Source organism: Triticum dicoccoides, chromosome 6A (assembly GCF_002162155.2).
Source record: "Triticum dicoccoides isolate Atlit2015 ecotype Zavitan chromosome 6A, WEW_v2.0, whole genome shotgun sequence".
Lineage (NCBI taxonomy): Eukaryota > Viridiplantae > Streptophyta > Magnoliopsida > Poales > Poaceae > Triticum > Triticum dicoccoides.
The window spans coordinates 213,396,796-213,468,884 of NC_041390.1; positions in this window are offsets into that span (position 1 = coordinate 213,396,796).

Consider the following 72,089-nt stretch of genomic DNA (forward strand, 5'->3'; position numbering starts at 1 on the left):
ATTTCCGACCGTTGCTGTGTTGCGTGCCAGCTGTCCCAAAATATCCACCCACCTAACGGTCATATCATTGAAGGGCATTTATGTCTTATCATGTTGGGCTGCTCCCTAGGCTATAAATAGCTGCCCCATACAACCACTAGCTGGTTGGCTGCTCCGTGAGAAACTGACACTTGTCATTAAGAGCATCTCATCCTCCGAGGACTTTGAGTGAAAATCATCAAGTGAGAAAAACCCAAAACCCCAAACCAAACACCTACAAACCCAAAGTGATTGAGCATCACTTAAGAGATTGTTCCTATGTAGAACCGACGCTTGTTACCTTTGAGGACTGTGCATCCTCCAGACGGTTAGGCGTCATGGTCTAGAGCATCCAAGAGGAAATTGTGGATCGCCGGGTGACCAAGTTTGTGAAGGTTTGGAAGTCACCTGAATACTTACCACGAGTGATTGGGAGAGGTCCGTGTGACCTTAGCTCAAGGAGAATACGGTGAGGACTGTGTGTCCTCGGGTTTAAATACCTAGCTGCTCCAACCAGATGTACAACTGTCACAATAGTTGGAACTAGCCTACCAAATCATTGTCTTCACCGAGCTAACTGGTTCTATTTCCTCAACCCTTTCATTTCCTCATTACTGTGTTGTGTACTTGATCACTACTGTTTGAAGACTTTGACTAAAGACTTTCTCAATTTTCTCAGTTCAATTTCTTCAGTCAGTTTGTCTTCACCCTACTTATCCTGTGTTTACGCTTTCTGTACTCTGTGCTTGTTTTCATTTCATCATGATGATTGTGCCTTTGTTCTCTTATGTTTGCACCTGAGTACTTATTCCGCTGCTAGTCGTTCGTGACTTAGGAATTTCTTCACCCTGAAATTCCTCAGTGAAGAATTTGTAAAAATCGCCTATTCACCCCCCTCTAGTCGACTTAACGCACTTTCAGTTGGTATCAGAGCAAGGTACTCCCTTGTTCTATGTGATTTTGGTTTAACCGCCTGGAGTTTTAGTTATGTCGACCGCAGGTCTGATCAAGGTCTCTGCTGGGTGTCCTACCTTCGATGGGACGGACTACCCCTACTGGAAGAATAAGATGCGAATGCATCTTGAGGCAATTGATAACGATCTCTGGTACATTGTGGAAAATGGCGTTCCCCGTGTCACTCCTACCATCAACGTTGCTAATGTGAAGAGATTTAAGCAACTCGACTCTCAAGCAAAGAACATCATCTGTGGCCATCTGAGCAAAGGGCAGTATGGAAAAGTGAGTGCTTTGGAGATAGCAAAGCTTATCTAGGATAGGCCGTCCAAGGTCAATCCAGGAGTCTCAACACAGCGTGACTCTCGAGTTGACATTCTTCGCAATCTCTTCAACCGCTTCAGAAGACTCGACAATGAAAATGTTCAGCAAACCTTCGATCACCTCACTGGCATTTCAAATGAGCTTCAAGCACTTGGTGCCACTGACATCACCGACCACGAGGTGGTGAAGAAATTGCTTCGATCACTTGATTCCTCATTTGACACCCTTGCATTGATGATACAAGAATGTGGAGAATACAAGTCACTTAATCCCGCTGATATCCTCGAGAGGCTAAACACTCATGAGTTCCAGCTTGCTGAGAAGAGAGATCTCTATGGACCTAGCTATATAAGATCACGAGCTCTGAAGGCCAAGGCAGTGTTTGAATCTGAAGGTGAGGATTCTGGTAGCAGCCTTGGTGATCCTGAAGAACCGAGCCAGGAGCTAGCAATGCTCGTGAGGAAATTTTAGAGGTTCTCAAGATGTGGTCGCTTTGGAAAATCCTCAAGAAGTGATGACATAAGACAGATTCCTCATCCCGTGATTACAAGGAGAGACCTTGCCACAAATGCAAGAAACCCGGTCACTAAGATTGTCCTCAGTGGGAAAAGGAATCAAAGAAGAAGAAGTACAAGGACTACAGTTCTGATGATTCAAAGAAGAAGAAGAAATCTTCAAAGTCCTCTTCATCAAAACCTTCAAGGTCTTCATCTCACAAGAAGAGTAGCTCCAAGAAGGCTCGGGCATTCATTGGCAAGGAAATGGACTCTGAGGCTGAATCTGAGGAAAATGAGGAAGAGGAGGCATCTGAGGAGTCAGACTCTTGTGTGGCGAGCCTAGCCCTCGCTACTGCGTTCATCAGCAAGTCCATCTTCAACTCTGAGGAAAATGACCTCCCCAACACTTCTGACAACGGCGATGATGACTATGCTCCCACCTATTGCTTCATGGCAAAAGGTGCAAAGGTACTCAAATATCCCTCCTCCGAATCAAGTGAGGATGAATCTGATGAAAACCTCAAGCCTAGCTATTCTAAACTTGCTAAGATTGCCGTGAAACAACAAGAGGCTCTTGAAAGGGTTCAAAATATGCTAGACAAAAGCGATGATATGTTGGGTGAAGAAATGGATCGTTCTAAAGCTTTGACTGAAAGTCTTCAAAGACTTCAGACTAAGTTTGATAATCTTCAGAGGTATCATAACACTCTCTTATCTAATCATGAGAAGCTTTCTTATGAATTTCTTCAAAGAAAGCAAGATCTTGAGCAGCTAAGGGTGAGTTATGAAGATCTTCAGAAGGAACGCGATTCATTGCTTGCTCAACAGACCAGTTCCGCTCAAGTTGAATTCATGCCACCGTGTTTGAAATGAATTGAACGTAAATCTTCTAATTCTTCATCTGAAAGTTCAAACGCTTCTATTGCTGCAAATTTTTCAACTGTCTCTGCTATCACTAATTCCTCATCTGAGGATGCTGCTAGTATCACTGTGAAAGTGCGTTATATCGACTAGAGGTGGGGGGGTGAATAGGTGATTTTTACAAATTCGTCACTAAGGAATTTTAGGGTGAAGAAATTCCTAAGCAACGAACTACTTAGCAGCGGAATAAGTACTCAGATGCAAGCATAGCAGAGTAGTAGCACAGTCATCATGAAGAAATGAAAACAAGCACAAAGTACAGAAAGCGTAAACACAAGATAAGCAGGCTGAGGACAAACTGACTGAAGAAATTGAGAAAATCTTCAGTCCAAGTCTTCAAATAGTAACGATCAAGAACAACAACACAGTAATGAGGAAATGAAAGGGTTGAAGAAATAGAGCCAGTTAGCTCGGTGAAGACAATGATTTGGTAGACCAGTTCCAACTACTGTGACAGTCGTACGTCTGGTTGGAGCGGCTAGGTTTAAACCCGAGGACACACAGTCCCGGACACACAGTCCTCACCGTATTCTCCTTGAGCTAAGGTCACACAGACCTTGCCCAATTACTCGTGGTAAGTATTCAGGTGACTTCCAAACCTTCACAAACTTGGTCACCCGGCGATCCACAATTTCCTCTTGGATGCTCTAGACCATGACGCCTAACCGTCTGGAGGATGCACAGTCCTCAAAGGTAACAAGCGTTGGTTCTACACAAGAACAATCTCTTCAGTGATGCTCAATCACTTTGGGTTTATAGGTGTTCGGTTTGGGGTTTTGGGTTTTTCCTCACTTGATGATCTTCGCTCAAAGTCCTCGGAGGATGAGATGCTCTTAATGGCAAGTGTCAGTTTCTCGCGGAGCAGCCAACCAGCTAGTGGTTGTATGGGGCGGCTATTTATAGCCTAGGGAGCAGCCCGACATGATAAGACATAAATGCCCTTCAATGATATGACCGTTAGGTGGGTGGATATTTTGGGACAGCTGGCACGCAACACAGCAACGGACAGAAATTTGGCTATCGAATTCCTTAGGGCGATCATGTTCCTCACTTGTAGGCAATCCGCACTAGCGAATTCCTAACTCCTCAGTCAGAACAAATTCCTCAGGGAACAGAAGATCTTCGTCTCTGTCACTGAAGAAATTGACTGGATTGTATGAGATTTCCAATGGCTTCACTCGAAAGGATTGGTAGGTGTAGGATTTTGAGATGAGCATCACTTGGAAACTTTTCCTTAGTTTTACCTTGACCCCTTTAACAATATGGTGTTTCCTATGACTCAAGAAAGAGAAAATGAAACTATGAAAATAAAAGTCTTCACGCTTTATGTTTCTCGCATCAATACCAAGTCTTTAGGATCACACCAATTTCTTCACTTTCAAAGTCTTTAGAAAACCAAAGTCTTCAGTTGAAGACATTCATTTTTAGGGGTCAACTTTCTCTGTAAATATCAAACTCCTCATAGACTTATAGACCTGTGTACACTCACAAACACATTAGTCCCTTAACCTATAATTCTTCAATACACCAAAATCACCAAGGGGCACTAGATGCACTTACAATCTCCCCCTTTTTGGTGATTGATGACAACATAGGTTAAGTTTTGAACGTGGATAAACATATGAAGTGTAAATACTGATATTGAGTTATTTGATTGCAAGATATAGAAGAACACCCCCTGAAGATGTGCATGTGTGAGGAATTTGCTTTTGAGGCATTGTACATTGAAGAGTAGAATCATGGAGATCTCCCCCTATATCTTGTAATTCACACACATTTAACATATGATATGATGAATTTGTAATGCATGATGAAATATGGCGACTAATGTAATTCAGCATGCATGCATTATCATACATGAGGAAACAACATGCAGAAGAACATAGCGAAAGTATTAGACCACCATCGGAGTTAAGATTACAACTCGATCCAATAAAGTTTTCAGAAGAACGAGAGTTGTAACTTAGCAAAAAAACTGACCATATAGATAGACCCGCTTGAAGACTAACTGAAATTTCTCCCCCTTTGTCATCAAATGACCAAAAGGGACGAAAGTGAGGACTAACGCCCCTGAAAAATATCATCATGAAGTCGATGGAGGAGCGCCAACGTTGTTGGGGTCGGTTGTTGAAGTAGGGCCTGCCGCAGTGTCGTCCAAGTCTTCATTTTCATCAGTCTCGCGCGATGAAGAATAAGAGTTGGCCACCAAGTGAGGAACTTTGACCTTCTTGAATTTCTTCGAAGGTGGCTGAGATGAGTCAAAGTCCCGCTTGAAGCCCATCTTCTTGAGGTCATCTTCACGGTAGAGATGAGATAGTATAGCCCAGGTGCGATCAAGTACTTCATGGAGGTAGTAATGGTTCTTCTTCACTAAATTCTGAGTTATGGTCATGTTCTGAAGAATTGAACCAAACTGACACTTGACCCATTTATGGTTGCGATCGACCTTCTGGTGAAGACTGAGGAGAAGCTCATGATCAGTCTGCACCCTTGGAGAAGTGGCTTGAGGATTTTGCTTTGAAGCATTTGTGGCAGTGTCATGCATGGCAGAGTCATCATTGGTGGAATATGATGCAGCTTTGCAAAACCGTCCATCCAAAGGACGAATGCCTTCATCGATAATAGCAAACTTGCCCTTCTCATCAGATGAGGAAATAGGTCGTTTGAAGACTTCAATGGGAGGCAAGTAGCTGAGAGGATTCTGAAAGTCAGCCTTGTAATTGATTGAAGACCTTGATCTGAGGAATCTCATAATCCAAGGAGCATAAGGCTTCAACTCAAAAGGTGGCAGTGCAACATTGGCTAGAGTCCTCATGAAGAAATCATGGTAGTTGATTGGAACACCATGAATGATGTTGAATAGCAAATTCTTCATGATGCCAGCGACTTCTTCTTCATTAGAATCGTGGCCTTTGATAGGAGTCAGGGTCTTGGTCAGAATGCAATAGACAGTCCTCGACACATATAGCAATTCCTTCATGAGGAATTTGGTTCTGGGGGCTTGACCAGGCTTCAGCGGCTTCATCAATACTTGCATGTAATGATCAGATAGCTCAGGTTCATGGTAGATGAGCTGCGCACCTTCAAGGGGAGGACTGATAGGTGCATGAAGAAATTCAGAGGCTGGTGCTTTGAAGTGACTGTTTTCTGTCATCCAGTCCAACACCCAGGAATTCACATCTTCAGCATTGCCGGTGATGTGCAGCGTCGCATAGAACTGAAGAATTAATTCTTCATTCCAGTCACAGATGTCGGTGCAGAAATTGAGCAGCCCAGCGTCATGAAGAACACTAAGGAGGGGGGTGAAGCAACGCAGTGACTCCATGTCAACATGTAACATCCCAAATTTTCAATTTGGAATGTTATACATTAGATCATCATGCATATCTTATTTTCTTGCACTTTGGTCGATCCTAGAAATTTCACGCAACTCAAGGACCTTCGGAGAGAGTTGGAGATTTCGTTATTTTCATATTTGAGAGTTTTCTCGAATTTGAAAAGAGGATCATTTGATTTATTTATTTCATCTTCAATTATTTTTCCGATATCAAAATATGAGAGAGGGAATAATATGACTTTCCCAAAATATAGGAAAAATGAAGATTTAATAAATAGATCAAATTTCGTTTTCCGGTGTTTGTTTGTTTTTCTTTGGATAGGGAAAAATGCGCATTTTCGAAAATTGCATTTTAGGTCCATAGAAAAGTTCATTTTGTTCGACTCATTTTTAGGAGTCGGGGAAAATTTACTTTAGGGTTTTTGGAGCCCGTTTAGTTTTTCTTTTTCTTGTTTTTCTGTGCGCGGAACCAGTTAAAAAAAATTCCGCAGGCCAGCCGGGCCAAAGGCCCAGCCAGCCGCCGCTCCACCCCAGCCGCGCGCAGCGCCAGGCGCCAGGCGCCAGGCCAGCCGCCGCCTCTTCCCTGGCCGAATCCTATTAGGATTCTAGGCTAGCCCTTTTCCTTGTTTCGTTTTTCCTTTTCCTACTCTATTTCTTGTCCCCTACCCCAAGTAATCTCTCCCCTGTCCTATATAAATACCCCCATAGACCCCCCTCTCCTCACACCAAAAACCCAAACCCCCTCTCCTCCCCAAGCCGCGCCCCACCCCGCGCCCCTCACCCGCCGCCGCCGCCCCTATAGCGCCGCCGCCGCCGCCCAAGCACGCCGCCGTCGCCACCGTTTGCCCCGCCTCGCCGGAGGTAGCCCCGCGCCTCTCTTTTTCTTCCCCGCGGTTCGGTTCTTTTAAAAGAAACCGTTCCGGTTTTATTTTCCATTTTTTCTCTCCGATTCTTCGTTTCGGTTTCTTTTCCGAAACCCTAGATCGGTTTTCCGTTTTCTTTTTCGGTTTCTTTTCCGAAAACCCTAGATCGGTTTTTGTTTTTCTTTCGGACCGTTCGTCTCAACGAACGTGATCGCCGATTATTCCCGGTTAACGACGCCCGTTCGTTTAACCGTTCGTCTCTTTCTTTTCGTCGGATTTATTCCGCGATCGCGATCTCAGATCCGATCTTCGTTCTAGTTTATCTTCTCGCCCGTTTATCGGAATCAGGTGATTCAAGCGCCTGGAGTTTCGTCTCGAAACCGCCGTTCCGTCTAATCAACTTGAACAAGCTTTTGCTACAGTAAAATTTGACCTAGTTTCAACTTGCTAGAACCGAGTTGTTTTCTTTCGCCGTTTGTTTTCCGTTGTTTGTTCGGTTCGTTCTTTCTTTGCAACCGGAGTTCTTAAGTTGAACTTTCTGGTTCGTTCTCTCGTTCGAGTTTTACTTGTGCATTAGATGAGTACTTATTGTGTGGTTACTATTGCTTGCTTACGATAGATTGACCGGAGTGTGACGAGTAGAGCTATCAAGAGTTTTGAGTGTGAATCGTCTTCATCAACATTGCAGGCAAGTTCACACTTTGATCATACCTTTTCTACAACCCAGTTTTATCGCATTAGATCAATCCCCAGACATTGCATGATTAGGATCTAATTAAACTGTGGGATGGGAAGTAGATGCGGTAGTACCTATTACCTGCTTATTATCAAACCTTTGGGAGATTACTTCTACGTTTGCTCATTATGCCATGCTATGCTAGTAGACGTGGATTGGGTGAGTGATATCCATGACAGATGTGATATTGATAATTAATGGTTTATCTAAGGTGGCAACTTAAACACACATCTGGGTGGATTGAGGCACCTGGTTTCTATCAGGACTTGCCTGTTTTTCTTTGGACGCCACCCAGGCCCAAAGGGATCATGATATTATTCATACTAGAAACTTCCGTGTGCAGCCACAAGCCATTATGGGCTCTGGCATAGTTGACTAAGTTGTGCGAACTCTTACAGTGGTAGACTAGCAGATGTAGGGGATGTAGGTGTATCGGTCTACCCAATCGTAAGGTGCTAGCGCTTTTGAAAGACTATGTCTCGATCATCCGTCTTCTCAAACACCCTGCAGTGCGAGAAACCAAACAGAGGCGATCGAGTCTTGTGGGGAAAAGTGCGCAAACCACTGCAGAGTGTATAAACTAATCATGATTAGCCGTGTCCCCGGTTATGGACAACTTGAGTATCTAGTACTTGAATATCCTGTTGAATCTCATCGCGTTACTTTAAAGGAATATTGTTGGGTTTAATGATGTTACTTAATTGGGATTGAGAATGCTGTCAACCATTCTCAATGTTCAACAACCACCATGTTAGTTAAATAAAACTTATTCCTTTGCAGTAGGGAAAAATTGGCTTTTCGCAAAAACCTTATAACCATAGAGCTTTTACACCAGCCATATATGCATATAGTGATAGCCATTGTTCATCATTTTCTCTATGGTGTGAATTTGCCAGTACATTCAATGTACTGACCCATTTCGGGCTGCAACGTCTCATGTTGCAGGATTATCTTATGGCGAGTAAGTGATAAGTTAGGGTTACGATTTCTACACTCAACTTTGCCGTTGGTGTTGATGGGAATCCACAACCTTGTTGCTTCCGCTATATGGATTGAGGTAATAGTATTTACGTTACTTTATACATGTGATTTACCTCTGTTATAAATCCTTCGAGTACTGTGTGTGTCAGCATACCGATCCTGGGATGACACTTAAGCACAGAGACTTGACCCATTCGGGTCGGGTCGCTACAAGATGGTATCAGAGCACATGTTGACTGTAGGACGTGACCCTAGAAACTGGCAAGCCCATAGCAAAGATTTTTATCTACAACTTTCCCTTTCAAAAAGATCTTTTACCTCTCTTCTCTTCTGAGCTTATTCAAAAATTCCCTTTAGTGAGACCATACCCTTTTTCCCTTTTGACCACACAAAGATTCGACTGATGAGACCACTCCAAGATGTACAAGACATCGGACAACTAAGACCACTTCGGAATGAAGAGTATTTTTCGTACATCTGAATAATGGAAACTACAATGGTTGAAGACCCAAGACAAGTAGAATTTGAAGGCTCTGAAGAATTCCCAGATTTGTATGACCTAGGAAGGCTACCCTTATGAAACTTGGCAGACTATGAAAGTTGTCAATACCCGAGATCAAGGTGTACCGGAGAAAGACTGAAACAAGGAACATGAGAACTCGAAGTTTTGTCAAAGAAAACCCTAAGGCAGGAGATATCAAAATGTGGAGAGATAGCTCATGGAAATGACAAGAGCAGAAACACGGTTATCTGTGATGTCATCACCCGCTCATGCTATTGACACCGTGCTGAGTTAAGGATGCATTTCATCAGAAAGGATTTGATGGAAGAAGGCTGATGGAGCACCTATCAGCAAGATGAAGTTTTAACCTTAGCCGGTGTATCACCAGGATCTGGAGTGTTATATCAAGAAGTTAAGATGGACCTAAAAGAAGCATTAATTGATAAGGAAGCATTTCGTGAAGAAGTTAAGACCAGAAGTTGAAAGCAGCCAAGCTAGAGAAGTAAAACCTTGAGATACAGGAGATTCGTCAGGAACTGAAGGATAGTAGGACCATGGTTCATGCCAAGGATAATGAAACCCAGAAGTTTGAAATGCAACTCCGGAATATTAAAGGATGTCACGAGAGATTTCACATTAACAGAGATTGATCTGGCAAAAGAACTTGAGAAAGACAAGCATGATCGGAAGAAGCCATTGGAGGCATGAACAAGGTTTGAAGAATTTGGAGACGTTGAAGATTTATTGACCTTTAGAAGACCAAACCCCTGTTATATACCTACGTTAGATGCGACGTTTGTGAGCTGTCATTTGTTTGATGTTTTCCCGACAGCCACAATAAAATCTGTCTTTTCCATTGTTTGTATTGTGTGCATCCCTCTCTATCTCTCCTACCCCAAACCCATGGACTCAATAGCGGATGAATGGAGATGAGCTTGTATTTTCTGGACCGATCAGTCAGTTGGAGACGGACCGATGGATTCAGAACATGGAGGATCACATGAAGAATAACCCTATAGTTGGACATGATATGACCCAGCATGCTCTTCTGTGCTTTGAAAGAGGTGCTGCTACTTGGTGGAGGATGTACCAAACCATAAATGGATGGCAAGGAGTAACCACTTGGAAAGAATTTAAGTTGACTTTGCTAAAGTCTCAGTTTGTGTCCCAGAAATTAAAGCCTATGAAAGGACATGAAGAAACCTTGTGCATGCAAGATTTGTGGAGAAATCGGACACACCCATAAAGAACACAAGGATGAATGCCCAAATTGTGAAGGAAGTCACCCAGTTGAAGAATGCCCAACTAGGCAAATTACTTGTTTCTTGTGTGAAGGGACTACCCACTATCCTGCTCAGTGTCACATTTACCCCATGGTACAACAAACCATCCAGCAGAAGAAAGAAGAAATGAAAGGAGCCCTTATGGAAAGTTTAGAAGAACCTGTGATGAAGAAAGAGGTGGAGGACACACCCAAAGAAGAGCCAATTAAACCCTGCACCAAGACATGCTATTCATGTGGAGAAGAAGGACACATCTCCCAAAATTGTATAAAGGGGGATCTAGTAGAATTCCCGACGGAGGAAGTAGCGTATGACCCACAGGAAATAGAAGCTCTGATTGGAATGGAAAAGTCCAGAAAGAGAAGTAGATTGGATTCCAGGAAGGATCTGAGTCATGTCACCTATTATAGGTGCAAGGAGTCAGGGCACTACCTCAGAAATTGCCCAAAAAGGAAGCTAAGGACCCAAGTAGGCTATATAATCACAAGGAAACCTCGAATCTTCCCAGAAGTGATATGTTTCCATTGTAATGAAGCAGGGCACTTTGCCAGAGATTGTCCGAAGGAGAAGGAGACTTGTGAAAAATAGTTGAGTTTGTAACAGAAGTAATATAGTAGTAGTAGTGTGAACATTTTCCTTTAAATTGAGTTGTTGAGTTGAGGCATGTAATGGAAAAACAGGAGATTGTAATGATTTGAGAAATTAATAAAGTTGCATCGTTGGTACTGATATGGATTTTATGAGTTGTTACTCTATGAAGAAGGATTTTGGCCATTCTGAGGATATGAGAAATATGCTCTATGGAAGATTTGTGCATTTTAAGGGTGGTAGTACCCTGTAAGAACCGTTGACCCTGGAAACGATAAGGATACTCCCTGAGTGGATTTCGGACAAAAGGAATACGAGTTTTGTCTCGATATGTGTGATACCCTAAGAGTAAGTAGGATGAAGTTGGAGACCATTCGTTGGACCAAATGTGATCAAGGAGTCAGAAGAGAATGTTAAGTTGATTCGAGATAGACTGAAGGTAGCTCAGTCCAGGCAGAAGAGTTATGTAGACTCAAAAACTCAAGGAGGTAGCCTATGAAATTGGAGACAGAGCATGTCTTCATGTGTCCCCTCTGCGAGGAGTTAAACAAATTGGAGTTAAGGGAAAATTAGCCCCGAGATTTGTAGGACCATACCGAGTTTTGGAGCGTATGAGAGAAGTGGCCTACAAGTTGGAGTTACCCGAAGGACTGTCAGGAGTTCAAGATGTGTTTCCTGTTTCCCAGTTGAAGAAGTGCCATGCAGAGATGGCCAATATTCCCCTGTAAGGACGCTTGACCCTGGAAAGGATAATGATGTTCCATGAAGTGGAATATGAACTTCATAAGTATAGGATTTTATCTCGGTATGAGGGATATCCCACGGGGATGAAGAGATAAATTACTATTGGATATAAAGGAGATATGATGTCAGAAATATGGATCAATGGAAAACTCCATGATGAGTCTGAGTAATCATGTCCTAGTTTGGTGCCAATAGAAGGAAGGAAGACAATACAATTGGATGGATTTAAGAATACTAGGAAGTTGGAAGTTGGACTAATGATCAGTTGCCCGAAGATGAGTTCAAGGACTACAAGTGATGAGATGGGCCATAACCCACAGGCCCCAGGACCTGCCAAGAAGCAAGCACATTCTTGCTGAAGGAAAAACCCTGAAAGAAGTTACGATTTTGTCGACAGATGATTTTATAGGAGTTTACGCAAAACCTGAGAGTTGTGAAGGAACGATAGATGGTTGTTTTGCTTGCAGAATCTATGGATTTATCCGAACTCGGTTCATCGACAAGAGAAATTCTGCAATGCTTGTGAGGATGACCGAGTGTTAGAATGCGAGATTCACTAAAGAATATACAGGGTAATGATTTGGGTGCGGGATGGATTGATCACCATACCGACTTACTCTTATTATTCGCCTTGCTATATGGTATGGTAAATCTGAGTGACTTGCCTATAGTAGAGAGACGACGATATTAAACCTTGTTAAACCTTAGAATGGTATAAGAATTTTTCCCTTGTACACGGCAGTTTTTTTTGCCAACCGTAGGTTATACGGTGAGGATCAACCCAGACCCATTTCCTGCAGGACAAACCACAAATTGTTGACCACCATGAGATATAGATAGTTGTTTAGTAATGGCGCCCGACCCGTCAGCTAAGAAGACCCAGTCTCGGAATAACCTTACCTAGATGAAAGACAGAAGAATTGAGGAAAAGGTTATGCCACTACCAGAAGAGCTCAGAGAAGGAATTTTCTCGAGGATCTGAGAAGACCGACACTGTTAACAATATGGATGAAGTATAGGAGTTTTCGATGGAGCTGTAACCATGCTTCTAAGGGTGGTAGCACCCCAGACCCCTGTGATGATTGATGGATTTTGAGGAGACCCCCAAACCCTAACTTTTTCTTGCTAGCCTCTCCAAATCTCGAGGACGAGATTCCTTTTAAGGGTGGTAGGTTTGTAACATCCCAAATTTTGAATTTGGAATGTTATACATTAGATCATCATGCATATCTTATTTTCTTGCACTTTGGTCGATCCTAGAAATTTCACGCAACTCAAGGACCTTCGGAGAGAGTTGGAGATTTCGTTATTTTCATATTTGAGAGTTTTCTCGAATTTGAAAAGAGGATCATTTGATTTATTTATTTCATCTTCAATTATTTTTCGGATATCAAAATATGAGAGAGGGAATAATATGACTTTCCCAAAATATAGGAAAAATGAAGATTTAATAAATAGATCAAATTTCATTTTCCGGTGTTTGTTTGTTTTTCTTTGGATAGGGAAAAATGCGCGTTTTCGAAAATTGCATTTTAGGTCCGTAGAAAAGTTCATTTTGTTCCACTCATTTTTAGGAGTCGGGGAAAATTTACATTAGGGTTTTTGGAGCCCGTTTAGTTTTTCTTTTTCTTGTTTTTCTGCGCGCGGAACTAGTAAAAAAAAATTCCGCAGGCCAGCCGGGCCAAAGGCCCAGCCAGCCGCCGCTCCACCCCAGCCGCGCGCAGCGCCAGGCGCCAGGCGCCAGGCCAGCCGCCGCCTCTTCCCTGGCCGAATCCTATTAGGATTCTAGGCTAGCCCTTTTCCTTGTTTCGTTTTTCCTTTTCCTACTCTATTTCTTGTCCCCTACCCCAAGTAATCTCTCCCCTCTCCTATATAAATACCCCCATAGACCCCCCTCTCCTCACACCAAAAACCCAAACCCCCTCTCCTCCCCAAGCCGCGCCCCACCCCGCGCCCCTCACCGGCGCCGCCGCCCCTATAGCGCCGCCGCCGCCGCCCAAGCACGCCGCCATCGCCACCATTCGCCCCACCTCGCCGGAGGTAGCCCCGCGCCTCTCTTTTTCTTCTCGCGGTTCGGTTCTTTTAAAAGAAACCGCTCCGGTTTTCTTTTCCAGTTTTTCTCTCCGATTCTTCGTTTCGGTTTCTTTTCCGAAACCCTAGATCGGTTTTCCGTTTTCTTTTTCGGTTTCTTTTCCGAAAACCCTAGATCGGTTTTCGTTTTTCTTTCGGACCGTTCGTCTCAACGAACGTGATCGCCGATTATTCCCGGTTAACGACGCCCGTTCGTTTAACCGTTCATCTCTTTCTTTTCGTCGGATTTATTCCGCGATCGCGATCTCAGATCCGATCTTCGTTCTAGTTTATCTTCTCGCCCGTTTATCGGAATCAGGTGATTCAAGCGCCTGGAGTTTCGTCTCGAAACTGCCGTTCCGTCTAATCAACTTGAACAAGCTTTTGCTACAGTAAAATTTGACCTAGTTTCAACTTGCTAGAACCGAGTTGTTTTCTTTCGCCGTTTGTTTTCCGTCGTTTGTTCGGTTCGTTCTTTCTTTGCAACCGGAGTTCTTAAGTTGAACTTTCTGGTTCGTTCTCTCGTTCGAGTTTTACTTGTGCATTAGATGAGTACTTATTGTGTGGTTACTATTGCTTGCTTACGATAGATTGACCGGAGTGTGACGAGTAGAGCTATCAAGAGTTTTGAGTGTGAATCGTCTTCATCAACATTGCAGGCAAGTTCACACTTTGATCATACCTTTTCTACAACCCAGTTTTATTGCATTAGATCAATCCCCAGACATTGCATGATTAGGATCTAATTAAACTGTGGGATGGGAAGTAGATGCGGTAGTACCTATTACCTGCTTATTATCAAACCTTTGGGAGATTACTTCTACGTTTGCTCATTATGCCATGCTATGCTAGTAGACGTGGATTGGGTGAGTGATATCCATGACAGATGTGATATTGATAATTAATGGTTTATCTAAGGTGGCAACTTAAACACACATCTGGGTGGATTGAGGCACCTGGTTTCTATCAGGACTTGCCTGTTTTTCTTTGGACCGCCACCCAGGCCCAAAGGGATCATGATATTATTCATACTAGAAACTGATGGGGAACATAGCAGAAATTCAAAATTTTCCTACGTGTCACCAAGATCTATCTATGGAGAGACTAGCAATGAGGGGAAGGAGAGTGCATCTACATACCCTTGTAGATCGCTAAGCGGAAGCGTTCAAGTGAACGGGGTTGATGGAGTCGTACTCGTCGTGATTCAGATCACCGATGATCCTAGTGCCGAACGGACGGCACCTCCGCGTTCAACACACGTACAGCTCGACGATGTCTCCCACGCCTTGATCTAGCAAGGAGAGAGGGATAGGTTGAGGAAGACTCCATCCAGCAGCAGCACAACGGCGTGGTGGTGATGGAGGAGCGTGGCAATCCTGCAGGGCTTCGCCAAGCACCTACGGGAGAGGAGGAGGTGTCACGGGAGGGAGGGAGGCGCCAAGGGCTCAGGTATGGTTGCCCTCCCTCCCCTCCACTATATATAGGGGCAAGGGAGAGGGGGGAGGCGCAGCCTTGCCCCTTCCTCCAAGAAAGGGGTGCGGCCAAGAGGGGGGGAGGAGTCCATCCTCCCCAAGGCACCTCGGAGGTGCCTTCCCCCTTGAGGACTCTTCCCTTTTTCCTATATCTTGGCGCATGGGCCTCTAGGGGCTGGTGCCCTTGGCCCATGTAGGCCAAGGCGCACCCCCTACAGCCCATGTGGCCCCCCAGGGCAGGTGGCCCCACCCGGTGGGCCCCCGGGACCCTTCCGGTGGTCCCGGTACAATACCGATGACCCCGAAACTTGTCCCGATGGCCGAAACAGGACTTCCCATATATAAATCTTTACCTCCGGACCATTCCGGAACTCCTCGTGACGTCCGGGATCTCATCCGGGACTCCGAACAACATTCGGTAACCACATACAAGCTTCCTTTATAACCCTAGCGCCATCGAACCTTAAGTGTGTAGACCCTACGGGTTCGGGAGACATGCAGACATGACCGAGACGTTCTCCGGTCAATAACCAACAGCGGGATCTGGATACCCATGTTGGCTCCCACATGTTCCACGATGATCTCATCAGATGAACCACGATGTCAAGGACTCAATCAATCCCGTATACAATTCCCTTTGTCTAGCGGTATGGTACTTGCCCGAGATTCGATCGTCGGTATACCGATACCTTGTTCAATCTCATTACCGGCAAGTCTCTTTACTCGTTCCGTAACACATCATCCCGTGATCAACCCCTTGGTCACATTGTGCACATTATGATGATGTCCTACCGAGTGGGCCCAGAGATACCTCTCCGTTTACATGGAGTGACAAAATCCCAATCTCGATTCGTGCCAACCCAACAGACACTTTCAGAGATACCCGTAGTGTACCTTTATAGCCACCCAGTTACGTTGTGACGTTTGGCACACCCAAAGCACTCCTACGGTATCCGGGAGTTGCACAATCTCATGGTCTAAGGAAATGATACTTGACATTAGAAAAGCTTTAGCATACGAACTACATGATCTTGTGCTAGGCTTAGGATTGGGTCTTGTCCATCACATCATTCTCCTAATGATGTGATCCCGTTATCAACGACATCCAATGTCCATGGTCAGGAAACCGTAACCATCTATTGATTAACGAGCTAGTCAACTAGAGGCTTACTAGGGACATGGTGTTGTCTATGTATCCACACATGTATCTGAGTTTCCTATCAATACAATTCTAGCATGGATAATAAACCATTATCATGAACAAGGAAATATAATAATAATCAATTTATTATTGCCTCTAGGGCATATTTCCAACAGTCTACCACTTGCACTAGAGTCAATAATCTAGTTCACATCGATATGTGATTAACACTCAAGGTCACATCCCCATGTGACTAACACCCAAAGAGTTTACTAGAGTCAATAATCTAGTTCACATTTACCATGTGATTAACACTCGATGAGTTCTGGGTTTGATCATGTTATGCTTGTGAGAGAGGTTACAGTCAACGGGTCTGAACCTTTCAGATCCGTGTGTGCTTTACAAATCTCTATGTCATCTCCTAGATGCAGCTACCACGTTCTATTTGGAGCTATTCCAAATAACTGTTCTACTTGGAGCTATTCTAAATTGTTGCTCCATTATACGTATCCGGTATCTCTACTCAGAGCTATCCGGATAGGTGTTAAGCTTGCATCGACGTAACCCTTTACGACGAACTCTTTTACCACCTCCATAATTGAGAAAATTCCTTAGTCCACTAGTTACTAAGGATAACTTTGACCGCTGTACTGTGATCCATTCTTGGATCACTCTTGTACCCCTTGACTGACTCATGGTAAAGCACACTTCAGGTGCGGTACACAGCATAGCATACTGTAGAGCCTATGTCTTAAGCATAGGGGACGACCTTCGTTCCTTTCTCTCTATTCTGCCATGGTCGAGCTTTAAGTCTTAACTTCATACCTTAGAACTCAGGCAAGAACTCCTTCTTTGACTGATCCATCTTGAACACCTTCAAGATCACGTCAAGGCATGTGCTCATTTGAAAGTACTATTAAGCGTTTTGATCTATCCTTATAGATCTTGATGCTCAATGTTCAAGTAGCTTAATCCAGGTTTTCCATTGAAAACACTTTCCAAATAACCCTATATGCTTTCCAGAAATTCTACGTCATTTCTGATCATTAATATGTCAACAACATATACTCATCAGAAATTCTATAGTGCTCCCACTCACTTCTTTGGAAATACAAGTTTCTCATAAACTTTGTATACACCCAAAATCTTTGATCATCATCAAAGCATACATTCCAACTCCGAGATGCTCACTCCAGTCCTCAGAAGGATTGCTGGAGCTTTGCATACTTATTAGCATATTTCAGGATAGACAAAACCTTCCGGTTGTATCACATACAACCTTTCCTCAAGAATCATCGAGGAAACAATGTTTTGACATCCTATCTGCAAGATTTCATAAATAATGCAGTAATTGCTAATATAATTCCAATAGACTCTTAGCATTGCTACGAGTGAGAAAGTCTCATCGTAGTCAACTCCTTGAACTTGTCGAAAAACATCTTAACGACAAGTCGAGCTTTCTCAATGGTGACACTTACCATCATTGTCTGTCTTCCTTTCAAAATCCATATGTACCTAACAGCCTTACGACCATCAAGTAGTTCTTCCAAAGTCTACACTTTGTTTTCATACATGGATCCTCTCTCGGGTTTTATGGCCTTGAGCCATTTATCGGAATCCGGGCCCACCATCGCTTCTCCATAGCTCGTAGGTTCATTGTTGTCTAGCAACATGACTTCCAAGACAGGATTACGTACCACTCTGAAGTAGTACGCATCCTTGTCATCCCACGAGGTTTGGTAGTGACTCGATCCGAAGTTTCATGATCACTATCATAAGCTTCCACTTCAGTTGGTGTACGTGCCACAGGAACAACTTCTGTGCCCTGCTACACACTTGTTGAAGTGACGGTTCAATAACCTCATCAAGTCTCCACCATCCTCCCACTCAACTTTTCGAGAGAAACCTTTCCTCAAAAAAGGACCCGATTCAAGAAACAATCCCTATTGCTTTCGGATCTGAATTAGGAGGTATACTCAAATGTTTTGGGTGTCCTATGAAGATGCATTTTATCTGCTTTGGGTTTGAGCTTATCAACCTGAAACCTTTTCACATAAGCGTCGCAGCCCCAAACTTTCAAGAAACGACAACTTAGGTTTCTCCAAACCATAGTTCATACGGTGTCGTCTCAACGAAATTATGTGGTGCCCTATTTAAAGTGAATGTGGTTGTCTCTAATGCCTAACCCATGAACGATAGTGGTAACTCGATAAGAGACATCATGGTATGCACCATATCCAATAGGGTGCAACTATGACGTTTGGACACACCATCACACTATGGTGTTCCAGGCTGTATCAGTTGTGAAACAATTTCCACAATGTCTTAATTCTGTGCCAAACTCGTGATTCAGATATTCATCTCTATGATCATATCATAGATCTTTTATCCTCTTGTCATGACGATCTTTCAACTTCACACTGAAATTACTTGAACCTTTCAATAATTCAGACTCGTGATTCATCAAGCAAATATACTCAACATCTACTCGAATCATCTGTGAAGTAAGAACATAACGATATTCACTGCATGCCTCAGCACTCATTGGACTGCACACATCAATATGTGTTACTTCCAACAAGTTGCTATCTTGTTCCATCTTACTGAAAACGAGGCTTTTCAGTCATCTTGCCCATGTGGTATGATTTGCATGTCCCAAGTGATTCAAAATCAAGTGAGTCAAAACGGTCCATTTGCATGGAGTTTCTTCATGCATATACACCAATAGACATGGTTCGCATGTCTCAAACTTTTCAAAAACGAGTGAGCCCAAAGATCCATCAATATGGAGCTTCTTCATGCGTTTTATACCGATATGACTTACGTGGCAGTGCCACAAGTAGGTGGTACTATCATTAGTATCTTTTGGCATGAACATGTGTATCACTACGATCGAGATTTAATAAACCATTCATTTTAGGTGTAAGACCATTGAAGGTATTATTCAAATAAACAGAGTAACCGTTATTCTCCTTAAATGAATAACCGTATTGCGATAGACGTAATCCAATCATGTCTATGCTCAACGGAAACACCAAATAACAATTATTTAGGTTTAACACCAATCTCTTTGGTAGAGGGAGCGTGCGATGCTTGATCATATCAAGCTTGGAAAAACTTCCAACACATATCGTCAGCTCACCTTTAGCTAGTCTCCGTTTATTCCGTAGCCTTTTGTATCGAGTTACTAACACTTAGCAACCGAACCGGTATCTAATACCCTGGTGCTACTAGGAGTACTAGCAAAGTACACATTAACACAATGTATATCCAATATACTTCTATCGACCTTGCCAGCCATCTTATCTACTAAGTATCTAGGGTAATTCTGCTCTAGTGGTTGTTCCCCTTATTACAGAAGCACTTAGTCTCGGGTTTGGGTTTTACCTTGGGTTTCTTCACTAGAGCAGCAGCTGATTTGCCGTTTCATGAAGTATCCCTTCTTGCCCTTGCCCTTCTTGAAACTAGTGGTTTCACCAACCATCAACAATTGATGTTCCTTCTTGATTTCTACTTTCGCGGTGTCAAACATCGCGAATACCTCAAGGATCATCATATCTATCCCTGATATGTTATAGTTCATCACGAAGCTCTAACAGCTTGGTGGCAATGACTTTGGAGAACCATCACTGTCTTATCTGGAAGATCAACTCCCACTCGATTCAAATGATTGTTGTACTCAGACAATCTGAGCACAAGCTCAACAATTGAGCTTTTCTCCTTAGTTTGTAGGTTAAGAAAGTCATCGGAGGTCTTATACCTCTTGACATGGGCACGAGCCTGAAATCCCAATTTCAGCCCTCAAAACATCTCATATGTTTCGCGATGTTTCAAAAACGTCTTTGGTGCCTCAACTCTAAACCGTTTAACTGAACTATCACGTAGTTATCAAAACATGTATGTCAGATGTTCGCAACAACCACAGACAACGTTCGAGGTTCAGCACACTGAGCGGTGCATTAAGGACATAAGCCTTCTATGAAGCAATGAGGACAATCCTCAGTTTACGGACCTAGTCCGCATAATTTCTACTATCAACTTTCAACTAATTTTTCTCTAGGAACATATCTAAACAGTAGAACTATAGCGTGAACTACGACATAATTTGCAAAAACCTTTTGACTATGTTCAGGATAATTAAGTTCATCTTATGAACTCCCACTCAGATAGACATCCCTCTAGTCATCTAAGTGATTACATGATCCGAGTCAAACTAGGCCGTGTCCGATCATCACGTGAGACGGACTAGTCATCATCGGTGAACATCTTCATGTTGATCGTATCTTCTATACGACTCATGTTCGACCTTTCGGTCTCCGTGTTCCGAGGCCATGTCTGTACATGCTAGGCTCGTCAAGTTAACCCTAAGTGTTTCACGTGTGTAAATCTGTCTTACACCCGTTGTATGTGAACGTTAGAATCTAACACCCGATCATCACGTGGTGCTTCGAAACACGAACTGTCGCAACGGTGCACAGTTAGGGGAGAACACTTCTTTAAATTGTTGTAAGGGATCATCTTATTTACTACCGTCGTTCTAAGCAAATAAGATGTATAAACATGATAAACATCACATGCAATCAAATAGTGACATGATATGGCCATCATCACTTTGCTCCTTTTGATCTCCATCTTCGGGGCTCCATGATCATCATCGTCACCGGCATGACACCATGATCTCCATCATCATGATCTCCATCATCGTGTCTTCATGAAGTTGCCTCACCAACTATTACTTCTACTAGTATGGCTAACGGTTAGCAATAAAGTAAAGTAATTACATGACGTTTAAGTTGACACGCAGGTCACAAATAAATAAAGACAACTCCTATGGCTCCTGCCGGTTGTCATACTCATCGACATGCAAGTCGTGATTCCTATTACAAGAACATGATCAATCTCATACATCACATATATCATTCATCACATCCTTTTTGGCCATATCACATCACATAGCATACCCTGCAAAAACAAGTTAGACGTCCTCTAATTGTTGTTTGCATGTTTTACGTGGCTGCTATGGGTTTCTAGCAAGAACGTTTCTTACCTACGCATGAACCACAACGTGATATGCCAATTGCTATTTACCCTTCATAAGGACCCTTTTCATCGAATCCGATCCGATTAAAGTGGGAGAGACAGACACCCGCCAGCCACCTTATGCAACTAGTGCATGTTTGTCGGTGGAACCGGTCTCACGTAAGCGTACGTGTAAGGTTGGTCCGGGCCGCTTCATCCCATGATGCCGCCGAATCAAGATAAGACTAGTAACGGCAAGCATATTGAACAATATCGACGCCCACAACTACTTTGTGTTCTACTCGTGCAAAGAATCTACGCAATAGACCTAGCTCATGATGCCACTGTCGGGGAACGTAGCAGAAATTCAAAATTTTCCTACGTGTCACCAAGATCTATCTATGGAGAGACTAGCAACGAGGGGAAGGAGAGTGCATCTACATACCCTTGTAGATCGCTAAGCGGAAGCGTTCAAGTGAACGGGGTTGATGGAGTCGTACTCGTCGTGATTCAGATCACCGATGATCCTAGTGCCGAACGGACGGCACCTCCGCGTTCAACACACGTACAGCTCGACGATGTCTCCCACGCCTTGATCCAGCAAGGAGAGAGGGAGAGGTTGAGGAAGACTCCATCCAGCAGCAGCACAACGGCGTGGTGGTGATGGAGGAGCGTGGCAATCCTGCAGGGCTTCGCCAAGCACCTACGGGAGAGGAGGAGGTGTCACGGGAGGGAGGGAGGCGCCAAGGGCTCAGGTATGGTTGCCCTCCCTCCCCTCCACTATATATAGGGGTAAGGGAGAGGGGGGAGGCGCAGCCTTGCCCCTTCCTCCAAGAAAGGGGTGCGGCCAAGAGGGGGGGAGGAGTCCATCCTCCCCAAGGCACCTCGGAGGTGCCTTCCCCCTTGAGGACTCTTCCCTTTTTCCTATATCTTGGCGCATGGGCCTCTAGGGGCTAGTGCCCTTGGCCCATGTAGGCCAAGGCGCACCCCCTACAGCCCATGTGGCCCCCCAGGGCAGGTGGCCCCACCCGGTGGGCCCCCGGGACCCTTCCAGTGGTCCCGGTACAATACCGATGACCCCGAAACTTGTCCCGATGGCCGAAACAGGACTTCCCATATATAAATCTTTACCTCCAGACCATTCTGGAACTCCTCGTGACATCCGGGATCTCATCCGGGACTCCGAACAACACTCGGTAACCACATACAAGCTTCCTTTATAACCCTAGCGTCATCGAACCTTAAGTGTGTAGACCCTACGGGTTCGGGAGACATGCAGACATGACCGAGACGTTCTCCGGTCAATAACCAACAGCGGGATCTGGATACCCATGTTGGCTCCCACATGTTCCATGATGATCTCATCGGATGAACCACGATGTCAAGGACTCAATCAATCCCGTATACAATTCCCTTTGTCTAGCGGTATGGTACTTGCCCGAGATTCGATCGTCGGTATACCGATACCTTGTTCAATCTCGTTACCGGCAAGTCTCTTTACTTGTTCCGTAACACATCATCCCGTGATCAACCCCTTGGTCACATTGTGCACATTATGATGATGTCCTACCGAGTGGGCCCAGAGATACCTCTCCGTTTACACGGAGTGACAAAATCCCAATCTCGATTCGTGCCAACCCAACAGACACTTTCAGAGATACCCGTAGTGTACCTTTATAGCCACCCAGTTACGTTGTGACGTTTGGCACACCCAAAGCACTCCTACGGTATCCGGGAGTTGCACAATCTCATGGTCTAAGGAAATGATACTTGACATTAGAAAAGCTTTAGCATACGAACTACATGATCTTGTGCTAGGCTTAGGATTGGGTCTTGTCCATCACATCATTCTCCTAATGATGTGATCCCGTTATCAACGACATCCAATGTCCATGGTCAGGAAACCGTAACCATCTATTGATTAACGAGCTAGTCAACTAGAGGCTTACTAGGGACATGGTGTTGTCTATGTATCCACACATGTATCTGAGTTTCCTATCAATACAATTCTAGCATGGATAATAAACGATTTCCTCTAGGAAATATAATAATAATCAATTTATTATTGCCTCTAGGGCATATTTCCAACAGAAACTTCCGTGTGCAGCCACAAGCCATTATGGGCTCTGGCATAGTTGACTAAGTTGTGCGAACTCTTACAGTGGTAGACTAGCAGATGTAGGGGATGTAGGTGTACCGGTCTACCCAATCGTAAGGTGCTAGCGCTTTTGAAAGACTATGTCTCGATCATCCGTCTTCTCAAACACCCTGCAGTGCGAGAAACCAAACAGAGGCGATCGAGTCTTGTGGGGAAAAGTGCGCAAACCACTGCAGAGTGTATAAACTAATCATGATTAGCCGTGTCCCCGGTTATGGACAACTTGAGTATCTAGTACTTGAATATCCTGTTGAATCTCATCGCGTTACTTTAAAGGAATATTGTTGGGTTTAATGATGTTACTTAATTGGGATTGAGAATGCTGTCAACCATTCTCAATGTTCAACAACCACCATGTTAGTTAAATAAAACTTATTCCTTTGCAGTAGGGAAAAATTGGCTTTTCGCAAAAACCTTATAACCATAGAGCTTTTACACCAGCCATATATGCATATAGTGATAGCCATTGTTCATCATTTTCTCTATGGTGTGAATTTGCCAGTACATTCAATGTACTGACCCATTTCGGGCTGCAACGTCTCATGTTGCAGGATTATCTTATGGCGAGTAAGTGATAAGTTAGGGTTACGATTTCTACACTCAACTTTGCCGTTGGTGTTGATGGGAATCCACAACCTTGTTGCTTCCGCTATATGGATTGAGGTAATAGTATTTACGTTACTTTATACATGTGATTTACCTCTGTTATAAATCCTTCGAGTACTGTGTGTGTCAGCATACCGATCCTGGGATGACACTTAAGCACAGAGACTTGACCCATTCGGGTCGGGTCGCTACAAGATGGTATCAGAGCACATGTTGACTGTAGGACGTGACCCTAGAAACTGGCAAGCCCATAGCAAAGATTTTTATCTACAACTTTCCCTTTCAAAAAGATCTTTTACCTCTCTTCTCTTCTGAGCTTATTCAAAAATTCCCTTTAGTGAGACCATACCCTTTTTCCCTTTTGACCACACAAAGATTCGACTGATGAGACCACTCCAAGATGTACAAGACATCGGACAACTAAGACCACTTCGGAATGAAGAGTATTTTTCGTACATCTGAATAATGGAAACTACAATGGTTGAAGACCCAAGACAAGTAGAATTTGAAGGCTCTGAAGAATTCCCAGAGTTGTGTGACCTAGGAAGGCTACCCTTATGAAACTTGGCAGACTATGAAAGTTGTCAATACCCGAGATCAAGGTGTACCGGAGAAAGACTGAAACAAGGAACATGAGAACTCGAAGTTTTGTCAAAGAAAACCCTAAGGCAGGAGATATCAAAATGTGGAGAGATAGCTCATGGAAATGACAAGAGCAGAAACACGGTTATCTGCGATGTCATCACCCGCTCATGCTATTGACACTGTGCTGAGTTAAGGATGCATTTCATCAGAAAGGATTTGATGGAAGAAGGCTGATGGAGCACCTATCAGCAAGATGAAGTTTTAACCTTAGCCGGTGTATCACCAGGATCTGGAGTGTTATATCAAGAAGTTAAGATGGACCTAAAAGAAGCATTAATTGATAAGGAAGCATTTCGTGAAGAAGTTAAGACCAGAAGTTGAAAGCAGCCAAGCTAGAGAAGTAAAACCTTGAGATACAGGAGATTCGTCAGGAACTGAAGGATAGTAGGACCATGGTTCATGCCAAGGATAATGAAACCCAGAAGTTTGAAATGCAACTCCGGAATATTAAAGGATGTCACGAGAGATTTCACATTAACAGAGATTGATCTGGAAAAAGAACTTGAGAAAGACAAGCATGATCGGAAGAAGCCATTGGAGGCATGAACAAGGTTTGAAGAATTTGGAGACGTTGAAGATTTATTGACCTTTAGAAGACCAAACCCCTGTTATATACCTACGTTAGATGCGACGTTTGTGAGCTGTCATTTGTTTGATGTTTTCCCGACAACCACAATAAAATCTGTCTTTTCCATTGTTTGTATTGTGTGCATCCCTCTCTATCTCTCTTACCCCAAACCCATGGACTCAATAGCGGATGAATGGAGATGAGCTTGTATTTTCTGGACCGATGAGTCAGTTGGAGACGGACCGATGGATTCAGAACATGGAGGATCACATGAAGAATAACCCTATAGTTGGACATGATATGACCCAGCATGCTCTTCTGTGCTTTGAAAGAGGTGCTGCTACTTGGTGGAGGATGTACCAAACCATAAATGGATGGCAAGGAGTAACCACTTGGAAAGAATTTAAGTTGACTTTGCTAAAGTCTCAGTTTGTGTCCCAGAAATTAAAGCCTATGAAAGGACATGAAGAAACCTTGTGCATGCAAGATTTGTGGAGAAATCGGACACACCCATAAAGAACACAAGGATGAATGCCCAAATTGTGAAGGAAGTCACCCAGTTGAAGAATGCCCAACTAGGCAAATTACTTGTTTCTTGTGTGAAGGGACTACCCACTATCCTGCTCAGTGTCACATTTACCCCATGGTACAACAAACCATCCAGCAGAAGAAAGAAGAAATGAAAGGAGCCCTTATGGAAAGTTTAGAAGAACCTGTGATGAAGAAAGAGGTGGAGGACACACCCAAAGAAGAGCCAATTAAACCCTGCACCAAGACATGCTATTCATGTGGAGAAGAAGGACACATCTCCCAAAATTGTATAAAGGGGGATCTAGTAGAATTCCCGACGGAGGAAGTAGCGTATGACCCATAGGAAATAGAAGCTCTGATTGGAATGGAAAAGTCCAGAAAGAGAAGTAGATTGGATTCCAGGAAGGATCTGAGTCATGTCACCTATTATAGGTGCAAGGAGTCAGGGCACTACCTCAGAAATTGCCCAAAAAGGAAGCTAAGGACCCAAGTAGGCTATATAATCACAAGGAAACCTCGAATCTTCCCAGAAGTGATATGTTTCCATTGTAATGAAGCAGGGCACTTTGCCAGAGATTGTCCGAAGGAGAAGGAGACTTGTGAAAAATAGTTGAGTTTGTAACAGAAGTAATATAGTAGTAGTAGTGTGAACATTTTCCTTTAAATTGAGTTGTTGAGTTGAGGCATGTAATGGAAAAACAGGAGATTGTAATGATTTGAGAAATTAATAAAGTTGCATCGTTGGTACTGATATGGATTTTATGAGTTGTTACTCTATGAAGAAGGATTTTGGCCATTCTGAGGATATGAGAAATATGCTCTATGGAAGATTTGTGCATTTTAAGGGTGGTAGTACCCTGTAAGAACCGTTGACCCGGGAAACGATAAGGATACTCCCTGAGTGGATTTCGAACAAAAGGAATACGAGTTTTGTCTCGATATGTGTGATACCCTAAGAGTAAGTAGGATGAAGTTGGAGACCGTCCGTTGGACCAAATGTGATCAAGGAGTCAGAAGAGAATGTTAAGTTGATTCGAGATAGACTGAAGGTAGCTCAGTCCAGGCAGAAGAGTTATGTAGACTCAAAAACTCAAGGAGGTAGCCTATGAAATTGGAGACAGAGCATGTCTTCATGTGTCCCCTCTGCGAGGAGTTAAACAAATTAGAGTTAAGGGAAAATTAGCCCCGAGATTTGTAGGACCATACCGAGTTTTGGAGCGTATGAGAGAAGTGGCCTACAAGTTGGAGTTACCCGAAGGACTGTCAGGAGTTCAAGATGTGTTTCCTGTTTCCCAGTTGAAGAAGTGCCATGCAGAGATGGCCAATATTCCCCTGTAAGGACGCTTGACCCTGGAAAGGATAATGATGTTCCATGAAGTGGAATATGAACTTCATAAGTATAGGTTTTTATCTCGGTATGAGGGATATCCCACGAGGATGAAGAGATAAATTACTATTGGATATAAAGGAGATATGATGTCAGAAATATGGATCAATGGAAAACTCCATGATGAGTCTGAGTAATCATGTCCTAGTTTGGTGCCAATAGAAGGAAGGAAGACAATACAATTGGATGGATTTAAGAATACTAGGAAGTTGGAAGTTGGACTAATGATCAGTTGCCCGAAGATGAGTTCAAGGACTACAAGTGATGAGATGGGCCATAACCCACAGGCCCCAGGACCTGCCAAGAAGCAAGCACATTCTTGCTGAAGGAAAAACCCTGAAAGAAGTTACGATTTTGTCGACAGATGATTTTATAGGAGTTTACGCAAAACCTGAGAGTTGTGAAGGAATGATAGATGGTTGTTTGGCTTGCAGAATCTATGGATTTATTCGAACTCGGTTCATCGACAAGAGAAATTCTGCAATGCTTGTGAGGATGACCGAGTGTTAGAATGCGAGATTCACTAAAGAATATACAGGGTAATGATTTGGGTGCGGGATGGATTGATCACCATACCGACTTACTCTTATTATTCGCCTTGCTATATGGTATGGTAAATCTGAGTGACTTGCCTATAGTAGAGAGACGACGATATTAAACCTTGTTAAACCTTAGAATGGTATAAGAATTTTTCCCTTGTACACGGCAGTTTTTTTTTGCCAACCGTAGGTTATACGGTGAGGATCAACCCAGACCCATTTCCTGCAGGAGAAACCACAAATTGTTGACCACCATGAGATATAGATAGTTGTTTAGTAATGGCGCCCGACCCGTCAGCTAAGAAGACCCAGTCTCGGAATAACCTTACGTAGACGTAAGACAGAAGAATTGAGGAAAAGGTTATGCCACTACCAGAAGAGCTCAGAGAAGGAATTTTCTCGAGGATCTGAGAAGACCGACACTGTTAACAATATGGATGAAGTATATGAGTTTTCGATGGAGCTGTAACCATGCTTCTAAGGGTGCTAGCACCCCAGACCCCTGTGATGATTGATGGATTTTGAGGAGACCCCCAAACCCTAACTTTTTCTTGCTAGCCTCTCCAAATCTCGAGGACGAGATTCCTTTTAAGGGTGGTAGGTTTGTAACATCCCAAATTTTCAATTTGGAATGTTATACATTAGATCATCATGCATATCTTATTTTCTTGCACTTTGGTCGATCCTAGAAATTTCACGCAACTCAAGGACCTTCGGAGAGAGTTGGAGATTTCGTTATTTTCATATTTGAGAGTTTTCTCGAATTTGAAAAGAGGATCATTTGATTTATTTATTTCATCTTCAATTATTTTTCCGATATCAAAATATGAGAGAGGGAATAATATGACTTTCCCAAAATATAGGAAAAATGAAGATTTAATAAATAGATCAAATTTCGTTTTCCGGTGTTTGTTTGTTTTTCTTTGGATAGGGAAAATGCACGTTTTCGAAAATTGCATTTTAGGTCTGTAGAAAAGTTCATTTTGTTCGACTCATTTTTAGGAGTCGGGGAAAATTTACTTTAGGGTTTTTGGAGCCCGTTTAGTTTTTCTTTTTCTTGTTTTTATGCGCGCGGAACCAGTTAAAAAAAATAAAAAAATCCGCAGGCCAGCCGGGCCAAAGGCCCAGCCAGCCGCCGCTCCACCCCAGCCGCGCGCAGCGCTAGGCGCCAGGCCAGCCGCCGCCTCTTCCCTGGCCGAATCATATTAGGATTCTAGGCTAGCCCTTTTCCTTGTTTCGTTTTTCCTTTTCCTACTCTATTTCTTGTCCCCTACCCCAAGTAATCTCTCCCCTCTCCTATATAAATACCCCCATAGACCCCCCTCTCCTCACACCAAAAACCCAAACCCCCTCTCCTCCCCAAGCCGCGCCCCACCCCGCGCCCCTCACCCGCCGCCGCCGCCCTAGCACGCCGCCGTCGCCACCGTTCGCCCCGCCTCACCGGAGGTAGCCCCGCGCCTCTCTTTTTCTTCCCTGCGGTTCGGTTCTTTTAAAAGAAACCGTTCCGGTTTTCTTTTTCGGTTTTTCTCTCCGATTCTTCGTTTCGGTTTCTTTTCCGAAACCCTAGATCGGTTTTCCGTTTTATTTTTCGGTTTCTTTTCCAAAAACCCTAGATCGGTTTTTGTTTTTCTTTCGGACCGTTCGTCTCAACGAACGTGATCACCGATTATTCCCGGTTAACGACGCCCGTTCGTTTAACCGTTCGTCTCTTTCTTTTCGTCGGATTTATTCCGCGATCGCGATCTCAGATCCGATCTTCGTTCTAGTTTATCTTCTCGCCCGTTTATCAGAATCAGGTGATTCAAACGCCTGGAGTTTCGTCTCGAAACTGCCATTCTGTCTAATCAACTTGACCAAGCTTTTGCTACAGTAAAATTTGACCTAGTTTCAACTTGTTAGAACCGAGTTGTTTTCTTCCGCCGTTTGTTTTTCGTCATTTGTTCGGTTCATTCTTTCTTTGCTACTGGAGTTCTTAAGTTGAACTTTCTGGTTCGTTCTCTCGTTCGAGTTTTACTTGTGCATTAGATGAGTACTTATTGTGTGGTTACTATTGCTTGCTTACGATAGATTGACCGAAGTGTGACCAGTAGAGCTATCAAGAGTTTTGAGTGCGAATCGTCTTCATCAACATTGCAGGCAAGTTCACACTTTGATCATACCTTTTCTACAACCCAGTTTTATTGCATTAGATCAATCCCCACACATTGCATGATTAGGATCTAATTAAACTATGGGATGGGAAGTAGATGCGGTAGTACCTATTACCTGTTTATTATCAAACCTTTGGGAGATTACTTCTACGTTTGCTCATTATGCCATGCTATGCTAGTAGACGTGGATTGGGTGAGTGATATCCATGATAGATGTGAGATTGATAATTAATGGTTTATCTAAGGTGGCAACTTAAACACACATCTGGGTGGATTGAGGCACCTGGTTTCTATCAGGACTTGCCTGTTTTTCTTTGGACCGCCACCCAGGCCCAAAGGGATCATGAGATTATTCATACTAGAAACTTCCGTGTGCAGCCACAAGCCATTATGGGCTCTGGCATAGTTGACTAAGTTGTGCGAACTCTTACAGTGGTAGACTAGCAGATGTAGGGGATGTAGGTGTACCGGTCTACCCAATCGTAAGGTGCTAGCGCTTCTGAAAGACTATGTCTCGATCATCCGTCTTCTCAAACACCCTGCAGTGCGAGAAACCAAACGGAGGCGATCGAGTCTTGTGGGGAAAAGTGCGCAAACCTCTGCAGAGTGTATAAACTAATCATGATTAGCCGTGTCCCCGGTTATGGACAACTTGAGTATCTAGTACTTGAATATCCTGTTGAATCTCATCATGTTACTTTAAATGAGTATTGTTGGGTTTAATGATGTTACTTAATTGGGATTGAGAATGCTGTCAACCATTCTCAATGTTCAACAACCACCATGTTAGTTAAATAAAATTTATTCCTTTGCAGTAGGGAAAAATTGGCTTTGCGCAAAAACCTTATAACCATAGAGCTTTTACACCAACCATATATGCATATAGTGATATCCATTGTTCATCATTTTCTCTATGGTGTGAATTTGCCAGTACATTCAATGTACCGACCCGTTTCGGGCTGCAACGTCTCATGTTGCAGGATTATCTTACGACGAGTAAGTGATATGTTAGGGTTACGATTTCTACACTCAACTTTGCTGTTGGTGTTGGTGGGAATCCACAACCTTGTTGCTTCCGCTATATGGATTGAGGTAATAGTATTTACATTACTTTATACATGTGATTTACCTCTATTATAAATCCTTCGAGTACTGTGTGTGTCAGCATACCGATCCAGGGATGACACTTAAGCACAGAGACTTGACCCATTCAGGTCGGGTCGCTACAGAACATGAGGAATATGCTCATGGTCGAAGATCTTGTCTTGTCAAAAAGCAGAGAGGAATAGAAATTCATGTGACTTGTTTTCCAGAAACGCTTCCTTCGAAGACGAGCAGAGTCATATGGGGTGTAGTTAGTGGAGAATACATGCTCATGAAAGAAGTCATTTGCTTTGATTTTCTGCTTCTTTGAGAAGGGATTCTTCGGCTTGGGCTGAGGATTATCAGTCAATGTCTTCGCAACCTCAGGAATCACAGTCTCAGGAGCCGCAGGCTGAGGAATTTCAATGCCAACATCTTTAGTGGCAGCCTGGGTCTCCATTTCTTCAGCAGCATGAGCATCAACACTAGTGGCTGGAATTTCTTCAGGTATGGTTAGAAGAAAAGCTTGAGGTTTTTCAGAGCCCATAAGAATTTCTCTAGTCTGGACAGGGGACTGAGGAATCTGTTGCAGTGGGGTGAACAGTGGTGAGTTGGGGTGCTGACTTTCCGAATAGTCATCGTTCAAAACAGGAGTGGAGCACCCAATGCCCACGCACTACTGCAGGATGCTACTAACGCGACACTATGATCAGAGACCCTTCGAGAAACTGTGTGCGATGCAATAATCGCAAACGGTGGTGTATGAAAACCATCAAAAAGGGTGAAAATGTTTGCGATGGAGGATGCATCAAACACGGTTTAGATTTTAGTTGCGTGTGCGATGAAGGGCATATCGTTCAGTTCAATTAATTGTTTGTGATGAGGAGGAACAAAAGAAATGGGCAGCCAGATGAAGGCGTGTGCGATACACAACATACGGTTCACTCGGATGAACTGTTTGTGACTAGGCAACACAAAAGAAACGGGTAGCCAGATGAAGGTGTGTGCGATATACAACATACGGTTCACTCGGATGAACTATTTGTGATTAGGCAACACAAAAGAAATGGTCATCTAGATCAAGGTGTGTGCGATATACGGCATGCGGTTCACTAGGATGAACTGTTTGCGTTGACACAAGAGAACAGAAACGGTTCAACTTAACAAGACGTGTGTGTTGTGCGATGGGATTGCATGCGGTTCACTCGGCCGTTGTCGTCAGTGTGTGACCTCTGTGGCAACCGTTCACTCCCCAGGCGCCTCTTCGTCTACCGTGGCAACCGTCCATCAACTCTTCGCCTTTCGCTCTCGATTTGGAACTGCTGTCACACGCTAGCTCTTCCTCCCTCCTCCATTTGCCTTCACCCTTCCTTCTGCCATTGTTTGATCATCTTCTCCATGGAGGGAACAAGCCGGAAATGACCCTGATATTTTTGCCCCGATCTGAATGATGACACGGTGGAGGAACTCAATGATCGGTACGATGTCATCACCTCGGCTAGTGATACGTCCATTTTGCATCATGATTTTATATCGATATTTATTGCATTATGGGCTGTTATTTCACATTATGTCACAATACTTATGTCTATTCTCTCTTCTTTTACAAGGTTTACATAAGGAGGGAGAATGCCGGCAGCTGGAATTCTGGGCTGGAAAAGCAGCAAATATTAGAGACCTATTCTTCACAACTCCAAAAGTCCTGAAACTCCACGGAATACCTTATAATAAATAATGAAAAATCATCGCCAAAGATGAAGACCACGGGGCCCACACCCTGTCCACGAGGGTGGGGGGCGCGCCCCCCACTCTAGGGCGCGCCCCCTACCTTGTGGGCCCCCTGGTGGCCCTCCAATGACCATCTTCTGCTATATGAAGTCTTTCGTCGAGAAAAAAACCAGAAGCAACCTTTCGGGACGAAACTCCGCCGCCACGAGGCGGAACCTTGGCAGAACCAATCTAGGGCTCCAGCAGAGCTGTTCTTTCGGGGAAACTTCCCTCCCAGAGGGGGAAATCATCGTCATCGTCATCACCAACGCTCCTCTCATTGGGAGAGGGCAATCTCCATCAACATCTTCATCAGCACCATCTCATCTCAAAACCCTAGTTCATCTCTTGTATCCAATTTTTGTCTCCAAGTCCGGGATTGATGCTAGTAGGTTGCTAGTAGTGTTAATTACTCCTTGTAGTTGATGCTAGTTGGTTTAATTGGTGGAAGATCATATGTTAAAATCCTTTATGCATATTATTACCCCTCTGATTATGAACATGAATATGCTTTGTGAGTAGTTACGTTTGTTCCTGAGGACAAGGGAGAAGTCTTGCTATTAGTAGTCATCTGAATTCGGTATTCGTTCGATATTTTGATGAGATGTATGTTGTCTAGCCTCTAGTGGTGTTATGTGAACGTCGACTACATGACACTTCACCATTATTTGGGCCTAGAGGAAGGCATTGGGAAGTAATAAGTAGATGATGGGTTGCTAGAGTGACAGAAGCTTAAACCCTAGTTTATGCGTTGCTTCGTAAGGGGCTGATTTGGATCCATATGTTTCATGCTATGGTTAGGTCTACCTTAATACTTTTGTTGTAGTTGCGGATGCTTGCAATAGAGTTTAATCATAAGTGGGATGCTTGTTCAAGTAAGAACAACACCCAAGCACCGGTCCACCCACATGTCAAATTATCAAAGTACCGAACGCGAATCATATGAACGTGATGAAAACTAGCTTGACGATATTCCCATGTGTCCTCGGGAGTGCTTTTCCTTATATAAGAGTTTGTCCAGGCTTGTCCTTTGCTACAAAAAGGATTGGGCCACCTTGATGCACTTCATTTACTTTTGTTACTTGTTGCTTGTTACAAATTACGTTATCACAAAACTATCTGTTACCACTTATTTCAGTACTTGCAGAGAATACCTTGCTGAAAACCGCTTATCATTTCCTTCTGCTCCTCGCTGGGTTCGACACTCTTACTTATCGAAAGGACTACGATAGATCCCCTATACTTGTGGGTCATCAAGACTCTTTTCTGGCGCTGTTGCCAGGGAGTGAAGCGCCTTTGGTAGGTGAAATTTGGTAAGGAAAATTTATATAGTGTGCTGAAATTTACTGTCACTTGTTACTATGGAAAGTAATCCTCTGAGGGGCTTGTTCAGGGTATCTTCACCCCGACCAGTAGAGCAAAGAGTTGCTCCTCAACCTACTGAACCTATTAAAAATGAAATTCCTTGTGAGTATCCTTCGGGCATGATAGAAAAACTGCTAGCTAATCCTTTTACAGGAGATGGAGAAAAGCATCCTGATGAACACCTAATATATGTGGATGAAGTTTGTGGATTATTTAAGCTTGCAGGTATACCCTATGATGTTGCTAAGAAGAAGATCTTCCCTTTATCTTTGAAGGGAGACGCATTGACATTGTATAGGCTATGTGATGATACGAGATCATGGAACTATAGAAGATTGAAATTGGAATTTCATCAAAAGTATTACCCTATGCATCTTGTTCATCGTGACCGCAATTATATATATAGTTTTTGGCCTCGCGAAGGAGAAAGCATCGCTCAAGCTTGGGGGAGGCTTAAATCAATGTTATATTCATGCCCCAGTCATGAGCTTCCAAGAGAAACAATTCTTCAAAAAATTTATGCTCGACTTTCTGAAAATAATCGCACCATGCTTGATACTTCTTGTGCTGGCTCTTTTATGATGAAGACTATTGGATTTAGATGGGATTTATTGGATATAATTAAATGCAACTCTGAAGATTGGATCTCGACAAAGGTAAGGAGTCAGGTATGACACCTAAGTTTGATTGTTTAAATCTTTTATGGATACCGATATTTTCCGTAAGTTTAGCACTAAATATGGACTTGATTCTGAGATAGTAGCTTCTTTATGTGAATCTTTTGCTAATTATGTTGATCTCCCTAAGGAGAAGTGGTTTAAATATCATCCTCCCATAGAAGTAAAAGTAGCTGCACCAATTAAAGTTGAAGAAAAGACTGTCACTTATAATGATCCTATTGTTCCTACTTGTTATGTTGAGAAACCACCTTTCCCTGTTAGGATAAAGGATCATGCTAAAGCTTCAACTATGGTTCGTAAAAGCAATATTAAAACATATACACCTCCTGAGCAAGTTAAAGTAGAACCTAATATCGCTATTGTTAAAGATCTCTTGTCTGATAATATTGATGGGCATGTTATTCAGTTCTACGGTGAAACTGTTAGAATTGCTAAACCTTGTGCTAAAGATAAAATAGACTTGTGGTAGGCATGCCTATTATTTCTGTTAAAATAGGAGAACATTGTTATCATGGCTTATGTGATATGGGTGCTAGTGCTAGTGCAATACCTATTGACTTATACAAAGAAATTATGCATGCATTGCACCTGTTGAGTTAGAAGAAATTGATGTCACTATTAAACTTGCTAATAGAGATACTATTTCACCAATGGGAATTGTTAGAGATGTTGAAGTCTTGTGTGGGAAAACTAAATATCCTGATGATTTTCTTGTTCTTGGTTCCCCACAAGATAGCTTTTGTCCCATTATATTTGGTAGAACCTTCTTGAATACTGTTAATGCTACCATAGATTGCACAAGGGATGTTGTTACTGTCGGCTTAGATGATATGACTCATGATTTTAATTTCTCTAAATTTAGTAAACAACACCGTGAATAAGAATTGCCTAGTAAGGACGAAATTATTGGTCTTGCTTCTATTGCCGTACCTCCTAGTGATCCTTTAGAACAATATTTGCTAGACCATGAGAATGATATGTTTATGAATGAAAGAAGGGAAATAGATGAAGTATTCTTTAAACATGAACCTATTCTGAAACACAATTTGCCTGTTGAAATCCAAGGGGATCCCCCTCCACCTAAGGGTGATCCCGTGTTTGAGCTTAAACCATTGCCTGATAATCTTAAATATGCTTATCTTGATGAAAAGAAGATATATCATGTTATTATTAGTGCTAACCTTTCAGAGCATGAAGAAGAAAGATTATTGAAAACTCTGAAGAAGCACCATGCTGCTATTGGATATACTCTTGATGATCTTAAGGGCATTAGTCCCACTCTATGTCAACATAAAATAAATTTGGAAGCAGATGCCAAACCAGTTCGTGATCCTCAACGACGTCTGAATCTTAAAATGAAAGAAGTGGTAAGAAAAGAAATACTAAAGCTTCTAGAGGCAAGTATAATTTATCCCGTTGCTGATAGTCAGTGGGTAAGTCCTGTTCATTGTGTCCCTAAGAAGGGAGGTATTACTGTTGTTCCTAATGATAAAGATGAATTGATTCCACAAAGAATTATTACAGGTTATAGGATGGTAATTGATTTCCGCAAATTAAATAAGGCTACTAAGAAAGATCATTACCCCTTACCTTTTATCGATCAAATGCTAGAAATATTATGCAAACATACACATTACTGCTTTCTAGATGGTTATTCTGGTTTCTCTCAAATACCTGTGTCGGCTAAAGATCAATCAAAGACTACTTTTACATGCCCTTTTGGTACTTTTGCTTATAGACGTATGCCTTTTGGTTTATGTAATGCACCTGCTACCTTTCAAATATGCATGATGGCTATATTCTCTGACTTTTGTGAAAAGATTTGTGAGGTTTCCATGGACGACTTTTCCGTCTATGGATCTTCTTTTGATGATTGCTTGAGCAATCTTGATCGAGTTTTGCAGAGATGTGAAGAAACTAATCTTGTCTTGAATTGGGAAAAGTGTCACTTTATGGTTAATGAGGGTATTGCTTTGGGGCATAAAGCTTATGAAAGAGGTATTGCAGTTGATAAAGCCAAGGTTGATGCTATTGAAAAGATGCCATGTCCTAAGGACATCAAAGGTATAAGAAGTTTCCTTGGTCACTCCGGATTTTATAGGAGGTTCATTAAGGACTTCTCAAAAATTTCTCAGCCTCTGACTAATTTATTACAAAAAGATATACCATTTGTCTTTGATGATGATCGTGTAGAAGCATTTGAAATACTTAAGAAAGCATTGATTTCTGCACCTATTGTTCAGCCACCTGATTGGAATTTACCCTTTGAAATTATGTGATGCTAGTGATTATGCTGTAGGTGCTGTTCTAGGACAAAGAGTTGATAAAAAATTAAATGTTATTCAATATGCTAGTAAAACCCTAGACAACGCTCAAAGAAATTATGCTACTACTGAAAAAGAACTTTTAGCAGTTGTATTTGCTTGTGATAAGTTCAGACCATATATTGTTGATTCTAAAGTAACTATCCACACTGATCACGCTGCTATTAAATATCTTCTGTAGAAGAAAGATGCTAAACCTAGACTTATTAGATGGGTTCTCTTGCTACAAGAATTTGATTTGCATATTGTTGATAGAAAAGGAGCTGAGAACCCCGCTGCAAACAACTTATCTAGGTTAGAGAATGTTCTTGATGACCCACTACCTATTGATGATAGCTTTCCTGATGAACAATTAAATGTCATAAGTACTTCTCGTAGTACCCCTTGGTATGCTGATTATGCTAATTACATTGTTGCTAAATTCATACCACCTAGCTTCACATACCAACAAAAGAAAAAATTCTTCTATGATTTGAGACATTACTTTTGGGATGACCCACATCTTTATAAAGAAGGAGTAGATGGTGTTATTAGACGTTGTGTACCTGAGCATGAACAGGAACAGATCCTACGCAAGTGCCACTCCAAAACTTATGGAGGACACCACGCGGGAGATAGAACTGCACATAAGGTATTGCAATCCGGTTTTTATTGGCCTACTCTCTTCAAGGATGCCCGTAAGTTTGTCCTATCTTGTGATGAATGTCAAAGAATTGGTAATATTAGTAGACGTCAAGAAATGCCTATGAATTATTCACTTGTTATTGAACTGTTTGATGTTTGGGACTTTGATTATATGGGACCTTTTCCTGCCTCTAATGGATATGCACATATTTTAGTTGCTGTTAATTACGTTACTAAGTGGGTAGAAGCTATTCCAACTAGTAGTGCTGATCATAACACTTCTATTAAAATTCTTAAAGAAGTTATTTTTCCGAGGTTTGGAGTCCCTAGATATTTAATGACTGATGGTGGTTCACATTTTATTCATGGTGCTTTCCGTAAAATGCTTGCTAAATATGACATCAATCATAGAATTGCATCTCCGTATCACCCACAGTCTAGTGGTCAAGTAGAATTGAGTAATAGAGAACTCAAATTAATTTTGCAAAAGACTGTCAATAGGTCTAGAAAGAATTGGTCCAAGAAACTTGATGATGCATTATGGGCCTATAGAACTGCATATAAAAATCCTATGGGTATGTCTCCATATAAAATGGTATATGGAAAAGCATGTCACTTACCTCTCGAACTAGAACATAAGGCATATTGGGCTATTAAAGAGCTCAACTATGATTTCAAACTTGCCGATGAAAAGAGGTTATTTGATATTAGCTCACTTGATGAATGGAGAACCCAAGCTTATGAAAATGCCAAGTTGTTTAGAGAAAAGGTTAAAAGATGGCATGAGAAAAGGATACAAAAGCGTGAGTTTAATGTAGGTGATTATGTACTGTTATACAACTCTCGTTTAAGATTTTTTGTAGGAAAACTTCTCTCTAAATGGGAAGGCCCCTATGTTATCGAGGAGGTCTATCGTTCCGGTGCCATAAAAATCAACAACTTCGAAGGCACAAATCTGAAGGTGGTAAACAGTCAGAGAATTAAACATTATATCTCAGGTAATCCAATAAATATTGAAACCAATATTATTGAAACCGTAACCCCGGAGGAATACATAAGGGACACTTTCCAGAACGTTTCAGACTCCAAAAAGGAATAGGTATGTGGTACGGTAAGTAAACCGACTCCAAGACAATTTTTAAGTCAATATTTCTCCGTTTTGGAATATTTAGAAAAATAGAAAATTAAGTAGCAGTCCGGGAAGGACACGAGGGCCCCACAAGGGTGGAGGGCGTGCCCCCTACCTCGTGAGCTCCTCGTGTGCCTTCCGGATTCCGTTTTCTTGCACGATACGTATTTTGGTCGGTAAAAATTCACTATATATTCTCCCAAAGGTTTTGACTCCCGCGCCATGCAAATATGCTCTATTTTTTTCGAGCTCTTGCTGCTGCAGATTAGAGAAAGATGTCTTCTCAAGAGTTAGTCGGGGAGAGCCGGGTATCTAATCCGGCACCGGAACCAAGGGCAAACAGCGAACCTGACCACTTTGGGCTAGCAACGGAGGAAGATATGGAGGCTGACTTAATGAGCGTAGATGCCATGGAGGATCAAGAAGTCACCTCTCGCTTCCGAGCTAGATTCACGATGGGGGAACTACAGAGCTCAGCTATTCCAAACTCGGTTATCCCTTCCAATGTTAGATTTCTTTCTTATGAAAATATGAAGAGGAGTGTCACTTGTTCTCCCGCAGCTATGAAACACCCTTGGGTGCAAGGAACTTTAGCCTCACAAGAAAGCTTCGTAAGGAAACAATGAACCTCAAGCAACAAGTCAACAAGCTCGAGGAGGAGAATCGCATCCTGAGAGGAATCATCGCCAAGAATATTTCACCAACAACAAAGAAGGAGACATAATAACATGGGTATGGGCACTCCCCTTGGAAACTGCCAAGCTTGGGGGAGGTGCCCCGGTATCGTATCACAACCACAACTCCTATCTTTACCATTTTCCTTAGTTCGATCCTATTAGTAGTATTTTGATCTAGTAGAATAAAGTTTATGGCATGATCTAGTTTTGAGTTTTGCCTTATGATCTCTCTATGTAATCGAGTCCGTGAGCTATATAATAAAGATTAGTGTTGAGTCAGGGGCTTGATTTTCTTGCTATGATCTTGGGTGAATAAAAGAAAAGAGAAAAAGAATAAGAAGAAACAAAAGTTCATATTGCTCTTATTGATAATAATGACTTCACATAGAAAGAGTGTGACAATTAAAAGTTGTTGGGAGTTGGCAGACATAGCTTTGGTAATCGTTGCAATTAATAGGAAGTAATAAGTAAAGAGAGGTTTCACATGTAAATATACTATTATTGACATCTTTTATGATTGGGAGCACTCATCAAAATATGACATGCTAAAGAGTTGATGTTGGACAAGGAAGAGAACCTAATGGGTTATGTTTTCTTATATCTGAGATAAAGTATGTTGTCATGGATCCTCCAACATGTTGAGCTTGCCTTTCCCCCTCATGCTAGCCAAATTCTCAACACCAAGTAGAGATACTACTTGTGCTTCCAAATACCCTTAAACCAGTTTTGCCATGAGAGTCCACCATATCTACCTATGGATTGAGTAAGATCCTTCAAGTAAGTTGTCATCGGTGCAAAGCAATAAAAATTGCTCTAAATATGTATGATTAGTGTGGGAGAAATAAGCTTTATATGATCTTGTGATGTGGAAGTAATAAAAGTGACGGACTGCATAATAAAGGTTCATATCACAAGGGGCAATATAAAGTGACGTTCTTTCGCATTAAGATTTTGTGCGTCCAACCATAAAAGCGCATGGCAACCTCTGCTTCCCTCTGCGAAGGGCCTATCTTTTATTATTATCTTCTACCTTATGCAAGAGTCATGGTGATCTTCACCTTTCCTTTTTACATTTTATCCTTTGGCAAGCACAGTGTGTTGGAAAGATCCTGATAGATATATCTAATTGGATGTAGGGGGGCATGAGTTATTATTGTTGACATTACCCTCGAGGTAAAAGGTTGTGGGGCGAAACTATAAGCCCCTATCTTTCTCTGTGTCCGATTAAAACTCCGTAACCACAAGTATTGCGTGAGTGTTAGCAATTATGAAGGACTAGATGATAGTTGAGTATGTGGACTTGCTTTTTAGCTCTGACATAGACTCTTTCTGATGTTATGATAAATTGCAATTGCTTCAATGACTGAGGTTATAGTTTGTTGGTTCTCAATAAGGTTTCTGATTCATACTTTTGCATTCTGAATAGATCATCACTTGAACATAAGTAATCATATGACAATATCTATGTATATTGTTGTTATGAGAATAATCATGATGCCCTCATGTCCGTATTTTATTTTTATCGACGCCTCTACCTCTAAACATGGGGACATATTTATTGTTATCGGCTTTCGCTTGAGGACAAGTGAGGTCTAAGCTTGGGGGAGTTGATACGTCCATTTTGCATCATGCTTTTATTCGATATTTATTGCATTATGGACTGTTATTTCACATTATGTCACAATACTTATGGCTATTCTCTCTTATTTTACAAGGTTTACATAAGGAGGGAGAATGCCGGCAGCTGGAATTCTGGGCTGGAAAAGGAGAAAATATTAGAGGCCTATTCTGCACAACTCCAAAAGTCCTGAAACTCCACGGAATACCTTATAATAAATAATGAAAAATCCTCGCCAAAGATGAAGACCAGGGGGCCCACACCCTGTCCACGAGGGTGGGGGGCACCCCCCCAGGGCGCGCCCCCTACCTCATGGGCCCCCTGGTGGCTCTTCGATGACCATCTTCTGCTATATGAAGTCTTCCGTCAAGAAAAAACCAGAAGCAACCTTTCGGGACGAAACTCCGCCGCCACGAGGCGGAACCTTGGCGAAACCAATCTAGGGCTCTGGCAGAGCTGTTCTGCCGGGGAAACTTCCCTCCCGGAGGGGGAAATCATCGCCATTGTCATCACCAACGCTCCTCTCATCAGGAGAGGGCAATCTTCATCAACATCTTCATCAGCACCATCTCATCTCAAAACCCTAGTTCATCTCTTGTATCCAATTCTTGTCTCCAAGCCAAGATTGATGCTAGTAGGTTGCTAGTAGTGTTAATTACTCCTTGTAGTTGATGCTAGTTGGTTTAATTGGTGGAAGATCATATGTTCAGATCCTTTATGCATATTATTACCCCTCTAATTATGAACATGAATATGCTTTGTGAGTAGTTACGTTTGTTCCTGAGGACAAGGGAGAAGTCTTGCTATTAGTAGTCATGTGAATTTGGTATTCGTTTGATATTTTGATGAGACGTATGTTGTCTAGCCTCTAGTGGTGTTATGTGAACATCGACTACATAACACTTCACCATTATTTGGGCCTAGAGGAAGGCATTGGGAAGTAATAAGTAGATGATGGGTTGCTAGAGTGACAGAAGCTTAAACCCTAGTTTATGCGTTGCTTCGTAAGGGGCTGATTTGGATCCATATGTTTCATGCTATGGTTAGGTCTACCTTAATACTTTTGTTGTAGTTGCGGATGCTTGCAATAGAGGTTAATCATAAGTGGGATGCTTGTTCAAGTAAGAACAGCACCCAAGCACCGGTCCACCCACATGTCAAATTATCAAAGTACCAAACGCGAATCATATGAACGTGATGAAAACTAGCTTGACGATATTCCCATGTGTCCTCGGGAGCGCTTTTCCTTATATATGAGTTTTTCCAGGCTTGTCCTTTGCTACAAAAAGGATTGGGCCACCTTGCTGCACTTTATTTACTTTTGTTACTTGTTGCTCGTTACAAATTACCTTATCACAAAACTATCGGTTACCACTTATTTCAGTACTCGCAGAGAATACCTTGCTGAAAACCGCTTATCATTTCCTTCTGCTCCTCATTGGGTTCGACACTCTTACTTATCGAAAGGACTATGATAGATCCCCTATACTTGTGGGTCATCAGCTAGCATCGCAGGTTCGTTCAACACCATTCTCGACTCAACTAATAACATCATTACAAGGAACCCAAGGGTTCAGGAGCGGGTTGATCTCCCCTATCTTCTTCGCAGTCACCCTGTTGACTGGCGCGGGGACGAGGGAAGCCTCACCTTGTGTAAGTTGATGCCACTTTATAATGATACATATGATGTTAAGATGCCATCGCTTGAGGGCAAGGCTTGGGCAGGCGCAAATGGAGATTGGGTTGTTTATATTGGGTACAACTGCGAGTGGAAACTTGTGAATGTGTACACTCGTCATTGGGTTCCACTTCAAAAAATCTCAGATGACTGCCCAGAGGTTGAGTACACTGGTATTCTACGTGAGTTCAAATACGATCATGCTGACTGTCGTCTACGGAAGATAGCAATTTGTCGAGTTCCCAACCGCTCTTGGGGTTATAGGAATGCTTGTGTTGTCGCTATCTTCGACAAGGTTGTTGCCGTCCTTCATGGTTCGACTCGATGGATATTGCTCAAAAATCAGTTTCTATACACGGATGAGTACTGTGATGCAATCCAATATGAGGGTCTTGTGTTTGCTGCCACCACTCGTGGCACTGTTTTTGCATGGAATCCTCATGATTTTGGTACATTTGTCTTCCACCATAATTATAATTGTTTCATCCACATGCATGCGGGTTAGCTAGTTTCCCTTTACTAATTAACCTTCTTGTGTTTCCAAGGTGAAACAACATGCGGTTCCCCCTTGTTTGGTTTTGGTAATTGATGACAATCTCTATGGACTAATGATTGCCTTGAGTTGTATTTAAAGGATTTGACCATAGGTTTTTCTTGAAGTCCATGTGTTGGTTTCAAGGAGTTTATGAGTTGACCGAGGTGCTATTAAGGAATTATCCAAAGATTGGTCATGTGAGTGTTGAGCTTATTGCAAGCATGTCTTGAAAAAGAAGATTGTGTGATCATTCATGTCTACCTTCAAGACATCATCCAAATGAAGAGAATTGGAAAGATTCAAGCTTTATCAAGATTAAGTCAAGCGTGAATCAAGTTGATCATCACACAAAGCATACAAGATGTACCGAGGGATCAAGTGATCCCATGGTATGGTAAGCATTGTCCACTAAGCTTTGTTTGCTAACCCATGGTTTTTGTGAGAGTTCTTTGTGGGGTTAGGTTGCGGTGTGCAAGTTCAAGTGGAGCATCACGAAGAGATCAAATGCTTGATGCTTGTCGTCCATTGCGGTGACAATGGACGTGTGAAGATGTGCGGAAGAGTGGCTCACCCATAGGGGAAGATGGGGGAGCAACCAACTAGTCTTCATCGAGCCAAAGCAATCAAGAAAGGTGGTCCAACTTGAGGGAGTCAAGATCGTCATCATCTAGCTCAAGTGGACCATGTGCAGGGCAAAGGTTTGCCCTTGATAGGTTTTCTATTTTACCGGTCTCATGGTGGTAGGTTGGAGACCGGGTTATAGGATCGATTCCTGTACTATCAAGGGGGCTCTCAAGTGAGTAGCTCGATCGTATCGTTCGTAGAGAGCTCAAACCATTGCATCCTTGCATCATCCTTCTTGGTTCTTGTTTGGTTTTCTTTGTGAGTCTTAGAGCTTTTGGTCCTCTTGATGACAAGCTCGAGTTCATCGAAACGGAGTTCACATGCAGCCTCTATGATGTTTTCGGTGTTGGAGGTTATGCCAGTTCTTCTTTGTTGGAGGTTTCTCTCCTCTATCTATTTTGATGCTACTCGTCGTCTTGTTTCCAACAAGCTTGAGTTTGCTCAATACGGAGCTCATATGCAGAAGTTATGGCAGTTCTGGTTTTACTGTATCCTTCTGTTGTCTTTAGCTACGATATGAAGGCAGCCAAGTGCTAAAGCCTCTGTGGTGTGCGGTAGTACCGCTCTATGGAGCAGTAGTACCGCAGGGGACATCGGTAGTACTGCTCCTGGTAAGCGGTAGTACCGCTACCTCCAGCCCTGACGCTGATGCATGTGGTGGTAGGCGCAGATGTAATTTTTTACATCCGCCCTTACGCGGTAGTATCGTGTCTTTGGTACGATACTTTCGTGCTAGACTTTTGCACTGTTCCAACCTCATCGGAAGTAGGCGCGGATGTACTTTATTACTTCCATGCATTTCCAGTACTAGTTGATGCCTGCCTTACGGTAGTACCGTAAAGGGCGCGCGGTAGTACCGCTCCGGCGGTTCTACCGCTCATTGCCCTGTGCAACAGGCCCTCATCTGGTCACTACCGCGCAAGCGGTAGTACCGCACTCCACAGCGGTAGTACCGCGGCCGTGTGCGGTAGTACCGCTTCGCACGGGCTGTGAGAGGGGATAACGGTTGGATTCTTTCCCTTCCTATAAAAGGGGGTCTTCTTCCCTAATGGATCCTAACTCTTGAGCTCGTGTTCTTCCCCCCGTTGTTGACCTTCTTCGAGCTAGCTAACTCTCAATCCCTCCATGGATTCTTGCTAGTTTTTGAGGGAAAAGAGAGAGGAGATCTAGATCCACACTTCCACCAATCACTTTCTCCTCTATGTGAGGGGAACCCCTTGGATCTAGATCTTGGAGTTCTTGGTCTTGTTCTTCCTCTCACTTTCCTCCCTAGCATTAGTTGCTTTGGTGGGATTTGAGAGAGAAGGACTTGGGCACTCGGTGTGCCCTTGCCATTGCATTTGTGCATCGGTTTGAGTTCTCCACGGTGATACGTGGAAGTTACAAGTTGAGAAGCTTATTACTCTTGGGTGCTTGGTTCCCTTGAGCTTGTTCCTCTTGGGTGCTTGGGCGCCCTAGACGGTTGGTGGTGTTCGGAGCTCAATCATTGTGGTGTAAAGCTCCAGGTAAGCGTCGGGGTCTCCAATTAGGTTGTGGAGATTGCCCCGAGCAATTTGACGGGTACCAGTGACTGCCCCCAAGGGTTGGCAAAGTGTACGGGTTCGGTGACCGCCCCCAAGGGTTTCCATTTGTACGGGTTCGGTGACCACCCTCAAGGGTCCCTTAGTGGAATCGTGGCATCTTGCATTGTGCGAGGGCGTGAGGAGATTACGGTGGCCCTAGTGGCTTCTTAGGGAGCATTGTGCCTCCACACCGCTCCAAACGAAGATTAGCATCCGCAAGGGTGTGAACTTTGGGATACATCATCATCTCCGCGTGCCTCGGTGATCTCTTACCCGAGCCCTTTACTTATGCACTTTACTTTGTGATAACCATATTGTTTCTTGTCATATATCTTGCTATCACATAGTTCTTTATCTTGCTTAGCATGAGTTGTTGGTGCACATAGGTGAGCCTAGTTGTTGTAGGTTTTGTGCTTGACAAATTAACCGCTAGGTTTATTCCGCATTTGTTCTAGCCTAACCGTAATTATTTTAAAAAGCCTATTCACCCCTCCTCTAGGTGACATCCACAATCTTTCACAAGGTCCTGTGAACATGCCACCACCTATACTTGAAAATTTTATTCATGAGCATGAGGACGAGCAGGTATACTCAGTGGCGCCTGGCAACTTATTCCGATGTATCACCTCTTCTTGTCTGTATACGGGGCACTGCTGATGTTACTAAGGAAGCAGGTGTTGTCTCGTATGGTCGCACTCTCCGGAGCTATTCCAACATCCGCTGTAGGGTATTCGGGATGGATACTAGTGTACTAGCGCCAACAGCTTCTCCCTGGTTCAGTATTGAAAGTCTTGGAGGAAACTCACTCTTCCTTGGACAAAACTATCCAATGATGGTGAAGGTGATCCAGCTGTTGTTGACACAACGTTACTACCATTTATGAGAAGCAACTGTATCTATACCTTGGACATTACTATGCTTCCGTACCGTCCCAATATGGGTATTGAAATAGGCCGCTTCAGCCTGGATGATCAGTCCTGTGTTGGTCTCGAGATTGACAGTAGTTGGCCCTTCCCAGAGAATCACTTCTAGTTCAAAGCAAGCGTTTCCAACGCCGACGAGTGGTTGAGCTGAAGTTCATTTCATCGCTTTGTTAATTGTTGTGTGAGAAAAAATTTCCTAGAATGTTTTGTTGGAAATGATCTATAATCCAACATGTATCCTCGTTGTCGTTGTGGGTTGATGACTTGTTGTATGTAATCAATGGTACATTTGCATATGCGTCCATGAACTCATGCCTGCTAGTGGTGTCCATATGAACAGTGCTAGTGATTTTAGTTGCAAAAATTAGATAGTGCTAGTGATTTGTAGCTGCATATTTTGACAAATCGCAGTGTTACAAGGTTGACAAATGGCAATGTTACTAGATAAACAAATGTCAATCTTTCCAGTTTGAGAAATGGCAACATACCCAAAATGACAGATATGCAAATCTTACCCAATTGTTTGTACGTGGTTGCACACGGGTCATGCAAAACAACCGTTTGCATTGAAGGGATGTAGAAATCCTGCTCGGCACATTTTCCCTTGGCTTCCTGGGGAAGCTGTCGGTTTGCATACGGGTGTTCTAATTAAAACATTTGCGATGAGTGTTTTATATTTGAAAACCATTGACATTTTTTTTAAAAATAAGATCATTTGATAAGTCTGTACATTAAGAGAGAAAAACGCAAGTTCGTTCAAACCATATCTTTCATTCAATCACACTGCAAATTTATATTCATATGATCGAGAATTCAAGATACAATATTAAACCCCAAAAAACTATTTCCGGCGGCGGCGGAGGCGGCGTGCCGCGCCGTCGTTGTTGTTGTCGTCCTCCAGGACGTCGTTGTTGAAGTCTTAAAGGCAGCAGAAAATGTTATTCACTTGTAAATCAAACATCATGTCATTGTGCGATCGAGGGGCGGGGCGTGGGAGGACAGCAACTGGCGCTGCTCAGAGGTAGCGGTCGACGGCAGAGTCCCATGCCGCTGAGGGGGGCGCGCACGGGCATGGGCATGAGCACGTCGGGTGCAGCCAAACGCACGTGGACCAGTGCCGCGGTGGGTGGAGTGGCGCGCATGGGCGCGACGGGTGCAACCAAACGCACGGGGGCCGGTGCCACGATGGGTGGAGGGGCGCACACGGGCACGGGCGCTGGCGCTGGCATGTACACGAGCTCGCGCGGGTCCACGGAGACCCCACTGACGCCCGCGGCTTCCAGCTCTGCGATAGTGCTCGGCGACCAGCCCGTCAATGCTACGGGGATGGTCGCTGGCGTGGGCGTAGGGATGGGAGCTGGGACGGGAGCGGGGGCAGCAACCGCCGCGGCTAGCTCGTTCTGGGCCATGTCCATGAGGCCCCATTCCTCCTTATTTTCTATCTCCTCCAGCTCAGAGTCGACTTCACCAAACTTGAAGACTAGTGGCAGATGATCATTTTGTGGCATGGCGGTGGAGGTCTACGGGGGGGGGGGATGGGAGGCGAACAATAAGGCCGCCTGTATTAAACAGCGGCTCGGGCGCCATTAATGGAGAGGAAGGCGGGCGGCCATGGAAGTCAAAGGGCCCGCTTCCCAATGAGCCTGCGTAACATACAACTTGCACGCTTCCCGGTGAGCCTGCGCATTGGAGGACAACTTGCATGCCTCTTGGTTAGCCTGCGCACCGGACTGTGCTTGCACGCCTCCCATTCACTCAAGGTCAAGCAGTTGTCCGCACGGCACCTCCTACAGCCATTAAAACCATGACACGTGGCGTCACGTGAATGGTTAACAGAACGCACACGGTTTGAATTATACAAACGTTTGAGATATTAAAGTGGCAGCTATTTTTTCAAAATGCCTTTGTTGGCTGTCATTATTCGAGTTCACCTTCTATCAAAATGGACACGAAAAATACCACACCATGTCGGGTGCCATTCCATGATAGCATGCCAAGTTTCATGAATTTCAGACGAGTTTTGGATTTAGTAGAATTTAAAAACTGGGCATCTCAATGTTTTCTCGACAATCAACGGTGCCCTGGTGTTTGAAATTCATTCCCATTTCTTGCATGGGACCTACGCATGCACCCAAGGACACATATTTGATTTTTCAACCAATTTATATGCACTGGAGCATGTGCATGTAGTTCAAATTTGAATTATGCACATAAATGCATTGAAAACTCAGTTAATGCATAAAAATGTCCAAAAGAACCCCAAAAAATCACAAAAATTGACACAACACTCCTGTTGTTCTATGTTGACACATGAAAATTTTTGGAAGCAATAAGAGGTAGTGGATATCGTTTCGTCCCCAAAGGTGGGACATTCCCGACCGAAACCATGATGCTTGTTGTGAGAAGCTCTGGTCTGTGAGAAGCATATACCCAAACCTGCCCCAAACGGGACAAAATTTTTACCACGACATGTTGATGCCGCTCCATGAAAGCATGCCAAGTTTCATGAATTTCAGGCGAGTTTTGGATTTACTAGAATTTAAAAATGAGGCATCTCAATGTTTTGCCGGCAATCAATGTTGCCCTGGTGTTTGAAATTCCTTCCCATTTCTTGCATGGGACCAAAGCATGCACCCAAGGACACGGATTTGATTTTTCAACCAATTTATATGCACTGGAGCATGTGCATGTAGTTCAAATTTGAATTATGCACATAAATGCATTGAAAACTCAGTTAATGCGTAAAAATGTCCAAACGAACCCTGAAAAATCCCAAAAATTGACACAACACTCCTGTTGTTCTATGTTGACACGAGAATTTTTTTGAAAACAATAAGAGGAAATGGATATCGTTTCGTCCCCAAAGGTGGGACGTTCCCTACCGAAACTATCATGCTTGTTGTGAGAAGCTCTGGTTTGTGAGAAGCATATACCCGAACCTGCCCCAAATGGGACATATTTTTTAACACGACATGTTGATGCCGCTCCATGATAGCATGCCAAGTTTCATGAATTTCAGACGAGTTTTGGATTTACTAGAATTTAAAAAACGAGCAATCTCAATGTTTTGCCGGCAATCAACGGTGCCCTGGTGTTTGAAATTCATTCCCATTTCTTACATGGGACCTAAGCATGCACCCAAGGACACATATTTGATTTTTCAACTAATTTATACGCACTGGAGCATGTGCATGTTGTTCAAATTTGAATTATGCACATAAATGCATTGAAAACTTAGTTAATGAATAAAAATGTCCAAACGAACCCCGAAAAAACCCAAAAATTGACACAACACTCATGTTGTTCTATGTTGACACGAGAATTTTTTTGAAAGCAATAAGAGGCAATGGATATCGTTCCGTTCCCAAAGGTGGGACGTTCCCTACCGAAACCGTCATGCTTGTTGTGAGAAGCTCTGGTTTGTGAGAAGCATATACCCGAACCTGCCACAAACAGGACACATTTTTTAACACGGCATGTTGATGCCGCTCCATGATAGCATGCCAAGTTTCATGAATTTCATACGAGTTTTGGATTTACTAGAATTTAAAAACCAGGCATCTCAATGTTTTGCCGGTAATCAACAGTGCCCTGGTGTTTGAATTTCATTCCCATCTCTTGCATGGGACCTAGAAATTCACCCAAGGACACACATGTGATTTTTCAACCAACCTTAGTGCATTGGAGCATGTGCTTGTAGTTCAAATTTGAATTATGCACATAAAATGCCTAGAAAACCCAGTTAATGCATAAAAAGGCCAAACGAACCCCAAAAAATTCCAGGATTGAACACAACACTCCTATTGTTCTATGTTGTCACTAGAAAAATTTTGAAAGCAATAAGAGGCAACGGATATCATCCCGTCCCCAAAGGCGGTACGTTCCCTATCGAAACCATCATGCTTGTTGTGAGAAGCTCTGGTTTGTGAGAAGCTTATACCCGAACCTGCCCCAAATGGGACAAAATTTTCACCATGGCATGTTGATGCCGCTCCATGATAGCATGCCAAGTTTCATGAATTTCATACGAGTTTTGGATTTACTAGAATTTAAAAACCAGGCATCTCAATGTTTTGCCGGTAATCAACAGTGCCCTGGTGTTTGAATTTCATTTCCATCTCTTGCATGGGACCTAGAAATTCACCCAAGGACACACATGTGATTTTTCAACCAACCTTAGTGCATTGGAGCATGTGTTTGTAGTTCAAATTTGAATTATGCACATAAAATGCCTAGAAAACCCAGTTAATGCATAAAAAAGGCCAAACGAACCCCAAAAAATTCCAGGATTGAACACAACACTCCTATTGTTCTATGTTGTCACTAGAAAATTTTCGAAAGCAATAAGAGGCAACGGATATCATCCCGTCCCCAAAGGCGGTACGTTCCCTATCGAAACCATCATGCTTGTTGTGAGAAGCTCTGGTTTGTGAGAAGCTTATACCCGAACCTGCCCCAAATGGGACAAAATTTTCACCATGGCATGTTGATGCCGCTCCATGATAGCATGCCAAGTTTCATGAATTTCATACGAGTTTTGGATTTACTAGAATTTAAAAACCAGGCATCTCAACGTTTTGTCGGCAATTAACAGTGCCCTGGTGTTTGAATTTCATTCCCATCTCTTGCATGGGACCTAGAAATTCACCCAAGGACACACATGTGATTTTTCAACCAACCTTGGTGCACTGGAGCATGTGCTTGTAGTTCAAATTTGAATTATGCACAAAAAATGCCTAGAAAACCCAGTTAATGTATAAAAAAGGTCAAACGAACCCCCAAAAATTCCAAGATTGAACACAAAACTCCTGTTGTTCTATGTTGAAACTAGAATTTTTTTTGAAAGCAATAAGAGGAAATGGATATCGTCCCGTCATCAAAGGTGGCACGTTCCCTATCGAAACCACAATGCTTGTTCTGAGAAGCTTTGGTTTGTGAGAAGCTTATACCCGAACCTGCCCCAAATGGGACAAAATTTTCACCACGACATGTTGATGCCGCTTCATGATAGCATGCCAAGTTTCATGAATTTCCGACGAGTTTTGGATTTACTAGAATTTAAAAACTAGGCATCTCAACATTTTTCCTGCAATCAACAGTGCCATGGTGTTTGAATTTCATTCCCATCTCTTGCATGGGACCTAGAAATTCACCCAAGGACACACATGTGATTTGTCAACGAACTTTGGTGCATTGGAGCATGTGCTTGTAGTTCAAATTTGAATTATGCACATAAAATGCCTAGAAAACCCAGTTAATGTATAAAAAAGGCCAAACAACCCCGAAAAATTCATTCCCATTTCTTCCATGGGACCTAAGCATGCACTGAAGGAGACAAATTTGATTTTTCAACCAATTTGTGTGCATGTAGTTTAATTTTGAATTGTGCACATGAAATGGCTAGAAAACTAGTTTAATGTATGAAATGTCCAAACTAACCCTGAATAATTCCAATTCTTTTACGACACACATATAGTTGCATGTTCACTGCAGATAAAAGGTCTAGCAATTCAAACACCGTCCATTGTCGCTGTGACCCCATTTTGTAATTCAAATCAAGTAGATCCCACACAGTTTATTCTCACCAACCGTGTGAGATGTAGTACAAAATATCTTGGAACACCGTCGGTGTATAGTACGCCTATGGCTTATGCGAGAAGGTGTGTCGGCTACAGTCCACAGCCGGCATGTCAAGCACACTAGCTCGCTCCCCCAAAACTCTCGCCCCTGCATCCCTCGCAATCTCGAAAATATCTACCGCCTGGAAGGTTTTAATGTTTGATAGCACATGATTAGTATGTGTGGACCGTGTGCGACGTTTGTTACTCCTGGACTGCTTCAGTCCCTTGATTGAAATTTTCAGTAGCCCCGGCATTTTACAACCGCCTCTCCATCCCTCGCAATATCAAAAATATCTGCCCGCCCTTGATCCAAATTTTCAGTAGCCCCGCCTTGTTACTCCCGCCTAGTAAAATTTTCAGTTGCCGCAGTATTTCCTCAAACACAACCTCCTCTCACACAGACACACACAACCCTCAAAACCATTGGTAGGTCGCCGCCATCGCCGGCGCCTCCATCCTCAACCTATGCTTGTGTGCCGGGGAGCTCGAGTAGCCAATGGCCAAAAGGAGGTTTATCGCGGCCTTTTCGCCCAATGCCAGCGAGGTGGCCGTCGAGGTGTCCCCGTCGTCCTCCGTGGGCCCAATCCGCCATCACCGGTCCCCCGATCCGCCTGCCGCCGTGCCCCTACGCCAGTTCGAGGACTTCCCCGTCCTCCCCCGGACCCGGCAACCGACGAAGTCCTACTTCGGGGTCCGGCAGCAGCGGTGGGGGACGTGGGTCGCCGAGATTACAGATCGAGAGATCCATACCCGCCGGTGGCTCGGTAGCTTCCACATGGTTGAGCTCGTGGCCATGGATTATGACCACTGGCAGGTCCGCTACCACGGCGCGACAACTAGGCTCAATTTCCCCTTTGGCACACGTCCGGTCCACCTTGTTCTGCCGGAGCCAGGGGTGGTGAGCTCAGCTATGGAGCGGGAGGACCGCAAGGAGTGGGAGCGTCTCGAGGCCGAGGCCGCTGATGAGACCTACATGCAAGAGCTCCGCCGGCAGCACCCGGAGCTCGTGGAGGCCGAGCAGGCAATCTTTGCTGGCGCGGAGGGCGGCGAGGTTATCGCGCTCTCCTCCAATGATGAGGTCGATGGCGGCGAGGACGACGGCGCGGAGGGCGGCGAGGTTATCGCGCTCTCCTCTGATGACGAGGTCGAAGGCGGCGGTGACGTCGGAGTGGAGGGTGTCGAGGTGGGCCCCGAGGACAAGGATATCGACGTCGATGAGTGGAGGAGTGCCTTCCCCAACGACCCCGACGACGGTACTGGCCTGGACCCGGCTCGCGGCACACCGTACACGTCGAGGAAGGATTGGCTCGACCTCTACTTCGACCGAAAGTAGTTTAGTTAGTTTAAATTTATGTTTTATGTTCAGTTATGCAAAAATATCTATGTTTATGTTTGAATGCATGCTACTTTCGGTTGAACCTGCTCTGAACTTGATCAAATTGAAGTTTACAACCTTAAGTTTAGGGGATCGACTAGAAATGGCCGAAAATCGCTGGAGTATATATATATATCCACTAAGGGTTTTAGTCCTTTAACTTTTTAAGGGTCGCCTAGAGATGTCCTTATGACTTGTTTATTTCAGTTCTTCACAATGTGATGCTATATATGTGCAACTATTTGCTGTGTAGTTCAATTTCATCAATAACAGTTTCAACAATACCACTATGAATTACGATATTTGGTTGCTGTTAAGGATATTGCAGTTAACATGCCGTTTTGTTTTTAAATTGTTGTTTAGCAACATGCATTGTACTAAATGACTAAATACGCAATCCCAGGCTACATAGCAACAAGGAAGAGTGTTACCTTAATGTTCTGATGATGCCTAGATATACATGTAATAAAATCTTATATAATGGGACGGATGGAGTTTTGTACTACATCATTTCTCAATTGTTGTTTAGCTTCTAATATTAACTTGGTGCTTTTAGGTACATATGTCATTGCTAAAGATCCACGCTTTGACCCTTTCTGCGTATGGGGCAATGAGATATTCATGAACCAGCATCAAGTGAGGAAACTGATAAAGAATGTTACTAAAATGGGTCAAAACATGTCAATCAAACTATTTGTTTACACTTTATGCAAGACAACAGTGAACTACAGGATGGTAAGTAAGAACCCTGTAGCCTTCTTTTTACTGCCCGTAATGAGTTGTGTTAGATGACAATATCTGAATCTTTTTTCTTTTGCAGTGGATCCTGAAGTAGTTTACTCAAGATTACCTCTCAAACTACATGATTGGCGGCCGACCATCACAAGGGGTTGGACTAGAGTCCTGCATCCATTCTGCATCCAGGAGAGCACAATAGGGCCATTTCGCTTCACCTTGTTCAGCAACTGGAATGTCTGTCACCTCTTTCTTTACCATCTGTAATAGTACAAGTATAGAACCCTGGCACATCATTCTTTATTTGGTGCTTCTGTAATTCTTAAACATATGTACATGTGAATCAAATAATGCATTGGTTGTTTGAACCTGATGGATATGAATAAAGATATAGCCTACTTTCAAGTTTAAATTAGGTACAATTTTAAATAGAAGCAATTAAATTAGGGCGAAATTACGTTGTGCAGGTCATTACGGCACACACGGTTGGTAAACACACAAACGTTTGCGATATACACCATAATCCAGGACGGTTCACAGAGAGGAAACGTGTGCAAGCATGCACACGGTTGCCGTTGGCAAAGCATGTGTGATGTCAGACACTATCACATACGGTGCGGGAAAACTAAATGTGTGTGATTGTCTACCTATCGTACACGGTTTATAATCATGAACTATTTGTGATGTGCCAGGCATCATAAATCTCTCGTGCCTAGAATCTGCCTAGAAAACTGCCGTGCCTGGAATCTGCCTGGTATTAGGTAGAACCACAAAACTCCGACTGCGATGGCAATGCGAGCACAAACAAGTGTCAAGGATGAAGCATTGGGGATATTCGAGATATCGGAAACAGTTCTACTGGGACAACTGTATGCATCAAGGCTCCCTATCCCCGACGGGTTCTGGGTCGTGTGGGAAGGACCCCCCTATCGCCCACACTCACTTGGAGATGGTTCCATATGCCATCACGGAAAGGGGTTAAAAACCGTTTGTTTAGGACCGACGCGCACCAGTGACGTCTTCTCCTTCTGCATCAATTTCCTCAACACCTGCCTCTTCAGCTGTGAACTGAGGCATGGGCGATGATACCAACGGAGTTTAAGGGATATCCTCCACTTCATTTTCTTCACCCAACTGCTCTGACGAAGCAGCAGAAGGAACATCTTCATCAGATCCGCTTGGGATCTCATAATCCTCACCAAAGGGAACAAGTTCCTTTGATGGCATGCTCGAAACAGGAATAGCATCAATGGGATTGTCAAAAGAGCTTGCCAAAGTCTTCATCTTCTTTGGTATTAAAGACTCTGAGACGGCTGATGCTTTCCTTTTCTTCACGGTTGCTCGCTCTACAGCTTTGGTTTTCTTCGCTTCTGATGTAGAAGGAAGAACTGGGCATGTGTTGGTGTGGGAGGAGCAGAGGAAATTGGTTCGTTTTCCTCAGGCGCAACTGATTCAGTTGCCCTGGCATTGTCAGTGTCTTCAGGCACAGTGACAGATGCTTCAGCTAGCCTGGCTTCTTCTTCAGGTGCAACACTAGTGGTTGCCCTAGCAATTCCATCGGCGGCTGGAATATCTTCATCAACCCTGGTACTTTTAGTATCTTCAGCAGCCTGATTTTCATCGGCGGTGCTGGCATGCTCTTCAGTTGGTTGGGCAGATGCTTCAGCCTGAGGAGATTCATGTTGTGCTTGGGCAGCAACATTTGAGGTGAATCCTTCAGACAGTTTCACAAATCCGACTTTGGCTCCAAGCCAATCTGCACGGTAGGTGCTGAATTCATCATTGAGTCGTTTGATCTCAGACTTTATAGCAACAAGTTCATCAGTTGTCATCTTGACAACGTTCTTCTTCAAAAAGCGCTCCTTCTTGTATTGAGCTTTCTTCAGCAGTCTGGCCTTCTTATATTTCCACTTTTCTTCACCAATGAAGGCGGTCAGCATGTGACTCTGGCCAGGAGCGAGCTTGAAGTCTGGCATAGGTGTGTTGGTGTCCTTGTGCCAGAGATCAATGTACTCAAGGATCAACTTGGGATCCAGAAGAAGAGTGATACGTCTCCAACGTATCTATAATTTTTGATTGCTTCATGCTATTATATTATCTATTTTGGATGTTAATGGGCTTAATTTTACACTATTATATCATTTTTGGGACTAACCTACTAACCGGAGGCCCAGCCCAAATTGCTGTTTTTTGCCTATTTTAGAGTTTTGCCGAAAAGAAATATCAAATGGAGTCCAAATGGAATGAAACCTTCGGGAACGTGATTTTCTCAACAAACGTGATCCATGATACTTGGAGTGGGCGTCAAGAAACAATCGAGGAGGCCACGATACAGGGGGACGCGTCTAATCCCCTGGGCGCGCCCTCCACCCTTGTGGGCCCCTCGTTGCTCCACCGACGTACTTCTTCCTCCTATATATATATCCATATACCTCCCAAACATCTAGGAGCACCACGAAAACCTAATTCCACTGCCGCAACCTTTTGTACCCGAGAGATCCCATCTTGGGGCCTTTTCCGGAGCTCCGCCGAATTGGGCATTGATCATGGAGGGCCTCTACATCAACTCCATGGCCTCTCCGGTGATGTGTGAGTAGTTTACTTCAGACCTTCGGGTCCATAGTTATTATCTAGATGGCTTCTTCTCTCTCTTTGGATCTCAATACAAAGTTCTCCTTGGTCTTCTTGGAGATCTATTCGATGTAATCTTCTTTTGCGGTGTGTTTGTCGAGATCCGATGAATTGTGGGTTTATGATCCAGATTATCTATGAACAATATTTGATTCTTCTCTGAATTCTTTTATGTATGATTGGTTTATCTTTGCAAGTCTCTTCAAATTATCAGTTTGGTTTGGCCTACTAGATTGATTTTTCTTGCAATGGGAGAAGTGCTTAGCTTTGGGTTCAATCTTGCGGTGTCCTTTCCTAGTGACAGCAGGGGCAACAAGGCACGTATTGTATTGTTGCCATCGAGGATAAAAAGATGGGGTTTATATCATATTGCATGAGTTTATCCCTCTACATCATGTCATCTTACTTAAAGCATTAATCTGTTCTTATGAACTTAATACTCTAGATGCATGCTGGATAGCGGTCAATGTGTGGAGTAATAGTAGTAGATGCAGAATCGTTTCGGTCTACTTGTCACAGACGTGATGCCTATATACATGATCATACCTAGATATTCTCATAACTATGCTCAATTCTATCAATTGCTCGACAATAGTTCGTTTACCCACCATAGTACTTATGCTCTTGAGAGAAGCCACTAGTGAAACCTATGGCCCCCGGGTCTATCTTCCATCATATTAATCTTCCAACACTTAGCTATTTCTATTGCCGTTTATTTTCCTTTGCATCTTTATTTATCTTTATCATAAAAATACAAAAAATATTATCTTATCATATCTATCAGATCTCACTCTCGTAAGTGACCGTGAAGGGATTGACAACCCCTTTATCGCGTTGGTTGCGAGGTTCTTATTTGTTTGTGTAGGTGCGTGGGACTCGAGCAGGATCTCCTACTGGATTGATATCTCAAAAATTGAGGGAAATACTTATGCTACTTTACTGCATCACCCTTTCCTCTTCAAGGGAAAACAAACGCAGAGCTCAAGAGGTAGCAAGAAGGATTTCTGGTGCCGTTGCCGGGGAGATTCGCGCCAAATCAAGTCAAGATTTGACTCCCGACAACGAGCCATTTCTGGCACCGTTACTGGGGAGTCTATGCACCAGTCAAGACATACCAAATACCCATCACAAACTCTTATCCCTCGCATTAGATTATTTGCCATTTTCCTCTCGCTTTCCTCTCCCCCACTTCACCCTTGCCGTTTTATTCGCCCTCTCTTTCCGTTCTCCTTCTCTTTCCCAATTTGCCTCTTTTGCCCATTTCCTGTTTGCTCGTGTGTTGGATTGCTTGCTTGTCACGATGGCTCAAGATAATACTAAATTGTGTGACTTTTCCAATACCAACAATAATGATTTTATTAGCACTCTGATTGCTCCTCTTACCGATGCTGAATCTTGTGAAATTAATGCTGCTTTGTTGAATCTTGTCATGAAAGATCAGTTCGCCGGCCTTCCTCGTGAAAATGCCGCTACCCATCTAAATAACTCTATTGATTTGTGTGATATGCAAAAGAAGAAAGATGTGGATAATGATATTGTTAAACTTAAGCTATTTCTGTTTTCGCTTAGAGATCGTGCTAAAGCTTGGTTTTCTTCTGTGCCTAAAAATAGTATTGATTTATGGAATACGTGCAAAGATGCTTTTATCTCTAAGTATTTCCTCCCACTAAGATCATCTCTCTTAGAAACGACATTATGAATTTTAAGCAACTTGATCATGAGCATGTTGCACAATCTTAGGAGAGGATCAAATTGATGATACATAATTGCCCTACACATGGTTTGAATTTATGGATGATTATATAGAATTTTTATGCTGGATTGAATTTTGCTTCTTGAAATCTTTTAGATTCGTCCGTGGGAGGCACTTTTATGGAAATCACTTGAGGATAAGCTACCAAACTCCTAGATAATATTATGGTTAATTATTCTCAATGGCACACTGAAAGATGTACTAGTAAAAAAGTGCATGCAATTGAAGAGATTAATGTTTTGAGTGGAAATATGGATGAACTTATGAAATTGTTTGCTAATAAGAGCGCTCCTACTGATCCTAATGATATGCCTTTGTCTACTTTGATTGAGAATAATAATGAATCTATGGATGTGAATTTTGTTGGTAGGAACAATTTTGGTAACAACGGGTATAAAGGTAATTTTAATTCTAGGCCATTTCCTAGTAATTCCTCTAATAATTATGGTAATTCCTACAACAATTCTTATGGAAATTATAATAAAATTCCCTCTGATTTTGAATCTAGTATTAAAGAATTTATTACTTTGCAAAAGAGTTTCAATGCTTTGATTGAAGAAAAATTGCTTAAGATTGATGAGTTGGCTAGGAACGTGGATAGAATTTCTCTTGATGTTGATTCTTTGAAACTTAGATATATTCCACCTAAGCATGATATCAATGAGTCTCTCAAAGCCATGAGAATTTCCATTGATGAGAGCAAAGAAAGAACCGCTAGGATGCGTGCTAAGAAAGATTGCTTTGTGAAAGCGTGGTCTTCTAGTTTCTATGAAAATAAAGATGAATATCTAAAAGTGGTTGATGTGTCTCCTATTAAATCTTTGTTTTGCAATATGAATCTTGATAATGATGGGACTGAAGATGAGCCACCTTTACCTAGAAGGCGTTCCAAAAATTCGGAGTTTTTAGATCTTGATGCAAAAATTGTTAAAAGTGGGATTGAAGAGGTTAAAACTTTAAATATCAATGAACCCACTATTTTTGATTTCAAGGAATTTAATTATGATAATTGCTCTTTGATAGATTGTATTTCCTTGTTTCAATCTGTGCTAAATTCTCCTCATGCTTATAGTCAAAATAAAGCTTTTACTAAACAAATCATTGATGCTGTGATGCAAGCTTATGAAGAAAAACTTGAGTTGGAAGTTTCTATCCCTAGAAAACTTTATGAAGAGTGGGAACCTACAATTAAAATTAAAATTAAAGATCATGAATGCTATGCTTTGTGTGATTTGGGTGCTAGTGTTTCCACGATTCCGAAAACTTTATGTGATTTGCTAGGATTCCGTGAATTTGATGATTGTTCTTTAAACTTGCACCTTGCGGATTCCACTATTAAAAAACCTATGGGAAGAATTAATGATGTTCTTATTGTTGCAAATAGGAACTATGTGCCCATAGATTTCATTGTTCTTGATATAGATTGCAATCCTTCATGTCATATTATTCTTGGTAGACCTTTCCTTAGAACCATTGGTGCAATTATTGATATGAAGGAATGGAATATTAGATTCCAATTTCCATTAAGGAAAGGCATGAAACACTTCCCTAGAAATAAAATTAAATTACCATATACTTATAGCTCTAGTGCATCCGTTGCATGGCAATCCCTACTCACTCACATCGATATCTATTGATGGGCATCTCCATAGCCCGTTGATACGCCTAGTTGATGTGAGACTATCTTCTCCTTTTTTGTCTTCTCCACGACCACCATTCTATTCCACATATAGTGCTATGTCCATGGCTCACGCTCATATATTGCGTGAAGATTGAAAAAGTTTGAGAACATCAAAAGTATGAAACAATTACTTGGCTTGTCATCAGGGTTGTGCATGATTTAAATATTTTGTGTGGTGAAGATAGAGCATAGCTAGACTATATGATTTTGTAGGGATAACTTTCTTTGGCCATGTTATTTTAAGAAGACATAATTGCTTAGTTAGTATGCTTGAAGTATTACTATTTTTATGTCAATATTAAACTTTTATCTTGAATCTTTCGGATCTGAACATCCATGCCACAATAAAGAAAAATTACATTGAGAAATATGTTAGAAAGCATTCCACATCAAAAATTCTTCTTTTATCATTTACCTACTCGAGGACGAGCAGGAATTAAGCTTGGGGATGCTTGATACGTCTCCAACGTATCTATAATTTTTGATTGCTCCACGCTATTATATTATCTATTTTGGATGTTAATGGGCTTTATTTTACACTTTTATATCATTTTTGGGACTAACCTACTAACTAGAGGCCCAGCCCAAATTGCTGTTTTTTTGCCTATTTTAGAGTTTCGCCGAAAAGGAATAATAAACGGAGTCCAAATAGAATGAAACCTTCAGGAACGTGATTTTCTCAACAAACGTGATCTAGGAGACTTGGAGTGGGTGTCAAGAAACAATTGAGGAGGCCACGAGGCAGGGGGCGCGCCCTCCACCCTCGTGGGCCCCTCATTGCTCCACCGACGTACTTCTTCCTCCTATATATATCCACGTACCCCCCCCCCAAACATCCAGGAGCACCACGAAAACCTAATTCCACCGCCGCAACCTTCTGTACCAGAGAGATCCCATCTTGGGGCCTTTTCCGGAGCTCCGCCGGAGGGGGCATTGATCACGGAGGGCCTCTACATCAACTCCATGACCTCTTCGGTGATGTGTGAGTAGTTTACTTCAGACCTTTGGGTCCATAGTTATTAGCTAGATGGCTTCTTCTCTCTCTCTCTCTCTCTCTTTGGATCTCAATACAAAGTTCTCCTCGGTCTTCTTGGAGATCTATTTGATGTAATCTTCTTTTGCGGTGTGTTTGGCGAGATCCGATGATTAATCCTCCAAGTGCCAGGATTGAAACTTGTATTAATCCTCGGGACTTTGAACAAGCAGTAGGGAAGAAGTAATCCGCATTAGCCCCCAAGTGCCAAGTGTAGAACCAGTTGTATGCTTGGGACTTTTGATAAAATATTGATATGCTCCTCTGATTGTGGCAGGATGATATAAACCATCAACGCACGCAAATTGCTGATCTTCAAGAGAGTATCAAATCCTATCAAGAAGAATATTCTAAGGCCAAAGATGAGCTTCGAGCCGCTTTAACTTCCATGGAACAACTTAAGGAAGAATTCAAGACTGAACGTGCCAATTGGGACACTGAGAAGGATACATTGCTGAAACGGGCTGAAGACGCCGAGTCCGCTCTTAAACCGGTGGCAGAAGAGCTTTCTGGGTTGAAGCGTCAAGTGAACGCCATGACCTCCGCAGTATTTGGTAAGTACTCCTAGCAAGGCATCTGAAATGTCCATTTTGTAAGGTGCCGGTTGAAATATGAAATTCTTAAACCGTTGCAGGTAGCCGCATTACTCATCTGGGCTTAGATGCACGGATGAAGCTGAAAGTAGCATATACTCTGCTTGAACAACTGTACGCCAGTGCCCAACGGGTTATCTGCACACCATCCTACGACAATCCGGCCCCAACACTGATCAAGGACACTCTGGCAAGGCTACCCATGGCACCAGCATAGATAGAAGAGGTAAAGCGATCCACTGCCAGGGCTGGCACTTTGTTGGCACTCACCTGAGCCAAAGCATGGATAGCCGACTTGGATCCGGTTGACCTCGCCAAAGGCTTTCCAAGCACACAAGAAAACGGGGCTGATTTTGATGATGAAGCCCTTAAAAAGTGACAAGGGAAATGCGTCCTCTGGCGAGTCAGCTGGCAGAAGATACTAACTTGACTATTCACCGGTCTTATTATGATGCCAACAACAAACGGGTTAATGATGTCATGCCGGAAGCGCAAAATCTTATTCCGCCTATCCGTAAGCACACTTATGCCCCTGACATTGATCTGTCGGAACTTATTAGTGAAGAAGCTATCTTTCAGGCCTTAACCTGGATTGACTGGACCACCACAAACTTCTAGCCGCTAGGTGGGGAGGAGGAGGCTGATCCGACGCCAAATGACTCATCAACTTCACATCAACATGGTAATGAGGCTTGATCCGGCAATCAGAGTGATGCTCCATAAACTTTGTTTTGTTGGAAACCCCATACTTTGGGCCTTCAAGCACCTTGTAATAGGCTAGTGAAAATACTTTAATCTGTTGCCATCATGCACTGGGATACACTTTGCGTTGATCCGTCATGATAATTTCAGTACTGGCTTATGTATTTTCACAATATTATGCAATCCCTGTGTCTGCATAAGAAAAATCTGTCCGGGCGGTTTACCACCGGACGGGTCAAAATACCCAACACAACTTGGTAAGCAACTATGGTTGCAGCAATAATAAATCATACCTGTGATACGAAACATTGCTGTTGGTTTACCAATTGTGATTTTAAGAAGGGTGAAAACCCAACTTCCACCATGCGATGCTGGTATATATGATATAGAACCGGGTTGTGATGAACACCGGACGATTGCTGGAGACAAGGTGTCAAAGCCGGACCGGTTTGAAGGATGTCGGGTTATCTTTAATCGTATGCTTTAACAGAAGACCCGTAGGCCATACCAGGTTAAGAAACACCGGGTTAACATAAACCTTAAGAAAGAACAAAAACTTGGCAAGAAGCAAACAAACAAAAAAAACCATGGTCAAGGCTTTTCAAGGGCTGTCAGGCCCAAATCAAGGCTTTTCATGGGCTGCCAGGCCACTGAGTTAAACCATTTTGACAAAGCCTTTTAAGATGGCCCTCCAACTAACCAATCATCATTTTAACTTTGACAAGTTTAGGGTCTCAATGAGAGTAACTGTCAAATGTTCGAAGGGTCGTGCCAGGATTACCTGGATAGGAGTGGCTTACATGATGAAGGCAGGTTAACCCAGGGTTTTAGGTGAATACACCAGGCTTCCAAGCCGTGGGTCGATACCCGGCTACAAGGGTCCTTTCAAACTCTTTGGTATTTGACACAAAGAGCCCCCAAGTAACTTTGTGAGCTGTGCTCAATGGGTGCCTATGTTTGAGTCGTGCTTTGAGCAATCAAACTCTCTTTGGCCCCTTGGGTGTGAAGCTCCCAAGCTAGGTGGTGGCATGGTAGCCGGGTTAACAGGTAGTACTTCGCTTTATTAGTTGAAGCCCCCAAGTTAACATATACTTGAAGAAAAACGGCAGAGACCCTGCTTAATAGCAAGGATGCCGATTTATTATATTGATCATAATATATACATTGTTGAAATATGTACATAAGAAAAGCCTGTGGCTTCAAGTGTAATAAGGCCATAGGAGAGCTATGTTCCATGGCCGCCGGGTCTCCTCCTCAGAGCTACGTGAGTCTTCTCGAACGTCAATGAGGTAGTATGATCCATTGTGCAGATCTTTGCTGACCATAAAGGGCCCTTCCCAAGGTGGGGATAACTTGTGCATATCAGTCTGATCTTGAATGAGCCGAAGTACCAAATCGTCTTCTTGAAAGGTTCTTGTCTTAACCCGGCGGCTCTGATAACGCCGCAGGTCTTGTTGATAAACCGCCGACCGAGCCAAAGCCATGTCCCATTTCTCATCTAACAGGTCCAGCGGCTCTTGGCATGCTTGCTCGTTGTCCGCTTCAACATAATTTGCAACCCGGGGCGAGTCGTGACGAATATCACTTGGGAGGACAGCCTCAGCCCCGTAAACCATGAAAAAAGGTGTATAACTCATAGATCGGTTTGGGGTGGTATTTATACTCCATAACACAGATGGTATTTCTTCCACCCAACAACCCGGCGTCTGCTTCAAAGGGACCATAAGCTGAGGCTTGATACCCTTCAGGATCTCTTTATTCGCCCTCTCAGCTTGACCATTAGACTGGGGGTGAGCCACGGACGCTACATCAAGCTGGATGTGCTCTCCTCGGCAAAACTCCTCCATCTCACCTTTAGAAAGGTTCGTACCATTATCTGTGATGATGCTGTGTGGAAAGCCAAAACAGAAAATAATCTTTTTGAGAAATTGAACCGCCGTGGTTGCATCACATTTACTGATGGGCTCCGCTTCAACCCATTTGGTGAACTTGTCAACCACCACCAACAGGTGGGTCTTCTTGTCCTTCGAGCGCTTAAAGGGTCCAACCATATCAAGCCCCCAAGTATCAAACGGCCAAGTGATGGGAATCATGCGTAACTCTTCAGCCGGAACAGGAGCTCGATGTGAAAATTTCTCACAAGCGTCACACCGCTTTACCAAGTCTTCCGCATCAGAATGAGCTATCAACAAGTAGAACCCATGTCGAAAAGCTTTAGCCATCAAGGATTTTGAACCGGCATGGTGACCGCAATCCCCTTCATGGATTTCACGTAGAATCTCTTGTCCTTCTTCAGGAGAAACACAACGTTGGAATACGCTTGAAACGCTAGAACGGTGTAACTCGCCATTATGAACAACCATAGACTTGGACCGCTGGATTATCTGTCTGGCGAAAAGCTCGTCATCTGGTAATTTTCCCCGGTTCAGATACACCAAATATGGAACCGTCCAATCCGGAGTGGCATGTAAAGCGGCTACAAATTGGGCCTCCGGATCAGGAACAGCTAAATCCTCCTCTGTAGGCAACTTTACAGACGGGTTATGCAAGATATCTAGAAAGGTATTGGGTGGTACCGGTTTACGCTGAGATCCCAGCCGGATTAGAGCATCTGCTGCTTCATTCTTGCGCCGGTCGATGTGTTCCACCTGATAACCCTTAAAGTGACCTGCTACAATATCCACCTCGCGCCTATAAGCCGCCATGAGTGGGTCCTTAGAATCCCAAGTACTAGAAACTTGCTGAGCCACCAGATCAGAATCTCCAAAGCATCGAACCCGGCTTAAGTTCATTTCCTTAGCCACACGAAGGACGTGGAGTAAGGCCTCGTACTCTGCTGCATTGTTAGTACAAGGAAACATTAAGTGGAGAACATAACAAATATTATCACCTCGAGGGGAAGTGAGGACAACCCCAGCCCCCGAGCCTTCCAACTGCCTGAAGCCACATAGTCTGAACTATCCGCTTTATGCTTACCATTATTCCCATGGCCTCCTTGGTTGTGGTGTTGCCCTTTTGCACCGCCATTCTTCTTTCCCTTCTCCGGTTTGTCCTCCTTTGAATCCGGATCATTGGTATTATCTGAATTGACATATTTAACCAAAGCGGCCATGAGTGTTGACATGTCGTTGCAGTGACGTTTGAGCCTTCCCAACTTCTGTTTCAATGGTTTGAAACGGCAATTTCCCTCTAAAGTTAACACTACGGTGTCTGCATTGATATGATCTGATGAATGCAAAATCGCCGAAACCCGTTTGACCCAATGGGTCGTGGAATCTCCTTCCTCTTGGACACAAGCGGCCAGATCTACAATTGACATTGGCTGCTTACACGTATCCTTGAAGTTCTGGATAAACCGGTGCTTCAGTTCGGCCCATGATCCAATAGAGTTGGTCGGCAAGCTCTTCAACCAAGTGCGAGCTGTTCCTTCCAACATCATGGTGAAATATTTAGCACACACCGCCTCATCCACATCCAACATCTCCATTGCCATCTCATAGCTCTCCACCCACGCCTCTGGCTGCAAATCGGCGGTGTAATTTGGTACCTTATGAGGTCCCTTGAAATCATTGGTTAGTCGCACATTACGCAATGCGGGAGTTAAACACGGTACCCCTAAGGAACTGAACATCGCCCTGGCTCCACGGAGGCAGTGGGGTGAACCGGAGTATGCTGTCGTGCTTCGTGTCGAGCTGTCAACTCGGCCTCTCGACGTGCGCGGCCATGGTCCACAACATCTTGCGCATTAGCACCTCCCCCGGCCGGTTGTCCCCTCGCGGCGAATTTCGGCGGCGTGCACTACTGGACACGGCCGGTTCGTCTTCCACGTGTCTGCTATAACTCTGGCTTGGACGGGGAGTGGAATGAATCCTCTCACGGCTGTGTGAATATGCTTGTTGTTGATTTAGTGCTGTCTGAAGGAGATCCCTGGCCCGACGCACTTCCACTACAACTGGTGACTCGCCGTCGGTTGGGAGGGCCGCCAGGCGCGAAGCAGCGGCCACAATGTTATCCAATGGGTTGGAATAATGCCCGGGCGGCATTGATGGTACAACGTTGTTCTGGCGAGGCAGGTCCATCATGCGCGGCTGAACCGGCGCTCCTGCTCCCGGCGCCCCCACCCGGTTTAGCGTGGGTTGGTTACCAGCTCCTGCACCTGACGTGTTGAAAAGATTCCACGGCTCATAAACCGACGGGAGACGTGATCGGTACCTTCTTCTCATGACTTCCTCTGAAGCATTCTGATCAAGTGTAATCTGGTAAGCCTGTGCTTCCAACTCGGCCCGCTCCATAGCCATCATGGCGTTCTCTGCTGCTAGGTCCGCTTTAGCCTGGGCTATCTGATCTTTCACTTTCAGAATCTCCGCATCGTGTTGATCCCTGGCTGCTGCGTCTACCTCCGCGGACATCAATGTTGCCAGAGCGTCGAACAAATCAGATAAGACTTGGGCCGGAGGCGGCGCCGAGCTTCCTGCCCCTGCTGGTGTGGCCGTCGTTGAACCGGAGAGCATTGTTGCGGTGGTAGATGAATGAGGTGCCGATCATGTGCCGGTCATGAAGATGGCGGCCCAGTTTGGCAGACCGGGGGAATAAAGAATATTGTTGCCCTCGGATCCTCCCTCAATCCGGTCGTCCTGCAACTGGTAAAGCGATTCGGTTTCTCCAGAAGACTCGTCATCAGAGCATACTACGGTTTCTCCATCGGAGACCGGTCTGTCCTTGTACCCCGATCCATGGACGACACCTATGAAAACATGCCTTGCCTCGGGCTGAACCGGCGAAGAACTTGCACGCCGAGCCGTTTTGATGATGTCGGTGCAGATGTCCGGCTTGGGGGCCGGTTCGCCAATCTTGCCAATGAAGACGTGAATCCACCAAAGGGGACCCGGTACCCGTATTCGATTGAATCGGCCTCGGGACCCCATCCCGCGTTGTCGATGTAGAGCTTTCCGCGGCGACTCTTCGTCATCCGGCCCACAGCGTATCCCTTGAGTCCATCGAAGCTGCCCTTCAAGAACTCGAAACCACCGTGCGATAGCCCCACGGTGGGCACCAACTGTCGTGGGTTTGTCACGGCAGATGTCCTCGTGAAAGGACTTAGTTGTGGAGCCATCACAACGGGTTAGCTTAAAGGGGTTAAACCGGACAAGGGGACACGGGAGTTTATACTAGTTCGGCCCCTTCGATGAAGGTAAAAGCCTACGTCTAGTTGTGATTGGTATTGCTAGGGGTTTGAAGGCCAGGGAGCGAATCCACTTTGTCTGGCTCTCGAGTTGTTGTTGTCTGTCCTTGAACCGCCGCCGGGTCACCCCTTTATATACTCAGGAGGACCCCGGCCGGTCTACAGAGTCCCGAGGCTGGCTCATACAAGTGTCCGCCTCGGTCTCCTCTTTCCTATCTTACAATGCAAGTTTATACAATCATGGCGGTTTACTACCATGGGCCCTAAATCGCCTGTGGGCTCTGGGCCTCTAAGCCTCATCCGTAAAGCGCCATCTTCTAGGTTTCCTTGGGCTTCAGTATAGGTGAAGGTGAACTGGCCCCTCCTGGGCGGTTTACCCTTAGTGGTTATATCCTCAACAGTGGGTTTATGATCCAGATTATCTATGAACAATATTTGATTCTCTTCTGAATTCTTTTATGTATGATTGGTTTATCTTTGCAAGTCTCTTTGAATTATCAGTTTGGTTTGGCCTACTAGCTTGATCTTTGTTGTAATGGGAGAAGTTCTTAGCTTTGGGTTGAATCTTGTGGTGTCCTTTCCTAGTGACAGCAGGGGCAGCAAGGCACGTATTGTATTGTTGCCATCGAGGATAAAAAGATGGGGTTTATATCATATTGCATGAGTTTATCCCTCTACATCATGTCATCTTACTTAAAGCATTAATCTGTTCTTATGAACTTAATACTCTAGATGCATGCTGGATAGCGGTCGATGTGTGGAGTAATAGTAGTAGATGCAGAATCATTTCGGTCTACTTGTCACGGACGTGATGCCTATATAGATGATCATACCTAGATATTCTCATAACTATGCTCAATTCTATCAATTGCTCGATAGTAATTTGTTTCCCGCTGTAATACTTATGCTCTTGAGAGAAGCCACCAGTGAAACCTAAGGCCCCCGGGTCTATCTTCCATCATATTAATCTTCCAACACTTAGCTATTTCTATTGCCGTTTATTTTACTTTGCATCTTTATTTCTCTTTCGTAAGTGACCGTGAAGGGATTGACAACCCCTTTATCGCGTTGGTTGCGAGGTTCTTATTTGTTTGTGTAGGTGCGTGGGACTCGAGTGTGATCTCCTACTGGATTGATACCTTGGTTCTCAAAAACTGAGGGAAATACTTACGCTACTTTACTACATCACCCTTTCCTCTTCAAGGGAAAACCAACACAGTGCTCAAGAGGTAGCAAAGAGGCACTTCACTTCCTTTGGCTCTAGCGACCTTTGTTGTTTATCTCTGATGATTTCAGCGAGTTCTTCATCATCAGCTTCGTCATCACTGGACGGTACTTGAAAGGAAACCTACTTATTGTGAGGACTTGGTCTTGAGCCTCGTCCAACAGTGGCCTTGGTCTTCAGCAGAGTGGGGCCTGTTGAGGATTGCGAAGGAGCTGAAGAACATGCAGAGGCTCGTGAGGAATTGAGATGCCTTTGGTGCTTTGACACGAGGCGAGATGCACAGGTGCTGAGGACTTTGCCGGAGGAGCTGAGGTTTTTGCAACTTGAGGAACTGGGGCAGCTTGAGGAATTGGCCGTGAGGGCATTGATGATCTTGGTCGTGAGGGCATTGGTGAAGAACTGGGCTTGTGAGCTGGCTTCTTTTGCATATACTTCCTGGGTTTGCTAGCAGAAGCCTCAGCAGCAGCAGTAGAGTCTTCATTAAATTTCCTTACTGCTTCTTTAGCCATTTTGGCTAGCTTCGCTTGCAGTTTTGCCCATTCATCAGGATAGTCCTCACCGCACTTGAGGCTGGTGGGATCAGCTTTTTGGCTAGGTGCCAATGGAGGTCTTGGGCAAGGAGGGTGAAGAGTGAATTTCTTCATGTACTTTGGAGTGACATACCTGTACTCCCTCCATTCCGGTGCCCATCTCCTCTGTATCCTTTGTATGTGCACCTTGCGCTGATTCTGGTTCTCCTTGCCATGTTTGGCCTCATCAGGAGTACAATATTATTCATAAATGTCCTCAGGGATCTCAAACGTTGTGTAGACTTCCAGTCTCTTGCCTCCCTTCCGAGGTTTCTTGCTATCTGCCATATTCTTCAGCTGAGGATTTTGAACAATTGAGTTCTCTGAAAAAGTATGCAATTTTTCTTCAAGGAACGCTGCAAATGAGTTAAGTTGATGAGAACCTAGTGATTCAGCAGTGGACATGAGTACATGTGAACAGAGTATAGGTGCAAAGAATTTGGAGAGGTCATATGCGTTCTCGGAAGTTTTTGCAAAAAAAAACAAGTTTGAGGAATTTGACCAGAGGCGTCTTGAGGAATTTCACTAAGCGCCTTTTGACTTAGGTTCCAGAGTTGTATAGATTGAAAATCCACACAATTGAGGAATCTTGAAGAAAAAATGTTGCTTAAGAGAAATAGATCAAGAACAGATGCTTGTGTGAGGTGTTTAAAGTGTGGGAGTTGAAAAATAAACACCTTTTGAAGATTTGTGGAGATCATCAGAATCAACAAGGGCGGTAGAAGTAACTTTTAATTACCCTTGACGAAGAACATGATGAACTGGGAATGTAAATTGGAAGTTCGTCAGTCCAGATCTTCCACGCCCTAGCTTGGCAGAGGAAGGCTGCTACGGCGGTGGCGGAGTGAAGAAATCCGCGGCCTGCGCGAGTACGACGAGACGAGGTCGAGGCAGTGAAGCTCTTCCTCACCGGCGATGATGGAAGTAGCGGCGGCACTAGGTCAGGAAGCTCGAGCGAGGGGAAGTGAGATCGAGTAGGGTAAATGCAGTCTGAGGAGGTGAGGGGTATATATAGCCGAGGTGAAAACCACTCGTCCGAGGAAAATGGACGAACGTGCCCCTGACTCTTCTCATCCTAGCGACATGTGTCACCCATGTACAGAGCAGTGGCGATCATGTGAGATCATGGTGAATAGATAATTCTTATCGTGGGATGTGGAACGGTTTGGGCGGCAAAAAGCCGAAAATTTAGATAAGAAAAATTTAATGTTTCGTTCACAAATTCTTCAACTGACAAGGATACAGTGAAGATTTTGAACGGGTTTCAAATAGAACGCACATGAAGAACTTGTGAACAGACTGGGTTGACTATAGCATAGAGGGGGAAGGGTCCGATCACATGCACTTCGCAGAAAAGTCAACTTGAAGAATTAGCAATAAGTGAATGCAGTAGAGGACTAAAACTCAAATATATATAGTCAATGAAGAACACAATCGGAAAGAGCAAAGACAATGCAAAGTTGAAGAATTTGAACAACTAAGGAATTTCAAAACAGAAGAAATACTCAAATTGAAGATTTTCAATTTTTGTTGGTGGCGTGACCCACCGTATAAGAATGATGATTTCAGACGCCGCGTACAATTGTCGTAGGGCTTTGAGAATCAAATTCTTCGTTAATTTCTTCACACTTAGAGGGTTAGTCTTCATTGATTGAAGAAAAACGTTACTTCGTGTGTTGCACATCTAAGTCATCAATTTTGCATAAGTGTTAGGATGTGTGTCCTTTTCAAAGGACATTTGAAGATTCTAAGATATTTTGCTCACACTACAACTTGCTAAATCTCTTCTCATCTAAGGGCTTTGTGAAGATATCGGCTAGTTATTCTTCAGTCTTCACGTGCTCGATAGAGATGTTGACCTTCAACACAAGATCACGAAGAAAATGATGATGAATCTGAATGTGCTTTGTCTTCGAGTGCTGAACTGGGTGATTAGCAATCTTGATGGCACTCTCATTGTCACAGTAGAAAGGCACATTCTTCACATTGATGCCGTAGTCCTTGAGGCTTTGCTTCATCCATAGCAGTTGAGCACATCACGAACCAGCAACAATGTACTCAGCTTCAGCAGTAGAAAGTTATACGCAGTTCTGTTTCTTCGAAGACCAACATAACAAGGATCGTCCGAGGAAATGGCATGTGCCTGATGTTGACTTGCGGTCCACACGATCACCGGCATAGTTAAAGTTTGAATATCCAATGAGGTCAAAAGCCGAGCCGTTAGGATAGTATAATCCAAGTGTTGGAGTGTGAGCTAGATATCGAAGAATATGCTTCACAACCTTATGGTGTGATTCCTATGGTGTAGCTTGAAAACGAGCACACATGCAAACCCTAAGCATAATATCTGGCCTAGATGCACATAA